This window comes from Chiloscyllium plagiosum, chromosome 6, assembly GCF_004010195.1.
Source record: "Chiloscyllium plagiosum isolate BGI_BamShark_2017 chromosome 6, ASM401019v2, whole genome shotgun sequence".
Classification (NCBI taxonomy): domain Eukaryota; kingdom Metazoa; phylum Chordata; class Chondrichthyes; order Orectolobiformes; family Hemiscylliidae; genus Chiloscyllium; species Chiloscyllium plagiosum.
In genome coordinates this window covers 106,425,320-106,497,408 of record NC_057715.1, presented here as the reverse complement: position 1 = coordinate 106,497,408, position 72,089 = coordinate 106,425,320, and the positions used below count along the sequence as shown (strand labels likewise).

The window sequence follows — 72,089 nt, the reverse complement described above, 5'->3', positions numbered from 1 at the left end:
TGCACCTATTTGTGCATTTTTATGATGTGCTTAATGGCCAACACCACTGGATCTTCTCCTGCCTGGGGCTGAGCAGATGCTCTCCAGCGTCCCTCTAAAGGCCAGGAACCTGGGGAGTTTCTTCTTCAGCCAGCTGCAGAGACATGCCATTGATGTCCTCACCACAATATGGTCTTGACTCCTAGTTAGCTAAGGGATCCACTGAGGTGTCAGGGTCTGAGCTGGGTTGGGAGGGGAGGGGGTGAAGGTTACAGGAAACACCCTTTTCCTATTCATGTGTGGGACATGGTCATCACTGGTTATGCCAGCATTTATTGTCCAGCCTTCGTTGTCCTTGAGAATGTGATGGGGAGCTGCCTTCTTGAAATGCTCCAGTTCATGTGCTGTAGGTTGACCTACAATGGTCTTAAAGAGAGATTTCTAGGATCTGGACCCAGCGACAATGAAGGAACGGTGATATATGTCCAAGTCAGAATGGTGACTAACTTGGAGGGGAACTTGCAGGCGGTGGTGTCCCCCACTCCACCCCCCAGATCTGCTGTCCTTGTCCTTCTAGATAGAATCATTGGCAAATTTCTGCAGTGCATCATGTAGATAGTTGGACAATGTTGCTACTGAGCATTGTGGTGGAGAGAATGGGTGTTTGTGGATGAGGTATCAATCAAGTGATCTGCTTTGCCCTAGATGGCATAAAACATCTTGAGTGTTGTTGGAGTTGCACCCATCCAGTCAAGTGCAGAGTATTCCATCACATTCCCGAGAAGATGGTGACACGTATCCTTGGGGAGTGCAGAAGATTTAATATTTTTCCTGTACTAATGAGCATTTTCCAGACTGGAAATGAAATTGACCTGAGTTGCAAAATCAGACCAGGTTTGCAGGGCCTGGTGGTCTTGTCTCCTCTGGGGATTCTGAGAACATGGAATGGATCTTCTACACACTACTCCATCAACCAGGACCCCTCTGTCAGCAAAGGAGGGAGCCATCATGCCTTGACGGGCCATCCTTGTTTCAATTGCCCCAAATTGGAACTCTGAAAGGCTATTCCCTGCTTGCAGCATTTGAACGGTGAAAAGTTGGGATTCAAACATGGTATCAGTGGCAGGAAATCAGAACTATTCCAGCAATGTGGAATGCACTGTCAGTGATGATAGTAGGGTCAGCTACATTAGGGACATTTAAGAGACTCTTGGATAGGCACATGATTGACAGTAAAATGAAGGGTATGTAGGTTAATCTGATCTTAGAGTAGGGTGAAAGTTCGGTACAACATCGAGGGTTGAAAAGCCTGTACTGTGCTGTACTGTTCTATGTTTTACCATCATGCACTTCCACTGCTGGTTAACATAAGGCACCTTGACAGTGGCACTGTAGGGGAGGAGGGCTGTGCTGCATACTCATTGAGGGGAGCACTTAAAACCACAAGAGAAAATGCACTGGACCTCAAGGAGAGAAACTAGCCATGAAACATCCCAAAATTGACACACAGCTAAACTTTGGAAAACTTCAGCCCCGCCAAGTCTGTTTGCCTGGCCTCAGATACTGCGCTCCCTGCTGAGAACACCCAGCATTTTCCATTTACAATTATGTCTTGAGACTTCTGTGTGTTGGGATGTGTTCCCACCTATTAGTGCCTCAGCCATATTGGTTCCCTTCATCACCCTCTGCTGAGCAACATCCTTGTTAAAACGGTCAAGAGAATTCAAAATTTGGCAAGTAATTGATCTCATTCTGAAACTGTCCAAACTTGTAATAAATATATTGCTGCACTATCAGACACCCAAGGGACCTGTTTTGTTGTGATACAGAACCTGACCACTTGATGCATGTTCCTTGTTTGGGTGGAAATGATACAGGCTTATAGGAACATTGGAACAAGAGAATGCCTGTTGACTCCTCAAGGAACTCCCACCATTCAATGAGATTATGACTGTTCTTTGCCTTAACTCTACATATCAGTGGGCAGCATGGTGGCACAGTGGTTAGCACTGCTGCCTCACAGCACCAGAGACCTGGGTTCAATTCCTGCCTCAGGTGACTGACTGTGTGGAGTTTGCACATTCTCCCCGTGTCTGCGTGGGTACACTCCGGGTGTTCCAGTTTCCTCCCCCAGTCCAAAGATATGCAGGTCAGGTGAAAGGGCCTGTTTCCACACTGTAAGTAATCTAATCTAATCCACTTTAGTTCCCCATCCCTCGATACTTTGGTGAACAATCCATCGAACTCGGTTTTCAATTCAACAACCCATCTCGCATAAGTTAGTGCCTGGTGAAGTGAGTTCTAAATCGCTATCACCTTTCACAAGATGACATGTTCCCTATTTCTAGAATCTAATCTTTAGGCTCTGCCTTCCTAGTCATAGATTCCACAAGCAGCAGTTATGGTGGGCAGAGTGTGTTATAGGGCCCAGGGCTCTCAGCCAATGACTGAAGAGCTGGCAAGAGCCTTGGTTACCTCTCTTCAGGAAGGTCTGCTGTAGTAAGTGCCAATTAGATACTTACCTGGGCAGTGGTAGTCCTTTCCTGGGATTGTGAACCCAAAGGTGGAAGATTGGTGAGAGACCCAGGACACAGATGCATGATGGCAGCAAGGTCAAATGTGTGTAAGGAGCTCATGGGAAAGAGAGGTAGGCAGTAGGGGCATGGTTGGCATTCAGTGGGCATCTCCTTTCCAGATTTCCTTTTAATTTCAAAAATATACTTTATTCTTAAAAACATCTACAAATGCAGTTTGGTTCTACACAGTAGCATATGAAGGAATGAACAAACATTGGAGCTTGACTCGATCCAACAAAACAAACCAAAGGCATTTCTTACTTGTGCAGGATTATATTTGCATATATTTGAGGCACTGGGAAGGTCCAATAAATGAAGAGACCACCATTTAATTTCAGCAGAAAGACCACAGACGGTGGTCTTTCCCCACAGTACCTCAGCAGCAGCTGCCCCAAGCTTTGGTGTGCCCCTGAGCAGGTAGTCCTGGACCTTGGAATGTGCCAGTCTGCAACACTCAGGGTCAACTCCTTGCCCTCAAAGACAAACAGGTTTCGGGCAGACCAAAAATCATCTTTCACAGAGTTGGTGGTTCTCCAGGCTCAGTTGATGTTTGTCTCAGTGTGTGCGTCCAAGGGAAAACACCATAGAGCAGAGAGACCCGCGTGACGGAGCTGTTTGGGATGAACCTCAACATAAACCATTGCATCTGTCTCCAAACTTCCTTTGCAAAGGCACATTCCCAAAAGAGATGTGTGACAGTGTCTACCCCAACATCCCACAGCACAACTGCTGTGAGGGCAGGCACAGTGGCATAGACAGTCCAGGCGGAGAAGAAAGACCTCACACATTGTGGCCTCTCACCAACCGAGTGGTTTCTTGGTGCTTTTGGAAAGTTCTGGTGATGAGGCATTCTGTGATAGTTGGATTTGAATGGTGTTGCCTCTGTAGATTGCGCCTTGAGCAGAACGTTGTGCTACCACAATCTTTGCATCACACTGAGTTAATCTGCAGTTTTCAGGATTGTGCTTTTGAGCAAGTGTTTGACCACAGTCACCAACACTACCACTGAACAAGTTTCTGCTTCTCAGCTGAACCAAATCTGACTTCTCATCTTCCAATTTGGGAGGGAGAGTCGTCTGGTGTTAATGTCTTCTGAAACAGCTCTAGTTTTTAAAAATTTATTCAAAAGGTGTGGTGTCTCTATCCATCAATGGTTAAAGAATGACCCATCTGGATCATTCATGTTCTTTAGGGAAGGAAATCCAGCATCCATCAAAGTTTTACCTGCACATCCACCAATATCATTTATTGTATCCGTTGCTCCCGATGCGATCTCCTCTACATTGGGGAGACTGGACGTCTCCTAGTAGAGTGCTTTAGGGAACATATCTTGGACACCCACATTGCCCTGTGGCCAACATTTCAACTCCCCCTCCCACTCAGCCGAGGACATGGAGGTCCTGGGCCTCTTTCACCGCCGCTCCCTCACCACCAGACGCCTGGAGGAAGAACGCCTCATCTTCCGCCTCGGAACACTTCAACCCCAGGGCATCAATGTCGACTTCACCAGTTTCCTCATTTCTCCGTCCCCTTCCTCAACCCAGCTCCAACCTTCCAGCTCAGCACTGCCCCCATGACTTGTCTTACCTGCCTATCATTCCTTTCCACCTATCCACTCCACCCTCCTCCCTGATCTATCACCTTTATCCCCTTCCCCACTCACCTATTGTACTCTACGCTACTTTCTCCCCACCCCCACTCTCCACCCTTCAGGCACTCTTCCTGTATTCCTGATGAAGGGCTTTTGCCCGAAACATCGATTTTACTGCTCCTCGGATGCTGCCTGAACTGCTGTGCTTTTCCAGCACCACTCTAATCTAAACTCTGGTTTCCAGCATCTGCAGTCATTGTTTTTACCTAGCATCTTTACCTGGTCTAGCCTAGATGTGTCTCCAGACTCACAGCAATGTGGTTGACACTTAACTCTTCTCTGAAGTGGTCTAGCAAATCATTCAGTTCAAGGGTATTTAGGGATAGGCAACAGTTTCTGGTCTTGTCAATGACACCCACACACCATTGTTACAATCAAGTGCATGATTACTCTGCTCATTACTACTCCATGGGTCACAATGTAAAATAAATATAGTTTTACCTAAGTCCTGGTATCGCCAATTCTACACCATCTCTATATTGGGCTTAGAGTGAAAAGATCCATCAACTGACTTTCTTTAATCATACAATAATGTGTTTATATGTTATGAAACAAACCTGACTTAATGACGATGCAATCTGTAGTTTGAAAATGTAAGCATTTACCCTTCTTACTAACGCACAAACACACATACATTTACAAACATGCACAAATTCTCGCACAACCTAGGCAAAGAGAAAAAAATATGTCCCCCAGCAGATTCACTTCAAAATATTTTTTTCTGGCCAATTTTGGTCATTTTTGAAAGCAAAAAGGATATAAAAGGTGTAGAATGCTCCAAAGTCTGTCAATTTGGTGTTCTTTCATATGGGGTCAAGTCATTAATTGCACACAATTCTCTCTGTGGTCCTGGCAGACACAGATTCCCCTTGAAACATGATATTGAGAAGGCCTTCCATGCACTTGTCAAGCAGAACAATCAGCTTTCACCCTAACCATGCAGTAATGTTATTCCAGAAAGAGGAGACACAAGTTGAATAGCTTGTTCTAGCAAATCCCCAAATGAAAATCCAAATCCAAATTCTAAGCCTGCAAGCACCATTCAAGTGAAACAGCTACAATATGCAGTTGTAAATGGGTCAGGGGTTATCCCTGAAGTGAGTCTTATCGGGAATCATGTAGCTTGCAATAAATGCTTTGTTTAACAAACAGTTTGAATGAATCTTTTCATTAAACTTTTCTTTAAAAATTCAGGCTTCTCCACCATGCTGAGAAATCAAGTTTACAAAAGTTATTAACTATAAGTGGGTTGTCATATCAGCAGTTATGACAACAGAAGTAATTTTTAAAATTAGATACATAACTGACGATTGTGCTGCCTGCAACTATTCTTGTATATCTTTCTAAACTCCAACTAATGCCTGCACATTTTTCCTCAATTATGTCATCAGCAAATTGGATATTAAGATGTTGAATTTATTTCCAATAATTGCATATTGATTCCAATGAGGTAATATTTAGATTACAGTGTGGAAACAAGCCCTTCGGCCCAACAAGTCCACACCAACCCTCCAAAGAGCAACCCACCCATACCCATTCCCTACATTTACTCCTTCACCTAACACTATGGGCAATTTAGCATGGCCAGTTCACCTAATCTGCATATTTTTGGACTGTGGGAGGAAACTGGAGCACCCGGAGGAGACCCACGCAAACAGAGGGAGAATATGCAGACTCCACATAGAGGTAGGAATTGAACTCGGGTCTCTAGCGCTGTGAGGCAGCAGTGCTAACCACTGTGCCACCATGCCACCCATGACTTATGCAGCCAGATCTTTTGATGTGTGTGACAATGCTTGTTTTTTTTAAGTTCATGTTTTACTGTGTGAATTGGTATAATATTTTTCGCCTAATGTCTTGCAATAATTCTGTTAGTTCCCATTAAATGGGACTTGAGACACATAGTACTGAAGAATTCAATGAACTGCTATTACAATTTTTGCTATCTATGTACGTACACTATAATCACATGCTACATGTCTGAGGTCAATCAAGCTCAGCAAGTTGGGTGTGTTGTTGCAAGTTTTCCTTAGTGAGTCGTTGCAAGTTTTCCTTAGTGTGTCACAATGCCAGAACCATCAATTAGATTGAGACTGAGACCTTTATACCACATGCTTTGATTTAGAGAAGACAATAGCATGTCCTTTAAAGTTATTTCACACATCTGCAGTGAGAGATAACACGCTGTGGGTTTTGCCTTTTGAACTGAAGTGAGACAGTTAACTATGTATATTTTACAAACTCAAAATATACATAGTTAAAAATTACACAATACCAGGTTATAGTCCAGGTTTATTTGGAAGCACTAGCTTTCGGAGTGCTGCTCCTTCATCAGGTTGTTGTGGAGTATAAGATCATAAGACACAGAATTTATAGCAAAAGTTTACAGTGTGATGTAACTGAAATGATATCTTGAAAAAGACATGGATTGTTTGTTAAGTCTCTCATCTTTTAGAATTACCGTGTTGGTTTCAGTTCTTTCGTACATAAATTGCAGAACATTTTTGAAGGTACGTTCTCAAGTGAACTTTAACAATTGGTGTCATGTCGGCACAGACAATGCATTTAAGGTTTGAGGCTGTCTGTGCCACAATGTTCAGACTGATTCTAATTTTACATGGATTCATTCCGTTTTGGAGCACAGAAAGTCTCACACAGGGCACCTCACACCTTAACTGCATTGTCTGTGCCGACATGACACCAATTGTTAAAGTTCACTTGAGAACGTACCTTCAAAAATGTTCTGCAATTTACATACGAAAGAACTGAAACCAACACGGTCATTCTAAAAGATGAGAGACTTAACAAACAATCCAGGTCTTTTTCAAGATATCATTTCAGTTACATCACACTGTAAGCTTTTGCTACAAATTCTGTATCTTATGATCTTATACTCCACAACCACCCAATGAAGGAGCAGCGCTCCGAAAGCTAGTGCTTCCAAATAAACCTGTTGGACTATAACCTAGTGTTGTGTGATTTTTAACTTTGTACACCCCCATCCAACACCGGCATCCCCAAATCAAAACATTCATGGTACATTTTAACACAAGCTTCTGATGCAAATTTGTTAGGAAAAGCAAGATTGATCTAATATACAACACCCCATCCGGGTTACACATAGCAATTCCTAATGTGATATTTCTTAGAAACGCAGATAAACTGGAGAAACTCAACAGATTTCTTTTCTTTTTTTTAAGCTCATGGTTGTGTGTATATAAAGATTCAGTAAAAAAGACACCACTGTGAAGGAACTTTATTCAATATTTCCACCACCAGGAAAAGCACCCATTTGAAATGCAGCAGGTTAAGCAAGAGATTAAGGGTTGACTTAAGTGGACAAATTGTTGTGTCACCATAATCTTACCAGACCATAGGGGCTGCTTTCTCATTAGAGAGAAGCAACTGGTGGTGATTTAAGGGCCACCAGGCAAGGGAAGAGGTTGAGAAGGAGAATAGTAACCTCAAACCAGTGATGGGAATTGAACCCACACTGTTGGAATCACAATGCTTTCGTAAAGCAACAATCCAGCCAACTAAGCTAAATCAATTCCCCAGTGGGCAAATAGAGTGAAGGTAAAGATCAGCAAAGATTTACCTCAGTGACAGCACAGACTTGGTGTTGGTTGGACCATTCCTCTCCATACATTACAGTCATTATCATAAACTTAATATCAATAGCTGGAGGACACGGTAGAAGGATACATGGCAAAAAAAAAATGCAGTAACCCTTTGACAAAGTGACCAAATCTCATAGAATAACTCATGTTTTACAGGAAATTAAAAAATAATTGAACACCCAGACACTGCATGAGTCAGTTTGTGGTTCCAAGATAAATCACTGATAGTAATTCAGAAATGAATTTCAAAATCAGTCACTGGTAGTTCATCATTTAAATATAAGTTTTCACTGCCAGTTAAAGTATAAATCATAGCTTACGTTGTGGCTGGAATCAGGTTAAATCAGCCGGAAACTGCTTTGACACATCATATCCCACATCATTTTCTTTTGTGACTCATACCTGTGCTGGGGCTTGCAGCAATTTTCAACTTTAGGTATAATACCAGAATCAGAGTATATAACCAGGACAAGTCTCCTTTGCTGAGACATGTCCCTCAAAATTGATTTACTTCCACTCAAGAGTTGTGGCTCCAGAGGTGACTAAATCCAATGCTGGTGTAGTGATTGGAACCAGATGGATCTCATTGACTACGAGATCCATGATTGGGGTTGTTAACCTGGATAAATCAGGAATCTCTGGGTGACCAATATAAACAGGTCCAGGCAGTGGGCCTTGGAGGGGGTCATTAGGCCCGACTGCCTGCCCCTCTTCCGTGTTTATGTTAGAACCCGGGTGTCTCTGGAGAAGGAGGACGCGGTGTCCACCAACACCCTGGAGTTGTTCAGGGAGAGGTGGGCGCCGCAGGGAGTGGAGTGCATCATTTCTCCCTCCAACTCTATTTTGATTTAGTCCCTACCCTCCCCTTCACTGTTTTGATCACACAGCACTGTCCCGTGATGTGAAGGGCAGTGCTTGTCACTGGCCACCCGGGTGTTTTCCAATCTTCCTGGTGGTGGAAATTGAATAAAGATTGGTGCACTTTGTGTCTTCCACTGTGTCTCACACCTGCACACACACACCATGGGTGCTGGGGGAAAAAATAAGCACTACCGCACTTAGGTGGTAGTGTGGGGGTTAAAAGAACAAAAAAGAGAAAAAAAGAAAAAAAAATAAATAAATAAACAGGTCCAGGCAGTGGGCCGTGGAGGGGGTCATTAGGCCTGACTGCCTGCCCCTCTTCCGTGTTTATGTTAGAACCCGGGTGTCTCTGGAGAAGGAGGACACGGTGTCCACCAACACCCTGGAGTTGTTTAGGGAGAGGTGGGCACCGCAGGGAGTGGAGTGCATTATTTCCCCCTCCAACTCTATTTTGATTTAACCCCTGCCCTCCCCTTTCACTGTTTGATCACACAGCATTGCCCTTTGCTGTGAAGGGCAGTGCTTGTCACTGGCCACTTGGGTGTTTCTTATCTTCCTGGTGGTGGAAATTGAATAAAGATTTGTGCATCTTGTGTCCTTCACTGTGTCTCACACCTGCACACACACAACATGGGTGCGGGGGAAAAATAAGCACTACCGCAGTTAGGCAGTAATGTGGGGAAAAAAGAATAAAAGGAAAAAAAAACGGGGAAAACTGGTTGTATGGTGAGGTTTGAGGTTTGGCTTTGCTGCTCCTTTCCCCTGTAAATGGCTGGTTCTTGTACACGGCTCTTCATGTTAACTGTTTGTTGTAATTTATACTGATTAATAAATTTTAAAAAAATAAACAGGAGATTCAGAAGCTCCTCAGTTCAGGGGACTGACTCTGAGCTGGCTGTGTACTGTGCACATGTAAATAAAGGGTGGCCTGTGATGGGATACTGGCCTCTACGCAGTTTTTTTAACTGGATCCCGATTTCTCAATGCAAGCTGGGCCAGGCAGTTTTTGAGGAAGGTGGGTGGGATGTTGGGTTTCTGTGCACTCCTTCCAATGCTTGTGCTTGCTGTCCAGCTACAATCTTGATAGTTGAGTGGGTGTAGTTTATGCAACAGGAGGAGATTAATAGAGGACCTTACTCAACCAGATGTTTAGCCAAATGTCCATTCTCTTACGCACCCTGTGAATGAACTGGTGATGGTTTGGAACTCCAGTTCTGAGTGTGCACACAAAAAGACATAGAGAAAAGGAATAGGGCAGGCCTTTCAGCCTCTAACCCTGCACGGCTACATGCAAATGTTGTCTGCATACTATAGCTCAACAATCGAAATTGGGATGATCTTGGTTCTGAACCGGAGGTGACACAAGTTGAATTGTTTCCTATTCATTCCGTAGATTAGCTCTGGACAAACAGGAATTTCCACGTATATGAGGTAAAATGTTGCAGTGAAGAAGATCCTAGTTTGAAGCCAATCTGCAGACATAACGTTTCCTTGGTGGATCAGTTGAGGTTGGCAATACATTGCGCTTTGTTGAGAAAAAGGCAGACGATAGTGATAAATTTCTGTGGGCGAATAAATTTAAGCAGAATGCTCCATGATCCTTCCTGGTTGAGGGAACCCATTATGTTTCAGGTTGAAGAAGGCTACAGCTGCTGCCCTTTGCACTTTTCTTGCACTAATTTTGTTATATAGATCATGTTCACTATTCCTCAAGATGGTAGGAATCTGCATTGTGACTCTGGTAGGAACTGTTTAGCTACTGAGGTTCCTTGGGGGAATTGACAGGGTAGATGTGGAGAAGCTGTTTCTCCAGGACCAGAGGACATAATCTCAGAATAAGGGGTCACCTAGAATTGATGGAGATGAGGAGGGATTTCTTCTCTCAGGATAGTAAACCTGTAAGATTCTTTACCTCCAGAGGGCTTTTGTTTTGTTCATGGGATGTGAGCGTCACTAGCTAGGCCAGAATTTATTGCCCATCCCCAGTTTCCCAGAAGGCAATTAAGAATCATCATGCTATAAAAGCAAATTACTGCAGATGCTGGAATCTGAAACCAAAAGAGAAAATGCTGGAAAATCTCAACAGGTCTGGCAGCATCTGTAAGGAGAGAAAAGAACTGACGTTTCAAGTCTAACTGACCCTTTGTCAAAGAATCATCACGTTGTTGGCCATCTGGAGTCATATGTAGTCCAGACCAAGTAAGGATAGCAGAGTTTCTTCCCCAAGACATGTTAGCAAAGCATCTGAGTTTTTAGGACAATGGTCAGTGGATACATGGTCATCAATAAACTAGCTTTTCTTTTCAGATTTTTATTGAATTCAATTTCCAATATGTGCCAGAGTGAGATTTGAATCCATGTATCTTGACCATTGGGTCTCTGGATTACTAGTCCAATGGTTAGCTATAGAGCCTGAGTCATTGAAGATAAGCAAGGCTGAGATGAACAGATTTTTCATCAGTAAGGGAATCAGGAATTATGAGGAAAAGGCAGGAAAGTGAGGTTGTGAAGTATCAGAATAGCCATGTTCTTAATGGATGGCAGAGCAAACTCAATGGGCTGAATGGTCTGCTGTTGCTTCTACATCTTGTGGTCAGTGAGAGGAGGTGATTGAGGTGCATCTTTGCAATGACCTTCCCAGTGATGGACAACAGGAGAGGAGCTTTCTGTAGTTGTCATGATTGTTCTGATCTCCTTCCTTGAAGATGGTCGCAAAAGCGTGTTACAGAGATGGGCTGAAACGCTCTCCCTATTCTGGATGAGGGAGGTAAGTTTAAGACTGCTTCTGTATACAAGTATTTGCTCCTGAGATTCCCTCAGTGCTAAGCTGTTGGATGGCTCTTTCAGACTGTGGCCAGGCTGCTGCTGTGCTGAAGTGATGGAAGAGGGGTTGCATGCTATGAGTAAGGATGATGGCACTGACATTGAGCACTGGGTCTCAACTAAGGAAACCCTCAAAGTTAGCCCTCCTCAAGCACTGACTACATCTTTTTCTTTGCACATTCGTTTAGTAGCATGAAGAAGCAAGGAAAAGAGTAAAGCTCCTCCTATTCTGCTCCACCTATGTGTTTCACTGTATCAATGTGTGTGTTTTTCTCACTATTAGCAGCCCTCAATGTTAATTCATCCTGGATTAGACATGATTACTCCAATCATGTCTTTCCTGATGAAGGGCTTTTGCCCAAAACATCGATTTTCCTGCTCCTCGGATGCTGCCTCACCTGCTGTGCTTTTCCAGCACCACTCTAATCTTGACACTCATGATTACTCCAATGTCCACCTTCCACAAATATGAGTGCAACCAGAACTCTACCTGCGATCTAACTGGACCATGTCCTGTTTGCCCATCACCTTCTGACTTTCATTGTCTCTCAGACTACCTGTAACCGTCTTCTTGTTCATAACACAATACCTGAAATCAGCCTGGTCCATTTTCTCTGAACTGCCTCCAATGGCAGTATATCCTTCTTAGGATAAGAGGAATAAAACTGTTCACAGTATTCCAGCTGTGCTCTGACTAGTGCCTTGGATAGTTTCAATGAAGCCTCCCTGCTTTTATACTCCATTTGGAATAAAAACCAACATTCCATTTGCCTTCCCTATTACCCAAGAAACTTGAATGCTAGCGTTTTGTGATTTATGCACAAAGATTCACCTCAAGTCCTTTGTGCTGTAGCTTTCTGCAGCCTTTTTCCATTTAAATAATATGAAGCTCATCTGTTATTCCTGTACATTACACCATATTTTTCATTATTGCTGTATTTTGAGGCTCTTTTTGCACATATCCTTCCACCCCACTTTGTTGTTCAGGAGACTTTGCACCTTTTGAGTCAGTGTACCTCCCTCACCATCTCTTCCACAGTTGCATCACCGCCACAGTGGTAGACAATTGAATTTCAAAAACTGTTGAGGAAAAGAGCTCTCAGCCTATCTAGCCAGTTGCTCCCAGACTAAAATAACTTCACAGAGGCAGGTATCCTGCCACCAAGTCACCCTTTATTTACACGTGGAGAGTCCTTGACACTGACACTGCACTCTCAGAGCCAGCTCTGTGTAGACAGAACCTCTGACACTCCTGTTTATTTCTTTCTTTTTCAGCTCCCTCAGAGGCAGCTCTCAGAGTGAACATCACCTCTGACACTCCTATTTATTTATTTATTTATTTATTTTATTCTTTTCTTTCTTTCCACGTTGTGTATGTGCGCAGGTGAGAGACACAGTGAGAGACACAAGGTGTACGAATCTTTATTCAATTTCCACCACCAGGAAGAAACACCCGAGTGGCCAGTGACAAGCAGTGCAGTGCCCTTCACAAAAAGCAATGCTGTGTGATCAAACAGTGAAGGGGAGGGCAGGGACTAAATCAAAATAGAGTTGGAGGGGGAAATAATGCACTCCACTCCCTGCGGCGCCCACCTCTCCCTGAACAACTCCTGGGTGTTGATGGACACCGCGTGCTCCTTCTCCAAGGACACCCGGGCTCTAACGTAACCGCGGAAGAGGGGCAGGCAGTCGGCCCTAACGACCCCCTCCATGGCCTGCTGCCTGGACCTGTTTATGGCCAGTTTGGCCAGGCCCAGGAACAGACCCACAAGAAGGTCTTCAGACCTGCCCTCCCTCCTCCGTACCGTGTGCCCGAAGATCAGGAGCGTGGGACTGAAGTGTAACCAAAAACAGAGGAGGAGGTTTTTAAGAAAATCAAAAAGGGAGTGCAAACACCCACACTCAATATACACATGGTCCACGGACTCCACAGCGCCACAGGGCAAGCAGTTGGGCTGGGAGTCCGTGAACCACCGCAATCTGCGGTTGCAGGGGACTGCTGCGTGCAGCACCCTCCACCCCAGATCCCTGAGAGAAAGGGGGAGGACTCCCGCTTTGAGAGCCCTCCACTGGGGATCCCCACTGCCCGGTGGCAAATGGGCATGCCAAGGCATGTCCGGACGGTGGATGAGGGAGAAGAGGTGGACGGTGTGCAGCAGCAGTCTATACAGGGCCCGCCTTTTTACCCCCTGAAAGGGAGCAAAATTAAAATTCCGGAAGCGGCTCAGGTTGTGGGGCATAGGCTCCCACGGGAAGTACAGGACCTTGGGGCCAATGTGAAATTCTGTCCGGGCTGGGGTGAGCGTAGACGGGATCCCACCGCACACCTGAGCGTCCTCCAACTGGTGCACTGCATCGGGTCCGAGCACCGGCGTTTACATTCCTGTTTATATCTGTCAGCCAGGGGTCCCTGATTGGGGCTGTTAGTCTGATCCAATCAGGGAACTCATATTCTATGAGCTCCACCAGGCCGACCTCATTACAGTCACTGCACTGACTGCAATATGAATCTAATCCAGTGACTTTAATGAATCTTCTGAGTTCTTCAGAATTGCCCCTGAAGTTAACTAGTTGAAACTTTATTGCTGGAACAGCACAGCAGGTCAGGCAGCATCCAGGGAACAGGAGATTCGACGTTTTGGGCACAGGCCCTTCTTCAGGAATGAGCAGAGAGTGTTCAGTAGGAGAAGATAAAAGGTAGGGAGGAGGGACTTGGAGGAGGGGCGTTGGAAATGTGATAGGTGGAAAGAGGTCAAGGTGAGGGTGAGAGATGAAACACAGATTTGATGACCGCTTTGCTGAACACCTACACTCTGTCTGTAAAACATGACCCAGAGTTTCCCACTGCCTCCACTTCAACACACCACTGTGTTCCTACACCAACATTTCTGTCCCAGATCTGTTGCAGTGTTCCTTAACGCAAGTTCAAAGAACAACACTTCATTTTCCACTTGGGGATTCTGTTTCCTCTCTGCTCATTCCTGAAGAAGGGCCTGTGCCCGAAACGTCGAATCTCCTGTTCCCTGGATGCTGCCTGACCTGCTGTGCTGTTCCAGCAATAAAGTTTCAACTTTGATCTCCAGCATCTGCAGACCTCACTTTCTCCCTGAAGTTAACTAAACTAGCAAAATGCCAAAAGTCCGAAAGGAAAGTAGAAATGTTGTAACGTGTTGTAACAAAGGATAGACACAATTATTTATAACCTGTAATCTATGTTACAGCAGTGACCAAACTTAAAAAGTACTTCCATTTTTTTTTTAAAAGTCAGCATTGAAAGGTGCTGTGTAAATGTAAGACTTTTTCTTTCTTTCATTTGAACATAAGTGATTTAACTATCGCCCTCTTTCTTTACAGAGGCTGCAGTATGGTGTTATTCACAGCATTGTCCATTTTTATGTCTGAACCAGTCCACAGTGAAAGACAGAGAGAATAATTAGCTTGGACATCTTCCTTGTGTATTTGTCTCAGGGTGGATTCAAAGTTAGGTCCCAAAGATGTGGGAAATGTCTTTACGCATTTATTCCTCTACTTTGTACCTTTTGATTATTAGTCGTCTTTGAAGCCCTGTCTCGTGTTGATGAATGGTAGTTAAACAAGAACAAACTAATGACAAATGGATAGAGGCTTAAACAAAATTCAATAAGGATCCACATTCTGAACAATAGACAATGATGGTCACAAGACATGTGGATAGACATTGAGTGTGGGTAGCAATTGGCCCAGCTATAACATTACCCTGAAGAGTTACTCTTAAGTCGAAGATTAAGGATGAGGTATAAATGCTTAGATTACAGAAAACCGAGCAACACCTAAAGACTTTGAAGTTAGAGTAGAATAAATGACAGAGAACATTGACTGAAGGAAAATCAAAAGCTATTAAAAGATTAGTTTCTAAGTATGAGAGGGATTAATGGCCTTGTGGTTGTGGTTTGAGTCACTGCAGCAATTTAAAATGTTCTTTCTTGCTCACATTACATTTGCAACTGCCCACTACTGCAGGCATGCAAAATTCTCCCCAAAAAGAGTTCACATAACAGAAGCAGAATTATTTTTGAACAGGAAGCCAAATTTATTAACATAAAACTAACCAACAGTGAAATAATAGAGCTCCGCTTAAAAATTTAAAAAGAAGAACGCGGACCATTAGGCTGAAAGTACAGCAAATATTATGAAGCAATTAGCATTAGAATTGTATTTATAAAATAGCTATTAAAGATATCAACTGGCAGGATGATATCGGACTGTACCATTGCAACACTTTGTCAGCAGTTTCAATGAGGGAATTTTTAACTAAGCCATCCAGTAGCAAAAAGGTAGGATTTTGCTGCATTACAGCAAATTCATCTGTCAATGCCTATCGGACAGACAACACCTGAAGGACACTGTATGCCCAACATGCCCGGCCCTATAACAAGAACAGATCCGAAATGCCAACCAGACTACAATGAACACTAGGAATCATGACAGTACACCAACCCACAGCCACACTATGCCAAGTACTCACAAGAACGAAAGACCCCACACTCTGAACATGCAGGACCAATATGATGTACAAAATTCCCCGTAATGACCGCCACAAACACTACATTAGACAGACTGGAAGAAAACTAGCAATCCGGATACACGAACACCAACTAGCAGCACGACCAGTTTTTCTCCATCTCAGTACACGCAGTCAAAGAGGACCACCAATGTGACTGGGACCACGCAGCCATCCTAGGACAAGCCAAACAGAGACATGCACAGGAATTCTTCGACACCTGATTTTCAACCCGCAATGCCATCAACAAGCCTGTTGACATAGATCCCATTTACAAACCACTGCAAAGGAAACATGGAAGTAATACCACCCACCTTAACAGACTGGGGCATAGAAGAAGGGCTTATGCCCGAAACATCGATTCTCCTGCACTTTTGATGCTGCCTGACCTGCTGCGCTTTTCCAGCAACACATTTTTCAGCATAAAAATATCAAGCAGAGTAGAACAACAACACTTCACTGAAGTCGCACTGATGATGTTGTCTCACATGGTAACCAAAGGTTGGGTGACAACCCACCAGCTCAGCGAGCTAACCTACAACCAAATCTGACATTATTTAGCAGACTGATGCACATGTAACTAAATCCATATCAATGTGGTTGCCTCTTAATCATCCTCTGGACTGGTTGAGCAAACCACTCAGTTCAAGGTGTTATAACCAAGTGAGAAGGGATGAATTGGTACCCTTCTGTTCAACCTCCCTGTTTAGCCACAAACATTTATATATTTTTTATCTTTCCCAAATAAAATGCTGTTAACACATTAATTTCTGGCAGTAGGAACTAATTGTAACTTTTTTTGAGTGAAGTAAAGAGCAATTTTATGATCTATTAATCCTGAGAGAGAAAAAAATAAAGATATGATGTCAAGCATGTGTACATACAGCCTAGAAAGTTTTTTAAAAAAGATTGTGTCCAGTACAAAAGGAAGTAGTAAGGAACATTCATTTTAATGTTGTCAGGGTGAAGTGTAATGTTTTAGCCTGAGATCATGGTTATTCAATTAATGCCTTAGAACATCAACAGCAGCTAATGTTGACATTATTATTGTATTATCAGTGTTCTGAAGTTACTTTTAAAGGATGAAGAAATAAAATCAAAATTTCTCTGCCAAATGGATTATTCTTGAAGGCAAAATGATACAGCATGGAACATTCTGGAATTTATTGCTCTGATGTTCTGGCTGATGTGGCCAAGCTACTAATTATGCAAAGTCTGAGATCTTGCAGACACAACCTTCTCAGGAAGGACAATCTTGAGATTTTTCTTCAATCAGTACATCAAGAGTTCAAATAGATTTCACTCTGAGCTCAACAAGAAAGATTTATTTTCATTTAGGAGAGGTATCAGCTGAGCAGCTTGTTCTTAGTAAGTTTTCCTCCAACTCAATTCATTCTGAGCAGTCTTCCCTCCACCTGAACAGAATAAAGCCAACCTTCTCCAAACTAGTAACTGCTGAGAACAGTCCAAGCAAACAAGGAGTTATTACCACCCATTTCATTAAGAGGAAGCCTTGTTAAAAGGAAATCCAGTGTCCTTGGTAAACTTGCAATGGCCTCTGCAGAACCTGAACTAGATTAATTTTGCACAATCTTCATAACTTTGTTGAAGGTCCCTCTGTGAGGACTATATACATCCCTTCCTCTGTCATGTGCTTAGCAAATGTGCAGGGACAGCTCCAGACTGTCAGTGCTTAAACATGGAGATGGTGAGGACTGCAGATGCTGGAAAGTCAGAGTCGATAAAGTGTGGAGCTGGAAAAAGAACAGCAGGCCAGGCAGCATCAGGGGAGCAGGGAAGTCGACATTTCAGGTCGGAACCTTTTCAGGTCAGGACAAAGGTTCTGACCTGAAATGTTGACTCCTCTGCTCCCTGGTGCTTATCCATTATCCATAGATAATGTTCTACTCTGGGAAAGCCCAGCAATGGTGAGGTTATTTGGGTACCATAGGCGGTAGAGTGGGCTAGCATCAGCTGAGACAGTTATCATAAGACTGGGGCAGGTACTTAATTTGCAAAGTTGAGGTGATATGGTGAAAAAAAATCATGCTGCCTCACAAAGAGAAACACTTCATGTAACTCTTCAATATTTAGTCAGAATATGACAATTTCCATCCATCCCGATATCTTTGCTGGAAATACCCATGTGCTATTTAAACTACATTCTTCCAAAGTACCTCTGCTGCTGTGTGCCTTCCAGCATCTCCCATTGTCTATTTAAATTTCTCACTTCTAAAGTGTGTCTACTGCTATATTCCTTCTGTCATTTCCCATCCTTCTCACAGCAACCCCCATAAAGATTGACTGTCTTCCTTGCCTTATGGTAAAATAGTGGACCACCTGTAGTGACAGGTGATATCTGTGGCTGTTTTAAGTCAGTGTTTTGGGTTCCCCTTTTAAAAAAAATCATTGCAGTCTGTGAAAGTCCCAGTTATTTAAATTAGATAGGATTTGAAAATCAATTGTACGCATTTTGCATTATCATCAGAAATGGCAAGGGTATGAAATGCTGGCCTGCCAGTGATGTTTACACCCCAAGAAATAATTAAGAGATAAAAAGATGTTGTACAAGGTATTGGTGAAATTGTAAAAAACGGAAAGGATGTAGATGCTGGAAATCAGAAATAAAACTAGACATTGCTGGAAAAGCTCAGCAGGTCTGGCAGCAACTATGGAATGAAATTAGAGTTAACATTTCAGGTCCAGTGACCCTTTCTCAGATTCGTGAGATCATATCAAGAGGATCATGTAAACATTTGCTCTCCTTATCTAAAATGCACATAATTGAATTCAAAGCAATTTGTAGTGGATTTACTCAAAAATTCCTCATCTTGAACAGGTTGGGACCCGTATCCATTAGAGTTCAGATGAATGAGGAGTGGTCTTATTGAATCAAATAAGATTGTGAGGGGACTTGGCAGGATTGATGTTGAGAGGATATTTCCTCCAGTGCGTGAAACGAGAACAAAGGGACACAGTTTAAAAATGAGGGTCCTCCCATGTAAGACAGAGATGAGATGAAACATATTTTTCTTCGAGCATTGGAAGCTTGCATGGAACTCCCTTCCCCAGAGAATAGTGGACGCAGAGTTACTGGATATTTTTAAGGCATAGTTAAGAATCAGGAGTCAGCCGGTAAACAGAAGTGTGAGGTTGCATCCACAGTCAGATTTTATATGATGGTGGAACAGGATAGAGGGGCTGAATGGCCTACTCTTGCTGTTTAATTATGTACATTTATGTCTCTGAAGACATACATTTAAGATTATCGACAAAAGAATTAGAGGAGAGATTGTTAGTGGCATGTTAAGTTTCACAGGTGAAGATGTTGTTCAGCCAATACTGGGAGTACTAATAAAGAAAGACTGCAGGGGTATAGTGTTGGAAGCACGCATACCCAATATTGCATTCTGTAAATAAACTTATTGTAAAGACAAACATCAATACTCCATTTACTGGTTTGTGGGATTAATTAACAAAGATGAGGTGAATATTTTAATGCCGTTTATTATTACGATTTACAATGCACTCCCTAAAAGGGTAGTCAAGATGTGGAGGTCCTGGTGTTGGACTGGGGTGGAAAAAGTCGGAAGTCACATGACATCCGGTTAAAGTCCAACAGATTTATTTGAAATCACAAACTTTCAGAGCACTGCTTCTTCCGGCGATGCAGGAATAGCACTCGAAAGCTTGTGCTTTCAAATGAACCTGTTGGACTATAACCTGATGTCTTGTGACTTCTGACCTTAAAAGGGTAGTAGAAACAGTTTTTGTAGTAACTTTCAGAAAATACATTGGATACATCCTTGAGAAAGCTGCTTATGTCTGAGAAAATGGAATGGCATCAATTTAATAAGTTTTCCAAAGAGACAGGAGAGGAATGATAGCCCCAATTACCGACTTCTGTACTGTTTGTTTCCGAATGCATGCATAGTCAAGATGGCAGTGTAGCCTTGCATTGTACATGTGCTATTCATTTGGTGACACACAAAACATTTAAGTTACAGAGATGGAATTGCAGCAGCTCAGAAGCAAGCCATTTGGCTTGTTATGATTGTGCTGACTTTTTGGAGGAGCAATTCACCTCAGTTGTACGTAACGTTGGAGAATGACAGGTATGGTTCATGAAGTATTCATTTTTAATGTGCTACAAAGAGCTGAAGCTGACTTTTTTTATGATGTGGAGGAGCCCTGTTTTACTGAGTTGACAATGTTAAAAATCACACAACACCAGGTTATAGTCCAACAGGTTTATTTGGAAGCACCAGCTTTCGGAGCGCTGACCCAACCACCTGGTGAAGGAGCAGTGCTCCGAAAGCTAGTGCTTCCAAATAAGCTGTTGGACTATAACCTGGTGTTGTGTGATTTTTGACTTTTTAAAATCACACTTGGCTCACAATGAGAAACATTTTCATCGTCATTTCATTTTCATTATCATCGTCATTTTCTGTTCTGACCTGTTTTAACAGGAATTTATATATATCAAACCATCTGAATTTTTATTTATTAAACCATCTCTGGTTCTTTTATATTTTGCTTTGATATAAATCCAGTCTGAATAAATGAAAGTAGCAACTGGAGATACAGAAATGAAACCAGGAAGTTTTTCTTTATTGTTGTGACTTTATTTACTTGCTTGATTAATTCTATCACTGTCCTATTTAATAGAAACGGACTTTACAAGTTAATGTTCACGAATCAATGTTTAGCTGCCATTAGTAAATTTTTCTCTTCTTTCTTAGAGGCATTTCCTGTTTGTTATATTCACAGCTTTGACTATTTTTAGCGTCTCTTATCATCGAAAAGTGCGTAGAAGCGTTGGAGAAAGTGTCAAAAGTATTTGCAGCAATTGTGCCAGAGCTAAGCGATTAAAATTGCTCAGCCGGAGGTTCGTTAGAAATGTTAAAGTTTAAAACATTAGACTTTTGAAGTGGTTCACTTACTTGCAGATAGATTTATGTTCGCAAAGACAGATTGTTAGTCTCTCGGAGAATCAGGGAATATGGGGAGTGGGCAGAAAAGTGGCATGGAAGCTCAGTGAACACATTGAAAGTTGGAGCAGGCTCAAGGGGCTATATGGTGTATTCCTGTTCCTCTTTCTTATTCTCTTAAGGTTGAAGTGGCCTATTACCAATACCACTTTGGGTTAACAGTGATGATTAATAGTGTAGCTGGAAGAGCAAAACTACAAGAGATCTTAAGTGAATGGTCAAGAACGTGTAGAAGCAAATATGAGATAATCCACATGTGACATACAAGGATAAAATGGAGTGCTTTCCAAATAGCAAAAAAGTAAGAAACATTAGAGATCCAAAGAAAGCTGGGACTCCAGACTATTCCAAGGGGATTAAATCACTGGAAGAGATGATACTAACAAGTTATATTCATTAGCATTTAAAGTATCAAGTGTTGATTTTATTTAATCTTCTAAGATATTAAGGTAGAGTAGATAGAGAAAATCTCCTTCCATTGGTAAGAAGTCCAAGACAAGAGACCAAAGTCTTTTAGCCTGCAACAGTAGTAGACTTATCAAATTTAAGCGCATTTAAATGGTCATTGGATAGACATATGGATGAAAATGGAATAGTGTATATTAGATGGGCTACAGTCTGGTTCCACAGATCGACACAACATCAAGGGCCGAAGGGCCTGTATGTGCTGTAATGTTCTATGTTTTATATGTTCTAAAAATTCAAGGTACATCTTTCAGCAGTGAAGACAGGAAATGTTTCTACCTCAATGTTTGAACCATTTGGAACTCTCTTCTACAACTGGCGATTGATGCTACATCAAGTGTCAATTTTAAGTAGGATAAAATATTCTTAGCGAAAAGAATTAAAGGATATAGGACAAAACAGGTTTACAAAGTAATCTTGTAAATAAAGTTGCCATAGCCTTACCAGACCAAAGGAGAACACTCCCATTACAGGGAGATGATTGTTGTGGGTTTAACCTGAGGGAGGGTCACCATGCCTCAAGTGATGGGGAGAGGTTGAGAAGGAGAGTCCTTCATGGTAACCTCAGCCAGTATCAGAATTAAATCCATACTGTGACATTAGCTTAGTATTACAAGCAGCCATCCAGCCAAATGAGCTAACTAATTGTCTTGCAGATTAGTCATGATATTCTGAAGGGATGGAAAAAGCTCAAAAGGTGAAATGTTATTTTCCAGGTTACATGTGTTTTTGAATGTGTTCAAAAAATTCTAAAGGTTTTAAATTTTGCCTCATTAATTGGTGGTCATCAAATGACTCACAGCGTAATAAATAAATAACCAGACCCATGCAGATTAAGAAGGGAAAACAATAGTGATTAGAATTTGTGTACAAAGTTGTCTCATGTCAGCTTGGTGGACACTGGGGATAGTATGAAGATGATGTGTGGAATTGAATTTCCCAATCTTTCATGAAGTAATTGAATTCTTTATTCCTGGACTATGAATCATTGTTGCTCATGAAAATGCCATAATAGCTGAAGTGTACTTTTAGACATTTGACAATTTCAATGATATTCATTGAAGTCAACTAATGACCTCCCAGTGGTCAGGGCAGCAGTCCACTGTAACAAGACACTGGGCGGCACGGTGGCACGGTGGTTAGCATTGCTGCCTCACAGCGCCAGACACCCAGGTTCAATTCCCGTCTCAGGCGACTCTCTGTATGGAGATTGCACATTCTCCCCGTGTCTGCGTGGGTTTCCTCCGAGTGCTCCGGTTTCCAATGTGCAGGTTAGGTGAATTGGCCATGCTAAATTGCCCCTAGTGTTAGGTGAAGGAGTAAATGTAGGGGAATGGGTCTGGGTGGGTTGCGCATCAGTGTGGACTTGTTGGGCTGAAGGGCCTGTTTCCACACTGTAAGTAAGCTAATCTACAATCATTTCCTCTGCGTGGGAAGAGATATACTTTCAGCTACATCAATATTCTGTCTGCAATCAGCTATTATTTATCTTGCTAAGCTTGACATTCATTACAAACACTACACTGGCTGATGTGTTCCTTGATTTTGGTGACTAGGTCAGATCTCTTTCCTCCTCAGATTTGATTCAATCTCTCGGTGGTTTGCATGGATGTGCTTGAGTATCTCAGCTCTCAATCCTTGAGGGTAAAGACTCTATTTCCTTTGTTGAGCTACTTTGCACAGGTCTGAGAAGATCATGTTGGTGCATAGTGCACCGATGTCTATCTGACATTTTAGGTTGACCTGAAGTTCTCCATATCTGGTATGGGGAAAGCAGCGCTCTCACTGCAAGAAGCTAAATAATTTTGCACACAAGTGTATGGCTAAAATGAAGCACAGCAAGCAGGTAGAGATGGCCACTGGAGAGATATTGGCTGAAGTGATTGAGTGGTTACTGGCTTGCTGTAAAGACAATAATCTCTCCCTCAACATCAGCAAAATGAAGGAGCTGGTCATTGATTTCAGGAAGTGGAGTGAAGGGCACACCCCTGCCTAGATCAATGGTGCTGAGGTGGAGATGGTCGAGAGCGTCAAGTTCCTGGGAGTGATGATCACCAACAATCTGTCCTGGTCCACCCACACTGATACAATTGTCTAGAAAGCACACCAGTGTCTCTACTTCCACAGGAGCCTAAGGAAATTTGGCATGTCCACAAAGACTCTTATCATTTTATAGATGCACCATTGAAAGCATCCTATCTGGGTGCATCACAGTGTGGTATGGCAACTGCTTGTCCCAAAAACACAAGAGAGTTGTGAACACAGCCCCGTCCTTCCATCAAACCAACCTTCCATCTGTTGACTCCGTCTACACTTCCCATTACCACGGGAAAACAACCAATGTAATCAAAGACCCTTCCCACCCACTCTTTCATCCTCTTCCATTGAGCAGAAGATAAAAAAGTTTGAATACACATACAAATAGATTCAGGAACAGCTTCTTCCCCCATAATCAGACTTTTGAACAGAATTCTCAAATATTCATTCTGATCTCTCTTCCTGCACCTTCTCTGCAGCTGTAACACTGTATTTCGCACTCTGTTCTTCTATCCTGATGCAGTTTGTATTGTATGATTTGCCTGTATAGCATACCAAAACAACATTTTTCACTATATCTCAGGACATGTGATTAAAAATAATGAATCTATCAAGATTCTGACAGATCACAATACACCATACAGCCAGTTGGTTCAGTTGAGTTAATAGCTGAGACTCCTATTGTGGCTGTTCCAATGAGGATTGCAGAAGGAGAACATTGACATGGGGTCCAAAATGTGCTTTTTTAACTTTTAAAAATTCTGTTGTGCGCTTTTTTTTTCTGCTCTTCAGAGAGATTTCGGGTGAAACATATTTTGAACTTGCTTAATCTCAACAGTGAAAAAAATGTAGTCACTCATCTTTGTTGAGGTCTGTTTAAAAAAAATCTATCAGCATTGCATAATTTTGCATGTTCATGAAATAGTTCCCAGTTTTGCCTCACGTCCCCAATCATTTGAACAGCTGCAGTAGAAAAGCTGCAACCATTTGTCTCTGAAGTAGTGTTTTTACTGCAATCTTTGTGTCTATTTTTCTATTTTTCTTGAGTGGCAGCCTACAGCACTGCTGCTATGATTTTCATTTCAACTCTAGACACTCCCCACTCCTGATATCATGTTTTGAATGTGTTCAATGTGAGGACCTTCTTTATTGGAATCTTAGAATTAGAAACTCAGAATTAGTTTTATTGTCACATATACTCAAAGGAGTATAGTGAAATGTTTACAAGTCATCACCTACGGTGCCACTTTAGATACAAACTTAAGCTTAATTATATCTGGATACACAGCATGTGCTTCACTGTAGAGGTCACATGACTATGACAGCTCAGATCATGTATTTGTTCCGATTGCATTTCAAGCCAAACAGTTCTAAACCTAGCCATGGGATATATGTTAATCTTAGCTCAAAAATTGAGGACGGTTTTGGTAAACTGTTGGATGCCTTGGAAATTATGAAGGAGATCAGGTAGACTTAGAGAAGGTGTTTTCACACGCAAGGAGTTCACAATTAATGGACAGAAGACAGTCACTAATGAATCCAATAAGGAATTGAGGAAAAAACATCTCCACTTTGAAAGTGGCAAGGATGTGAAAGTTGCTTCCTCATTCTGTAGTTGTGGTTAATACTTTTAAATAGTAGTTAAGCAAGTGCTTATGATAGAAAGAAAAAGAAGGATATATTGATAGGGTGAAAGGCAGTCACAATGGAAGAGGCAGATGTGGAGCATAGACAGCAGCATAAACCTGCTGGAAAGAATGGCCTTTCATTATCTTTTGTGTAATTCAATGATTGTCAGTCAATAGCAACAACAACTTTCATTTAAATACCACCCCTAAGTATTAGAGTATCCCCAGACACCGGACTGAAATGTTGTCTGAAACAATTTGTAAGTAAGGCATGTCAGGAGATGTTAAACCAGCTGAAAGTCAGCTTTATGGAACACCTTAAAGGAATGAAGTGAGCTGGAGAGGTGGAGAGATTCAGGAAAAGAATTCAAGCGTAGAACGTTGGATAACAATTGGAAATGTGCCAGGAATGCAGAATTACAGGAACGCACTGGCTTCAGAATATTGTAGGGTTAGAGGAAGCTGCAGAGATAGAAAGTAATGAGGTCAAAGAAGGGTTAGAAAAAAGTGTGAGAATTTGAAATTGTGGTGTTACTGGACCAGTTTGCCACCCAGATGTGCAACCATAATGATTGTGAAACCTTCTGCACAACATGAGTACAAGTCAGCGAGTCACTGAAAGAACATGGCAAGTATTGTACCGCAAACACTGCTGACCTGAAATAAATCCTGCAGCTAATGCAGAGTTAGCAGGTCGAGGCAGGGCCTGTGGTGGGAAAAGAAGTTTACCTTTTAAGTCCTTAACCTTCTGTCAAAACAACTCAAACATTGATTTCATTTTTAGCTTAGATTCCTTACAGTGTGGAAACAGGCCCTTCAGCCCAACCAGTCCACACTGACCCTCTGAAGAATAACCCATCCAGACCCATTTCCCTCTGACTAATATACCTAACACTACGGGCAATTTAGCATGGCCAATTCACCTGACCTGCACATCTTTGGACCGTGGGAGGAAACCAGAGCAAACCACACAGACACGGGAAGAATGTGCACACAGGGTAAAAACAATGACTGCAGATGCTGGAAACCAGATTCTGGAGTAGAGTGGTGCTGGAAAAGCACAGCAGTTCAGGCAGCATCTGCGGAGCAGGAAAATCAACGTTTCAGGTATTCCTGATGAAGGGCTTTTGCCCAAAATGACAATACTCCACACAGACAATCACCCAAGGCTGGAATCAAACCTGGGACCCTGGTGCTGTGAGGCAGCAGTGCTAACCACTGAGCCACCATATCACCCCTACAAATTTCTCCCTCGACAAATGGTATGATACTTGCTGAGTGTTCCCAGCTCTTTGTGAGTTCTTAAAGACATAGTAGGCTTGTGGCTGAGACACTAAAGCAGAATGGAATCGAGACCAGCTGAATGGCCAATGAATTCTGATGAAAGCGTTACTCTTCCTTTTGCCTTTTCATGGGTGTCTCTCTTGCCCCTGAGACAGAATGTTTACTAGCACTCTCCAGAGATTTGAAGGCACACTTTGGTAGTGCCAAACTGGTGAAGTTCCTTTCTTTTCTGTAAGGTATCACACCAAGGTGGTGCTTGCACTCCCAAGGAGGTCAGATTGCATGCTGCTTTTTGAAGATGTGTTGAGCCTCAGCAGCTTCTCTGGCCATTGTCATTTTGTTTCAGCTAGGCCTTTACACTCTACCACCATCCATAGTGGTCCCATTTTAACAGCACTATGGGTGGGACTACACCTTGTGGACTGCAGTGATTCAGGAAAGTGGCTTGACATCACCACCACCACCTCAAGGGCAATAAGGAGTGGGCAACAGATTTTGCCCAGCTGGTGACATCCGTGTCCCATAAGAGATGAAAAATAAATCTGGCTGCATGCTAATTGGTTGCCATATTCAACTACATCACAATTAACAAATTGAATGCAAAGCATTTTGTGATGATCTGACATTGTTAAAGGTGCTGTATAAATGCTAGTTGATTTATGTATCAGGTGATAACTTGCAATGAAGTTCCAGCAACTTGCTTACTTTTATTTTGCAGATTTTCTACAATTTGGACAATATGACCAGAAGGAATAAGAACAGGAACAGACCATTCAGTCCTCAAGCCTGCTCCCCCATTCAGTGTGATCGCGGCTGATTTGACATTCCTTGCGTCCACTTTTCAGCCCTTTCTCTGTAACCCTTGATTCCGCGGCTGATCAAGAATCTATCTATCTCAGTCTTAAATATACACAAGGACACTGCCCCAGAGCTCTTTGTGGCAAGGAATTTCAAAGACTAAGATTTATTTTGCACTCTTGATTAAATAATCTCTCCATTTTGGTGTAAAAAGTAAAATTTGGAAGTATATTGCTATTTCAACAAATATCAGATTTATCCATGTGCTTTACTGTCACTGGAACATTGTTTTTTGAAGTCTAATGTGAGATTAATATTCACACAGGAAGAGTTAAAGTTGCAACATTAGCAGCTCTTTAAAAAAAATTCAATGAATCAGAAGTTTGCACCAAATTCCTTCATGCAGTAGATAATAATTGAAATGCAGCTTTTTTCTCCATTCACTGAACTGTGACAGCAAAGGAAAGGTTTGAACATACTCTTGAACTGTCAGTGGTTTTATGCAGTTGTACCATATTCCTTGCTCCACTATTATTCACTGAGGTATTGTTAGCATGTTTTACCACATTAAGCCATATACAAATTTAAGTAACCACTCAAGATAATATTTTCAAAAATAGAACATAGAACATAGGAACGTTACAGCGCAATACAAGCCCTTCAGCCCTCGATGTTGTGCTGACTTTTGGAACCAATCTGAAAGCTCACTTAACCTACACTATTCCTTTCTCGTCCATATGCCTATACAATGACCATTTAAATTTGACGAGCTCTCTACTGTTGCAGGCAGTTCATTCCACACCCCTACACTCTCTAAGTTAAGAAACTACCTCTAACATCTGTCCTATATTAATCACCCCTCAATTTAGAGCTGTGTTCCCTTGTGCTAGCCATCGCCATCTGAGGGAAAAGGCTCTCACTGTCCAACCTATCCAACCCTCTGATTATTGTATATGTCTCGATTAAGTCATCTCTCAACCGTCTTCTTTCTAACAAAAACAGCCTCAAGTCCCTCAGCCTTTCCTCATAAGACCTTCCCTCCATACCAGGCAACATCCTAACAAATCCCTTTCCAAAACTTCCACATCCTTCTTATAATGCAATGACGTAATAGTGGAGAAGAATTATTTTTAACTTGCAAGGAATTCATTCCACGACAATAGAATGAATTTGTAGAATGAGTTTGCACAAATGAAGTACGTCATTGCAAAGAACAGGAAACATTGAAATATCAGCAGCACCTGCCCTGTCCCTTAAGAGCATTGTGATAGCGACAGATCTTGGAGTGCAAGTCCATAGCTCCTTGAAAGTGGCAACACAAGTGGATAAGGTTGTAAAGACGGCACACACATGCTTATCTTCATCAGTCAGGGCATTGAGTAGAAATGTTGGCAATGATGTTGTACTTTAATCTGGCACTTAACATGTGCAACTGTTACTGAACATCAAAGGTCATTGATAAAATAGCTCAAGATGGTTGGACCCAAGACACTACCCTGAGGAATTCTGAAGAGATGTCCTGGAGCTAAGATGATTGATCTCCAATGACCACAACCATTATTCCTATTTGCCAAGTCTGACTTTAACCAATAGAGATTCTTTCCCCCAATTCCTACTGAACCTATTTCCGTAAGGGCTCCTTGATGCCACACTCAGTCAAGTGCAACTTTAGTGTCAAGGGCAGTCACTCTCAACTCACCTCTGGAATTCAGCTCTTTTGTCCATGTTTGAGCCACGGGTGCAATGAGGTTAGGAGCTGAGTGGCCCTGGTGCAACCAAAACTGGATGTCACTGAGCTGAGATAGTAGACCAATAATTCACAGCAGAGTAAGAAAGGCACAATTGATTTGGATGGGTCATGTAGCCAGGGCACTCGCTTACAAAAACAAAGCCTTTTTGGGGAGTATGAAACTGGAGTCTCCCATCATCCTTGCCAAAGGTGTTGCAACAAAGACTGAAGCCTTCAGTTTTGAGGTTTTGATATTTACTTCAAATCCTGCATCTGGCATGACTAAATAAAACTCAGGCACAGCCTCATTCAAAAGTATATCAGTAGCAAAAAAGAAAATGCAATGAGCAGAAATCCCAAGTCACTAACTAGTCTAAAACTCTGCTGTCTGTTGTATCCTGTCCTACTTGCAGCTTGAGCCTTTGCAATCACCCACTTACCCCCGGAACCACATCAACCATCATACCATGACGAACATCTTCATCTGGAAAGACAAACAAGGAAAACAGTGAAGACAATTTTAAGGCCTCACCTATGGGAGGAAGAATTAGATTCTGCCCACTCAGTGCATTTCCAATTGACAAAATGAATTACTCCCAGAAAGTGGAGAAAAGGTTTTCAAGGTAGGCACCAGATTGCCAAGATGAATTATCAGGGAAGATTGGGAATCTCTTAATTTGTGTTGGAAAAGAGATAAAAAAAAGAGGAACCCAATCACAGTCTTTCGTGCTCTGAAGGAATGGATGTGGAAAAAAAACATCTCAAGTTGTGGAGGCTAAATACGATGTAGGTATGATCAGATGGACTGAAGCATTGAAATGGACTTTCTTTAAAGAGAAAGAAAATTAAACTCAATGCCCCAAGGAGTGGTTGAAGAATATCGAGATGATGTATTCAACGCGAAGCTTATTGTTTACATAATTGGAAACGTCGGGCAGTGTTCGCCAAGGTCATGTCTTTTTAGCAGTCACAGGATGTGGGCATCATTGAAAAACCCACCCCTAATTGCTCTTGAACTGGTGGTGATGAGCTGCCTTCTTCAATAATACTTGCTAGGTCATTTCGAGTCATTTTAGAACCACATTGCTGTTACTCTGGTGTAACACATTGCCTTATGATGGCAGTTTCATCCCCGAAGTGACTTTCAGAACAATATGTTTGTTTCTTGACGCCAATTCATTTTTCTCTCATGGGCAAATTTAAATGTAAGCTGTGACAGCAGGATTTACATTCAAATTATCAGTTCGTTGATTAAGGATTCTAAGTCAAGTCCAGTAGTTTAAGAAAAACAGCAATTGCTGGAGAAACTCAGCATGTCTGCCAGCATCTGTGGAGAGAAAGCAGAGTTAACATTTCGAGTCCAGTGACCCTTCTTCAAATATTGCCAAACCTGCTGAGCTTCTCCAGCAATCTCTAGCCTTGTTTCCGATCTTCATCATTTCCAATTTTTTGTTTGATTCCAATAATTTGGATTATCTTCTTGATTCTGTAAACACTCATGGGGTTTAGTGTCAGCATAGCACAGTTAGTCAAACTGGTCTGTTAATTTTGAGCTGCAGGTAAAATGTAATTCAGAGAATAACACATTGGGTTGAGGGTATTGGAACATTGAAAGCAGTTTAATGGTAAATATTAAAAGGTTTACCGAAAAACGAGGCTGAGATTGAGCTGCACTAGATATGACTGTGCAGACGAGTGATTTTATATCCCCCTTTAAAGCGATGTTTCAATCTCATTTTGAACATTAGCACTGAATGTTTCCACCACCCTTTCAGGCAGTACATTTCAGATCACAACAGCTTATGACTGTGAAAGCACCACCTTCTTTTTGGATCCTTTGCAATTATCTGAAATCAACATCTCTAGCTCTAGAACCTCATGTCAATGAATGCACTGCTGTTATTCACACTCTCAAATGAAGGGGACAACAGGGTCACCACAGATGATTTGTAGATGGTACAAAATCCAACAGAAGTCTCAACCCGTGATGGCTGGATATTGGCGTTTGCTGGAAAAAGCATTTATTTAACAATTGAATCAGGGGAAGTTTAGGTTCAGCTATTATCCCCATATAATTGCCTAACTCTCAAGAGGCAAGTGTAATGGAAAGATAGCAACAGAGTAATAAGCCTGCCCATAGTCATCACATACCATAGGTAGACTGTTGGACTTCTGCCATTCAGTGGGAAGAAATCCTAAGCTGTCCCAAAGGGATACCCAGTAAAACTTGTGGGTGACCCATTCTGGCCCAACTTGTATTCTTCAAACAACTTCCAACTAACTTAATTTTCAAGCATTACTGGTTTTTCACTCTGGGTTGGAGTTACCAGAGATCTGATTGTCTCTGAGCTCCAGCACTCTCCAACAGTGCCAAGGTTAGTTAGTGGCCATTGCCAGGACTGAACCCAGTCACAAGGAATAGACCCAATGGAACCCTGGGCCCACCTAAGTCAAGCAATTGGATCGACAAGGTTTAACCAATTTAGAGAAGGGGTTGCATGAGAGTGGGAGTGTGGGGTTTTAATGTCCAGATAAACAAATGAAATGGAGTATTATATTTTGGGAGTTGTGGCCCTCTTGTGTAAAGATCACCTCCTTTCCTTTTGTTCATTCTAATCTCCAACAATTATAATCGATTGTTGTAAAAACCCCATCTAGTTTTTTGATGCACTTCAGAGAAGGGTATCCACCTTCCTTCCCCAGTCTGGCCTCCATGTGACTCCAGGCTCACAGCAATGTGCTTGGTCTTTAACTGCCCTTTACAAATGGCTCCATTCATGAGCAGTTGGGGAATGGCACCAAAGGCCAGATTTTCCAATGATAGCCACAACTCGTAAAAGAACAACAAAAATCTCCTATCCATCTGCCCACCATGTGGGTGTGGACAGGGTAATATTGAAGCTGACTGAGATTTTAACAAGCCTTCAGTCTTTATTTACATATGGAAGGCCAGTTGCCGGTTTGGTTCACCCCCTCCACCCCTCACTCCTGTATCATGGAATGGAGCCTGCGGTGGGTGGCAAAGTCATCTTCTGGGTACCTGCCTTATTTTACATGTACCCCACGTCACCAAGAATACCCTCAACAGAGCAACATAAAAGCTATCCCATTGTCCCAGCTACTGCATAAATCAGCAGCACTTGGATGGTATGTACCAAGTCAAGCAACAACATACCTGTGGTAGTAATAAAATAAAATTCAAAAATAAGTGAATTAAAGTGAAGCAACTTTTTAAAGAAAATGTCAATCATGATTGAGAGCGACTCAGAAGCAATGCATTTGTGGTTTGAGTCACTGAAGCAACTGAATTGCATTTTCATCGCTGTTACAAATGTTTGCCGCTGAGGTCATGTACTAATTGCTCTCAGTCCGGACTCACAGATGACAAGCTGCCTCGATCACAGAAGAAACTAAATTGCAGAAGAGAAATCTGACTGCTGGGGCAAAACACAGCCCCGATTAATTTTTATATAAATATTCAAAGCTCCTGGCCATCAAATCAGCAAATATCATTAGTTCACTACAAAATGAATTATAAAATAACTTAATAATGGATCTATGTTGTGTTTGTATTGACAGGTTTCCCAACAATACTGCTGGGTCCAATTTTAGCCTTAAATATTGGGGGGAGAGACTTATGGGTTTGAGTTTAATTTTACTTTAACACCACATCCTCTCCTGTTTTGGTGTCTGACTAGCTCAGTTGGATGGCTAGTTTGCTGATGCAGAGAGATACTAACAGTGTAGGTTCAAATCCAGCAACAGCTGAGTTTACCTCTTTTTCAATCTCTCCCCTCACCCGATATGTGGTAATCACCATTAGTCGTGTCTCTCTAATGAGACAGCAGTTTGATAGTCTGGTCAGATTATGGCAACTTTACCCTTTAATTTGTTTTCTCCAAAGCAACTGCAATGTATTCCCATGTTTTCGCTATGCTACTCATTCAGATGAATTGGTGCAATGTTTTATTTGTTTAAGGGTGATATCATTCACAGGGTAATGAATGTGACTTATAGACCAATCAATCAAATCAATTAACACAATAGCATAGTATCAATCTTGGTTAAGACCATAGGACCAAATGAAGTAGGCACAAGAGTGGCCCTCAAACCTGCTGAACATCCAGTAGGATCATGGCTGATCCAACATTCCTCTCATCCTCATCACTTGACTGCAATTTTTCCTGTAACCCTTGATCCCTCTACTGCTCAAGAATTATATAATTAAAAGCCTTAAACATAGTGTGTTTTGAGAAGATTTGTAGTTCAGGTTGAGTTTCTGAATGTAGGTTTGTTCGCTGAGCCAGAAGGTTCATTTTCAGATGTTTCATCATCATACTAGGTAACATCTTCAGTGAACCTCCGGATGAAGCATTGCTGGTGTTTTCTGCTTTATATTTATATGTTTGGGGTTCCTTTTGTTGGTGATGTCATTTCCTATGGTGATGTCATTTCCTATGGTGATGTCATTTCCTGTTCTTTTTCTCAGGGGGTGGTAAATCACCCTCTCTCATTAGTATCCTTACGTATGGATAAAGAAGGACACCACTTCAACTAGGCCAACACATCCATCCTAGGACAAGCCAGACATGATCGCCCCAGTACTTGTACAGTTGCAGTAAGATTTCCCTACTCTTATCCTCCAACCCCTTTGAAAGATGAGCCAACATTCATTAGCCTTTCTGATTACCTGCTGCCCTGATGTACCAGCTTCCTAACTTTCATGCACAAGTATATCAATAGGTCCCTCTGGGCTACAGCTTGGTGCAGTTCATTACTAACGGTCTTATGATACAGGGTAATAGTCAGAGGTTGTCCAAGGGTTTGAGCAAGTAAGCTGGAAGGATTACTCAGCATCACAAATATGGTGTATGATGCCTTAGCATGGCTGCAATGGCCTTAGAGAGGTCATAGCAGAGATTCACCATGAAACTAAGCCTTTGGTTATGTTCTTTCATGGGAAGTGAACATCACTGTCAAGGCTGGAGCTGTTATCCATCCCTAAATGTTCCCAATAAGTAGATGTGAGTTGTCTCCTTGACCCAAAGGATGCTTGTCCAACAGTTGGAAAGGGAAATCCTACAAATTGAGTTAGTGACAATGAGGAATAGCAATTTAGCTCCGAGGTTTCCCTAAGTAGCAATGATCATAGTATAATCAAATTATGCATTCAGTTTGACAGAGAACAATAGTGGATCTAAGAATAACATTGTAAACTTTGATTAGGCCATCTACAATTACAGGTTTGGAATTCATTGAATTAAAAGGGATTTGTGTATCTTCTAAAGGCCCAATTAAGTGGAGGTACTGGATATAAAACAAGAGTCTGCAGTAGTAAAGCTTATTGCACATTTAGACTTACAAATTGGTTTTGATGTTCCAGGATTGGAAGACTACAATGGATTATTTTAAAGCTTTAGCTACAGCTAAACTGAGAGAGCTAGCTGATAGATTGAAGCTAGAAATACAATTAAGCTCTTGTTAGGATAAACACGTAAAGTAATTTTGTAGTATTTGGATTAAAAGAAGGAATACTTGAATTAGAATTAGAATTGGAATTAGAATTAGAATTGGCTTTATTGTCACATGTACTCACAAGAGTAATGTGAAACGTTTACAAGTCACCACTTACAGTGCCATCTTAAGTACAAATTCTTATGGGAAAAAAATCAGAAAAATAAAGAAATAAAAATGTTGCCAGGGTTGAAGAATTTGAGCAATAGGGAGAGGCTGAATAAGCTGGGGCTGTTTTCCATGGAGCGTCGGAGGCTGAGGGGTGACCTTATAGAGGTTTATAAAAGCACAAGGGGCATGGATAGGATAAATAGACAAGGATTTTTCCTTGGTGTCAGGGAGTCCAGAACTAGAGGGCATAGGTTTAGGGTGAGAGGGGAAAGATACAAAAGGGACCTAAGGGGCAACCTTTTCATGCAGAGTGTGGTGCGCGTATGGAATGAGCTGCCAGAGGAAGTAGTGGAGGCTGGTACAATTACAGAATTTAAAAGGCATCTAGATGGGTATATGAATGGGAAAAGTTGAGAGAAATATGGGCCAAGAGCTGGCAAATGGGACTAGATTAGGTTAGGATATCCACTCGGCATGGACGTGTTGAACGGAAGGCTGTGTTTCCGTGCTGTACATCTCTATGGCTGCAAATAAAAAGTTCAGAATAATAGTTTTTGAACCCAGTGCACACCAGCACCTAACCTTTAGTCCACACTGGGTCTTGACTCCGGACCATGTGTGCCTTCACCTCAATGCTCCCGAGGCCAAAGATCACTGTGGAATCCATGCCAAGCCACACCAGGCCAAAAGACCGTTCAATGTCCGCAAAACTGAAGAGTTGATCATCAACCTGAGGAAGCAAGGAGGAGGACACACCCCTGTCTACGTCAGTGGAGCTGAAGTGGAGATGATCAAGAGCGTCAGGTTCCTAGGAGTGACAATCACCAACAACCTGTCCTGGACAACCCACATAGATCCAACGGTCAGGAAGGCACAACAGTGCCTTTTCTTCCTCTGGAGGCTAAGGAAATTCGGCATATCCATAAAACTCTCACCAATTTTTACAGATGCACCACAGAAAGCATTCTATCTGGATGCACCATGGCTTGGTACAGCAACAGCTATGCCCAGGACTGTAAGAAACGACAGTAAGTTGTGTGCCTACTCCAAACCATCACACAAGCTATACTTCCATCAATTAACTTCTGCCTTTACGTTGGCAGAGAGGCAGTCAATATAATCAAGGACCCTTTTCACCCTGGTAATAATCTCTTCCAAATTCTTCCGTTAGGCAGAAGATACAAAAGTTTGAATACACGTACCAACAAGTTCAAGAACAGCCTCTTCCCCACTGTCATTAGACATCTGAATAGACCTCTCAAATTTTAAATCTAAGATTGACTTTGTTTTTTGTGCCCCTTCTTTGCAGCCATAACTTTGTATTCCTTGCTCTGTTCAATCACCCGAGGATCTTTATATCTTTGTATGTTATGACCTACCTGGGAAATGCATGCAAATCAAATGTTTTCACTGTACTTAAGTACATGTGATAATAATAATAATAAAGAAATCAAAATCACCGGGCCACAGAAAGATCACCACACCAGGCCAGGATACTTCCACAATGAGCCAAGGGGCCACCACCCCAGGCCGAGAGTATGCCAAGCTGTCATTCTGGGCTGGGGAGACCACTGCGTTGGGCTAAGAAGACAAACTGCTGGGACCATGCTGAGGCTGAGAAGCCAAACTCATGCAAAAACCAGGAGGACAGGACATTACTGAGAAGAAAGAAAGAAGAAAAATGCAAAAGAGTAGAAAAAAGTAAAGCAACAGATGGAGCAGACAATCTCAAGCTGAAACAGTCCTACTCTGTCGTCATCTTGGAATTTGTTTTAAAAACAAGTTGATTAAAATCCCTACAGTATGGAAACAGGCCCTTTGGCCCAACATGTCCACACCAACCCTCCAAACAGTAAGCCACCCAGACCCATTCCCCTACATTTACTCCTGACTAATGTACTTAACACTTTGGGCAATTTAGCATGGCCAATTCACCTAACCTGCACATCTTTGATTGTGGGAGGAAAACAGAGCACCCGGAGGAAACCCACGCAGACACGGGGAGAGTGTACAAACTCCACACAGACAGTAGCCCAAGGCTGGAATCAAGCTCGAGTCTCTGGTGCTGTGAGGCAGCAATGCTAACCATTGAGCCATCATGGCGCATGTATTTGCTGTGTCATCACTAATATTAGCTAAGGTTCAGCTAGGAATGAAAGGAAAATGAATTAGACAGAAAGGAATAAAAGCAAATTACTGCGGATGCTGGAATCTGAAACCAAAAAGAGAAAATTCTGGAAAATCTCAGCAAGTCTTGCAGCATTGGAAGGAGAGAAAAGAGTTGATGTTTCGAGTCTAACTGACCCTTTGTCAGCTCTTTTCTTTCCTTACAGATGCTACAAGACCTGCTGAGATTTTCCAGCATTTTCTCTTTAGACAGAAAGGAAACTGGGGGCTTAAATTGGAAGAAAAAAGATTAGAAAAGAAGAAACTGGAAGTGGATGAGACAGCAGGGACAAGGATCTTGAATTTGAGAAAGAGAGAAAGAAAAATGGCAAGAGAAGAGAAAATGAAACAGGGAGAACTGAAATTTAAAATTCTTGAATTCCAAAGCGATAAAGAACTCAGACAAGATGGCCTGAAGAGAAAGTGAAATTTACAATCAAGAACAAGAATCAGGTGATGATTCTGACCCTAATGAGGGATTTGATTTAAGTAGAAAGCTGTGATTAGAGTCTAAGTTTGCAGAAGATGGAGAGAAAGATATTTCAATTCATTTTGTTATGAAGGTGTAAGGAGTTAAAAGGAATAAGAGAGTTGAAAGACTTAACAAGCACACAGAATGCTGGAGAATTTACAATCTAACATTTGGTCCAGCAGTTAGCAGTACCTGGGTGCTATGAGACAAAAAACAAATTCAAATTCAGCCAATCAGTTTAAATTATGCCCCAAGATACTAACCTCCAATCAAGTTTGAATTTAGTATTTTGACAATATTAAAACCAATGAAACGATCTGATGCTTTGGGGTATAAGACTGGTAACAATTGAACAGTTAGAGGAAAACTACTAAGCCACCAACATATGCAGTCTGCCTCAGGAATAGCTCTCTTAAAGGTACCTTTATCTACCAATGACCTGTGAAAAACAAAACCCTGAGAAGAAGAAAAGAAATCCCTGAGAAGAAGAAAAGAAGACAGAGAAAGATACAACAAAAAGATTCAAGAGCTGGCTGGTTTTGAAATTTGAAATTTTTGGTAAATCTTAATCAAGGGTTTTATCAGACTAGTATTGTAGAAGGGAAAGAAAAAGATAGGTTAGAGAAAGGAATTGTAAATAGTTGTTAGTTAATATTCTATGTTAGACTTAAAGAATAAAGTTCTTAAATTTTTTGTATTTTAAATAGTGACTATTGGGATAGTTCTTGGCCTCTTGAATTTTAACAGATTACACCACAGGTTAAATCATTTCTGGGTTGTTGGTTTAAATTAGCAGGGGGGTTTACCCTGTGCCGTAACAATTTTAAAAGATGGATGGACAGAAAAAATTGACCAATAGATGTTTGGACCTTGATGCTATGGAGTGTTTTGACAAGTACATGTATGATTATTTGCCCAAGTTTGTCCAAACAGCAAACTGCAAGTTTTGATATGACCAAAGGAAAAGCAGTATTCCATATACATGTGCTTATCTCTGAAACTCACCAACTAAAATGTAGGACTTTAAGAAAATAAATTAACCAGACATTTTTATAAATTCCAATAAAATGTGAAATGGCATTCAATCAATAAAGTTAGAAAAAACAATTGAGAAAGTAAAGGAAATCATGATTATGGAAGCATTCACATACAGTATTCCAATAAACAAGCAGTTATTTGGTAGCAGACAACTTCAGTATTGCTGAAAGAAATATATACATTTCAAAGCTCATCATCATCAACATCAATATTCTCCTCTGATACAGTACAACGTTCCTTTTCACTTTGAATTTGTATTCTTCTAAAATGACCTGCTGAATACATGTCAAAAAGCAACAAAATGACTCGTCTTTCAGAAAGCTCCAGTAAACTTTAAAACTTGTTCCATTGAGCATCACATTCCTCAGTGGCTGTCTCCAGCTCAGACTCACCCCATGTGTATTCCAAATCAAGTTTCATCCCTCCTGCTTTGAATACCCCCAGGATCAAAGGTATCTCCATGATGTTCAACATTCCACAGACACTTGCTCTCGCCATATTCTGAGATCCACACTCAGGGCCACACGGCATCACATGCACACCCTTGACCTCTCTCTCCATTGAATCACACTGGCTCAGGGGAGTTCTGAGGCAGGGTCACTGGAACCAAAACATTAACTTTGATTTCTCTCCACTGGTGCTGCCAGTCCTGTAGAGCTTTTGTAGCAATTTCTGTTTTAGTTTTAGATGAGCAGCAACCGTCAAAGATCTGCGGCACGATGAGCGGCACGGTGGCACAGTGGTTAGCACTGCTGCCTCACAGCGCCAGAGACCCGGGTTCAATTCCCGCCTCAGGTGACTGACTGTGTGGAGTTTGCACGTTCTCCCCGTGTCTGCGTGGGTTTCCTCCGGGTGCTCCGGTTTCCTCCCACAGTCCAAAAGATGTGCCGGTCAGGTGAATTGGCCATACTAAATTGCCCGTAGTGTTAGGTTAGGGGTATGAGTGGGTTGCACTTTGGCGCGTCGGTGTGGACTTGTTGGGCCGAAGGGCCTGTTTCCACACTGTAATCTAATCTAATCTAATCTAATCTGACCAGCAGCAGTTTAGGGTGGAATGTTGGCTCAGTAGTTAATACTGCTGCCTTACAGCACCAGGACCAGATTCAATTCCAGCAGTGTGTAGTTTGCACATTCTCCCTGTGTCTGCTTGGGTTTCCTCTGGGTGCTCTGGTTTCCTCCCACAGTCCAAAGATGTGCAGGTTAGGTGAATTGGTTATGCTAAAATTGCCCATGTTGTTCAGGGATAGGTCATTTAGGTGGATTAGGTCAGGAGAAATGTAGAGTAATAGGGTAGGAAAATGGGTCTGGGTGGGTTACTCTTCAGAGGGTCGCTGTGGACTTGTTGGGCCAAAGGGCCTGTTTCCACACTCTAGGGATTCTATGATTCTGACAGATACTGAGAATGTCCAACACAGATGATTATATGTTGGAAAATGGTCCATGAGGAAATTTTGAGAGTAAAAGTAATCTGCAGATGAAAGACATCTTATCTTCAGAGAACAGATAGAAGGATATCAAAATAATAATGGACAAAGGCTAGAATCTGAAAGGGATAAAGAGGAAATGACATGCCTTCATTATATTAACATTGGACATTCAAAAACCAATTGTCAGCAGTTAAATGGGAAATCTATCGACTCATAAAATGTCAAATGAATCTTGAGAATAATAGAAATCAGGAAAAGAAATGGGGCCTAAAAATGCAATTGAAATACAAACAGAACTTGTTTCTTTATGGTCTATTAATGAGGGGAGAGACAACTCAAGACAGTAAGGAAATTTTTCCTCAATAATTTGTAAAGAGGAATTGGTTATGCTAAAATTGCCCATGTTGTTCAGGGATGAGTCATTTAGGTGGATTAGGTCAGGAGAAATGTAGAGTAATGGGGTAGGAAAATGGGTCTGGGTGGGTTACTCTTCAGAGGGTCGCTGTGGACCCCTTGAGGCTCTGAATATTTTTTCAAACATTTTCCAATCAATTCCAAATTTAATTTTTGTCCATCATCCAAGTAGACAAGTGAAAAAATATATTGAAAGACACTACAACAAGTCTGCTGCTGAAGCAAACTGATAAAAAAGTAACTTTCTCCAGAGACATTAATGAAGGAAAAAATGTCAATTGGAGGTATATATCGAGATTATAAACCAGCTCCATTATATAAAGATAGATTGAAAAATAAATTAGCAAGTAGAGAAATTATATGAGTAACACACATTCCTATGGAAGGAACTGCTTTTATTTTGGGGAATGACCAGGTTAGCTCAAAAACATTGACCTCACGGAGATTTCTAGAACAATCAGTAGTGCTAAATGAAGCTGAGCTTATAGGGGAACATCGTGGATTGTTTTTAAATGTGTCATGTCAAGAAATCAGGTCCATAGAAGTAGACAGAAAGAGGAAGAATACTGAATCATGAAAACTCATCTCTCTTTTGTCAGAGCATTGTTGTGGGTGCCATTTTACTAAGGGATGATGGGACTGATCAGTTAGTTATTTTAATCAGAGTGTCAACATGAACATTTGATGGTTGATAAATACACAGTGGGCCTTGTGTTGGCTCCACATAATTTCAATGTCTATACAACCAGCAACTCAAAAGAGATTTTTTTTTCCTCTAAGGGCAACAATTCATTTCTTTTTTGAGCAAATCTGTGACAGAATTCAAAGGTTATTTTATTTTTGTTTAATATAACAACATACACTTTACAATTCACCCACGTATCCGATAAGGATAATGTTATCGTGGATGTTTTGTAGACAACAAGCATAATGGAAACCAAATGCCATGATCATTTGGTTGTGTAAAACATATTTGTTATGAAAAAAGTTGTGTTTAGTGTCAATAGGACAGCTATTGCAATATAGATACAGTGATAACAAAATAATGATATGAAACAAAAAATCTCTTTAGGATTCATTTTCATTTCTTTTCGGGGGGGGGTGTGTGATGGAAAGTGTAATATAATATTTTACCATTCGGCATTTTTGGAGTCATAGAATCATAGAGATGTACAGCTTGGAAACAGCACCCGGTCCATATCCCTCCAAACCCTTCCTATTCAGATACCCATCCAAATGCCTCTTAAATGTTGCAATTGTACCTTTAAAATGGAGGCATTTGGATATTGTGAAGTTCAGTGAAGGTTTTTTTCACAAATTGAAAAGTCATTTGGAACAATGACCTGAGTGTGTCTGTTCCAGAAAGATGTGACAACAGTCAAGTGTCTGGCAGAACCACTGTTTGAGCTAATTGATGGAGTGTTTATACTACTGAGATTTCATCTGACTATGAAGCTATTGGCTTAGTTTGAATGTTGGAACAGAATGCTTAACATCTCCATTCAGAAGAATTGAGATTTAAGTTCAGAAAGAGGAAGCAGGAGGAGTGAGGTTTTACTGCTGGAGAACCACACAGATTAGCCAAAGTGTTGCAGTTGAGGCTGTGTTGTTAAGTCAGTCCGAGCGATGGATCATGGTCTGTACTGAGGCTTTCATCAACAATGCTCAGATTATCAAAGGTCAGTTAATAGTGCCCTGGGGAAGGCAGGCATCTTGAGCCTAGGGATGAACATCACTTTGCTGGATTGTTAAGGAAGTGGTGATAGTCAGAGGCAGCAATTGTAAATAGTTGGGTAGAACTTCATGTGAATTGAAGGAGACCAGGAGCTCCAGAAGTGGGGGGATGGGGGAGTCAAACAGGTAACGATAATCCTGGCCTCCACTTGGAGAGTCAACAAGGGCTGAGAATTTCCAAAGTCATTGGCACTGGAGGTGAAAAGGGATACTAACAGGTATGTGAAGTGAGTTTTTTCCTTCAGAGAGCGATTATGGGGCACGATTAACTGGAAATATGGGAATGACAGATTAAATGAGCAGTGGGGTCAGAGTACAATAGCATCCACAAGTAATTGTGAATCCGAATTTGAAAGGGAGTACAATAGTGGGTGCGGTGGGAGTGAGTAGACTTGGGGCAGCTGGGGATGTGTTCAATGTTAACATTTTGTGCTGATCAGTCTGCAGGCTCAATTTCCACTCCTAGTTAGATCAAAAGTGTCAAAATAACCCCATGGGCTAGAACAAATCTGTGACAATTTGGTGGGGGGATGAATGTATTCACTCCCATTTTGGAAAAACCCAGGTTTTTAAAAAAATTTATCAGCTAAATGTTTACATAGTTTCATTGTTAAATAGAGGAAGCTGACTGGTTGTTTTCTGAGCTGGTCTCGGACTAAGTTGGAAGTCTCAATAACACAAGACGTACTTGATGCCATGAACTGTGTCTCTGAAGCTATTTTCCAAGCTCTGAAAGGAATCATCCTTTAAACTTGCTCGTGGGTATGGAAATAGGAGAACAGGGCATATAAAGGCAAAGCTCAGGAGTTGGTGCAGAAGGGAGGGTTTTAGATTCCTTGATCGGTAGGAAGGTGCACCCAGTAGAAACAGGAGCAGAATCCTTGGCCTTGTTTATCCTGTCCAAATCCATTACCTCACACCTCTTTGGATTGAATTCCATTTAAAACTGATCAGCCCATGTGACCAGCCTGTGTATATCCTTCTGTCATCTAATGCCAGCCTCTTCACTGTTTACTAATTTTTTCATATCAATCACAATCTTACTGATCAACTCTTCTACTTTCAAGTCTGAATAGTTTGTATATAACACAAGCAATAGGGCCAAAACATTAATCCTTGCAGTATCCCACTGGACAAAGGTTCCCAGTCACAAATACCTCCCTTTCCCAGCACCCTCTGCTTTCTGCAACTCAGTCAATTCTGGATCCAGACAGCCAAATCCATTTGAATCACATGGGCTCTTACTTTTACTATCAATACCCCAAACATGGCCTTATCAAAGGCCTTGCTGAAGTCCAAGTAGAATCCAATAATACATTGCCCTCATCAACATGCCTGGCACCCCTTTGAAATATTCAGTCAAGTTAGTCAGACATAACTGCCCCTTTAATCCCTGTCTGTACAAATGCAGATTAACTCTGTCCCTCAGAACTACTTCCAATAGTTTCCACATTACTGAGGTTATCCAGAATGGAGAGATGCCGGTATTGAACTGGGGTGGACAAAGTCAGAAGTCACACAATATCAGTTTATAGTCCAACAGGTTTATTTGAAATCACAAGCTTTCAGAGCGTTGCTCTTATGTCAGCTGAAGTAGAGAGGAGCACACAGGCATGGAATATATAGGCGGAGAGATAATGGCAAGATAATTGCAGGAAATTAAGAGTGTCAGCAGCTAAGTACAAATGGTGCGAGTGGTGTGTTGACAGGCTGAATAACAGGTGATCACTCAGGTGACCAGTCTTTGCAGGTGATCAAGAATGTCAATTGGTGTGAGTAAAGTGTCAATTGCTAAATAACAAGTGAAGGGATGACCTAAGGGATTAAGGCAGAGAGATAATTATAAAAAATCAAAAATAAGATGGTGCGAGAGATAAACCAAATGGCTGGAATAATGTAACAGGCATCAGAGTTGTGTGATGATGGTCTAACCAAGGTAACAATCAATAGCCAAGTTCCGTACTCATAAGGATGGCCTTCACCATGATCTTGAATTCATGCCATTCTACGTGTAACCCCATCATAATGTCCTGTGTTCTAGCCACTACAGAGATGCCAGAGGACTGGAGGAGAGCCAATGTGTTATTGCTATTCAAGAAGGGAGCAAGAAATAAATCAGGAAACTACAGGCCAGTCAGTATTACAAAGTCAGAAGACATCACAGCTATATGACGAAGGTCTAACCAAAGTAATGAGCAATCAAAAATTGTACAAACTATCTAAAGTAGAGATAATAACAAGTGATCAAGGTGATGGTGTCAAAACAGAACACTAAAGAATCGGGTTTCTGATGAAGGACTATTGCTTGAAACATTGATTCTCCTGCTCCTCGGATGCTACCTGACCTGCTGTGCTTTTCCAGCACCACACTAATCTACCTTTAAGGCTGTGAGGCCACTCAGAACCTCTTCTTTGTCTGTGCTAATTTCTTTACTTAAATCATAGTCCTCTTTGTAGAAAGATCTCCCACCTCCACCTCCAACCCACCCCCCCACCTCAATTCCCATTCCAGTTTTGCATGGGTTCCTCGATGCCACATTCGCTCAATTGCAGTCTCGGTGTCAAGGGCAGTCACTCTCACTTCACCTTCCAAGTTTAGCTTTTTTGTCCATGTTTAGACAGGGATTATAATGAGGTCAATGGTCCTCAAGAAATCCAGCAGGTGTGAGTGTTTCATACTGCAGAGGCAGATTGTTGGAGGAAGGATTACATTTTCTTTAAGTAAATGGCAAGGTTTATGGCTTCATACGGGAGAAATACAGACACAAAGCAAGTATTAACACCAACTATTCTGCAGTTATTTGATTTGTTATTCGACTGACTTCATTATGAGGAAAATTGTGTGGCTTGCCCTGTCATTTCCTGTGGGTTTTCTGCTCTGGCATGTACTCTCCTTGTTCTAACCAGTGTATGTTAGCAGCCAGCACGCTTTACAGTGACATGAATCAGGTAAGCAGCAGCATTGCTGTTCATTCATTACTAAATATGTGCTATCACTATCTTTCAATTAATCTGAGAGCTGATTGGATTGTATCTAGTATTGCGCAGAACTAAATCCAGTGTGAACAAATGAGCAACAACTGGAGATGCAATAAGAAGCGATTAAAATGTTATTTTGTTTCTGATCTGTAGCACTTTAGTCACTGTTTATTATATTCTGTGAGATGTCTGTTGAATCTGGAGGCAAGTTACCACAACTAGAATCTACTCATTTTGGGTGGGATGCAGATCATATTTTTACAATGAACAGCTCTGAGTGAACTTGATGGATCAGTGTCACTAAACAGAACCAAGTAATGGTCATCAGCTGATTTCCCACTGTAAATGAGGAATTCAGGGCTTAATGAGTTACATTTTGAGAGCAGGTTACGTGAATTAGGCAATTCTCTCATGTACAGAAAAGTAAATGTTCATTTAATTGATCTGCTTGAAATGATTAAAGGATTGTTAGAGCAGATAGACAAAAACGATTTCCTCTGGTGCAGGATAACAGTACCTGAAGGTTTAATTAATTATCTTAATATTAGAACCAGGGCATTGAGAAGTTGCTTTTGGAAGGGTATGGAGGTAGATTTACTCACAGCTTTCAAAACAGAATGGCAGAGTGGCTCAGTGGTCTGCACCTGCCTCACAGCGCTATGGTCCCAGGTTCAATACCAACCTTGGGCAACTGTCTGTGTGGAGTTTACATATTCTCCCTCTGTCTGCATGGGTTTCCTGCAGGTGCTGTGGTTTCCTCCCACAGTCCAAAGGTATGCAGATAAGATGGTTTGGCCATGCTAAGTTGCCCTGTTATGTGCAGGCAAAGTGGCTTAGGCAGGGGGAGAATTCAGGAGTTGGGTCTGGGTGGGATGCTCTTTGGAAGGTTGGTTCGAACTTGATGGCCCTACTCCTAAACTGTAGGGATTCAATGAAAAGCTGTGGGTAACAGGGGAATGGGATTGACTGAATCGTTCTTACAGGTGACCAGTGAGTCTCAATGGGCAGACTGGCCACCTTCTACATTAGAACTGGATTAGGAACCTTTATTAAACTAGAAAATGCTGAAACTACTCAGGAGGTCTGACAGCATTTGAGGAGAATGATTGATTGAGAGTTAATATTTTGGGCCTACGATCTATTATCTGATTTCCATCATCCGCAATATTTTGTTTTTACGTGACCCTTTGATTCTGTTTTGCACTGGAAATGTTTTATTCGAACATTTCCAGGCAGTTGCACAATACAGTAAGATTCACTCAGGATAGTGAACAAAGTTCAAGTCTCTGTATTTTTGAAAGATCAACAGAAACGTCAAAGGAAGTTTGAAAACATTCACAAAAAATTAGCGAGAATGGAAAGGATATAGTTATCAAGAAAAATTGATACACTGGAGATCATATCTCCAAAAAGAGAAGATTAAGAAATGATCTGATTGTGGTATTTAAAATTACAAAGGTGCTTGACACCGGGGCGGTACAGTGGCAAGCACTACTACCTCACAGTGCCAGAGACTTGGGTTCAATTCCTGCCTCAGGCAACTATCTTTGTGGAGTTTGCACCTTCTCCCCATGTCTGCGTGGGTTTGCTCCGGTTTCTTCCCACAGTCCAAAGATGTGCAGGTTACGTGAATTGGCCATGCTAAATTGCCCATAGTGTTAGGGGAAGGGGTCTGGGTGGGTTGCTCTTCGGAGGGTCGGTGTGGACTAGTTGGGCCGAAGGGTCTGTTTCCACACTGTAAGTAATTTAATCATAATGTATACATTGCCACTTGCTAGGAATCCAAAACTGTAGAATTTACTTATATTATAATATGATGTTGAGGTGGTGGTATTGGACTGGGATGGGCAAAGTCAGAAGTCACACAACAACAGGATATAGTCCAATATTATTTATAATCACAAGCTTTCGGAGCACTGCTCCTTCATCAGATGAAGGTACAGCACTCTGAAAGCTTGTGATTTCAAATAATATTACACTTTAACTCAGTGTTATGTGACTTCTGACTATATTTTAACATGAATATGATACATTGTTTTCATGTACACCATTAAGAATGAATTCTATAAGAAATGCAGAGACAAAAAAGAACAGAAATTGTGCTGGGTACCAGGTTTTTACAAGTTTTGTCAATGACATTGATAAAGGGGATGAAAGTCATGGTTGCAAAATTTGCAGATGACACAAGGATGGATAGGGAAGTATCTTGTGAGGAGAATGAAAACAGAAATTGCTGGAAAAACGCAGCAACTAGGAATGGGCACTAATTTGCCGGTAATGCCCACATCCCAGGAGTTAGGAAAAAAAGGTCAGCATTTAAAAGAAAAGCTTTCCCTCGCAAAAGAACCATTACATTTCACATCATCTAAGTGTGCCCTTATAAAAACAAGCATTTGTCTTTATTAGCCCTACATCATTAAGGGGGGGTAGGTATAGGACAGATGTTAGGGATAGGTTCTTTACTCAGCGAGTCGTGAGTTCATGGAATGCCCTGCCAGTAGCAGTGGTGGACTCTCCCTCATTATGGGCATTTAAGCGGGCATTGGATAGGCATATGGAGGATAGTGGGCTAGTGTAGGTTAGGTGGGCTTGGATCGGCGCAACATCGAGGGCCGAAGGGCCTGTACTGCGCTGTATTCTTCTATGTTCTATGTTCTATGTTCTATCAAAGATATTAAAAGCCTTTTGAGCTGCAAATCAAGCTGTGAATAGGCAGGCTCTGCACTTTATTAATGATTAAGTTGTGAAATCAGTTATATAGCTCAAATTCTGTAATGATAGATGGAGGACATATGTTACCAACACAATAGAACATCTGATGCTTATTTTGAAGCTTGCCAGTTCTCTTGGCAGCTTGACAGCTCCTATTAGATTGACAGTTCCAACCATTTTACCCACTTTTTACACAAACCCGTGTCTATTTTTTTAACAATTCCAGTGGACAATTGAACTCTCCTAAAACGTACTCGACATTTCCCAAAGTGCTCTGTGCTTCTCCCAAAGGACATGTTACCTTTACCAATGGTGTCCATGGACCTATCCATAAGACTACCCTTCCTGTCCAAAAAGGTACCCTAACACTCCAAATACGACTGGCAGCTTTAGACCTTCTCCTGAAAAGTATAAATACCCACAGGTAATGTTTTGTACATCCCATGAGCAAAACTTTGATCTGTGAACACAAATATGTGGACGAAATGGTGGCTCAGTGGTTAGCATTGCTGCCTCAAAGCGCCAGGGACCCGGTTACGATTCCAACCTCGAGCAACTGTCTGTGTGGAGTTTGCACATTCTCCTTGTATCTGTGTGGGTTTCCTCCGGTTGCTCCGGTTTCCTTCCACAATCCAAAAGTTAGGTGAATTGGCCATGCTGACTTGCCCTATGTGTTCAGGGATGTGTAGGCTAGGTGCATTAGTCAGGGGAAATGTAGAGTAATTGGTGTAGGGGAATGGGTCTGGATGGGATACTCTTCGGAAGGTTGGTGTGGACTTGTTGGGCCAAATGGCCTGCTTTCACCCCGTAGGGATTCTAATATGTACAATATGACACAATTCTCTTCTCCCCTGGAGAAAATGGTGGGTGCCATGTTGGAGCGGAACATTTAGAATCGGCATAATTTGCATAACTTTGGCTAAGCTGGGAGGTGTTCTTCATCTTTATAAAAACCAGGACACTGAGAAAGAGTGTTACAAGTCTGTATTAACCCTCCTTTCACAATCATTTTCCTTCCAGTTTAGGTAAGGTAAACTGAAGTCTGTTCCTACTCTTCTATGAATTAGTTCCCAAACCTGGCCATGTTTAAGCATGTTTAAGTCTCTGATGTGGATATTGTATCACAACTCCATGTTGTAACTTGTGCTTACAGCTCGTCAGACTTATTTACAGCACATTAATATACCCATATTCCAAAATCATGGTAATACTTGTCTGTGATTTTTCCCTCCAACTCATCGCTACTCCTTCTACATAAGACTTTATTCTGTTACTACTTGCATTCCTACTTTGATAATTGGATGAGCAACATAATATCCATGTTTTCAAATCCCTGAAGGACTTTACTGTATTTCATCTTTGCAGCATTCCCTAGGCCTACAACCTTGCCTCACCTCCAATTCTGAGCTCATGGACATCTTTGATTTTTGTCACTCACTTAATTACAGCCATAGCTGTCAGAGTTAACTTTTTGAGTCCAGTGACCCTTCTTCAGAATTTCTGAACTCCTGAAGAAGGGACATTAGACTTGAAATTTTAACTTTCTCTCCACAGATGCTGGCAGACCTGCCACCTAATTATAGAAAAGGAAAGAGAAAGTAAAGCAAAGCTGGAAATGTCTAACTGAAAAAGGAACAGCTTTAATCATTTGAAAAAAAAGGAACTAAATATTGATTAGGAAAACAAGGAATGAGCAATGTCAGTCCTACAAGGCAGAAGTAATTCACTTAAAAACAAAATATTTATGCATAAGGATTAAAAATGGGTTATGCAAAGCTGGAATATCCCTGGATAACAAAGTAAAATAGAAGTTAAAATTAGACAAGGGGAGAAAGATTGACAAATGACAAATACAGAATGGGCTTTTGCCCGAAACATCGATTTTCCCGCTCCTCGGATGCTGCCTGACCTGCTGTGCTTTTCCAGCAACACTCTGATCCAAACTCTGGTTTCCAGCATCTGCAGTCCTCACTTTTGCCAAGTACAGAATATAATCAAGACTCAGGAGAATGCATGAGAAATATTTAAGGGTGTAAGAAAAGTAAAGACAGAGAATGAGAAAATGTAATGCAAACTGCAGGAGAAGTCAAAGCCTCAATTTAACACCTCATCTGCAAGATAACACCTCCCACAGAACAGCATTCCTCCAGCCTGGACCTTGTGCTTAGCACTTGAGAGTGCTTTCATGAACACTAAACCACAGAATTGACAAGTTAGCTGTGAATTAGAAATGACCCCAGAGAATATAGATAGACAAATTGTTGAAAGTTAAACTTGTAACAAATGCACACAAGTTTTAAAATGCATTATTGGGACCAGGTCATCTATAGCAATGCCAGCTTTTATTGCCCATCACTCTACACCAACTGTGGATAAAGGGAAACTTGTAGATGCACTGCGGCACCTGGATTTCTAGAAGGCATTTGACAAGGTGCCACTTAAAACATTAGACAGTAATGTAAGAACTCAGTGGCTAGAGAATTGGCGGGTTGGCAGAAAACAGACAGCATGCAAGAGTAGATCTTTCTGTGATTGGCAAGAATTAATGAGTAGAGTCCTGTGCTGGGAACTAGGTTTTTATCAATGATTTTGATAAGGGAGATGTGAGCCATGGTTGCAAAATTTGCAGAAGGCACTAAAATAGATAGGAAAGTATCTTGTGAGGAGAACAAAAACAGAAACTTGCTGGAGAAACTCAGTAGTCTGACAGTATCTGGAAGAGAAATCAGAGTTAAAATTATGTGTCCAGTGACCCTCCTTCAGAACAGTTCTGCACTGGATACTGGACCTGAAACATTAATTCTTTTTACTCTTCATCGATGTTGCCAGACCTACTGTGTTTCTCCAGCAATTTTGGTTTTCATTTCAGATCTTTTGCATCTACAGTGCTTTGTTTTATTCCACAACAAAATAGATAGGTTGAATGAATTGACAAAAATTCAACATATGTGAAAATGTGACGCTGTTCATGATGGCAGGAAGATTAACAAAAATAGACTTTCACTTTAATGGATATTCCATGCAGAATGGATTTAGGTGCTCCTATGCATGTGTCACAAAATGTTAGTTTGCTGGTGCAGCACATAATCAAGAGGGTTAATGGGATGATGAGATGCTATACTTCAGTTATATGGAGCTTATTTACTCTCAATGATATCAAGCTGCTGGAGTGTTGTTTGAGTTGCACTCATTCAGGCAAGTCTTTGCGCACTCTGAATCATTATGGTCTGAAATCCACTGACAAAGAGGGTGCTGAAAGCAGATTCAATAGTAGCACTTAAAAGGAAATTGGATGGCATCTCAAATAAGAATGTATCTTTACAGTTTGAGTGCAGTTCTTGCTTAAACTCAGAACTGTACTTAGACCTTTTAGATTTACTCATTGGATTGCTTTCAGATTTATTTCTAACATGGATGTCATCATTGCCAGAAATTTAATGTCTAATTTTATATCGAATCTGCAGTTCAGAAACTGGACATTCATCACAGCTTTCCTTTGCCAGTTTATACTCCAGGTGTATTTTTGTCCCATTTCACTGACATCCTCAAACCAGCCCCCATAATCACTCTCTTCCCTTCTCTCAAATGACTCCTTAATTGTGTTAATTGCATTTCCAGGGAAAATAATTTTATTTTCTATGTATCAGCAAATTCTTGTGAAGTTTGGTATTTGACATGAAGCTGGCTATCTCGTGTGCTCCCTAGTTCCAAACTTATTAACAAGCAGAAACAGTTGTCAAAAACCGAGAAGCTGCGCAGACGTGGTTTTGGAGGGAGGATAGTTAGAAGTTTCAGTAAGGTGTAGGCTGAGCTGTTAACTCAACCCCACAGCTGAGGCCATATTCATTTTCACTAATTTTAAAAGTCTTCAGGGAACCCTTGCATCTTGATTAGGCACTCTCACCATCTCCCAACTACTCTGGCTGAGTCCATGCTTCCTTGTGAGGCTAACCTTCTATTTTGTTCAAAAAGCACACGATGTGTAGGCAGCCAATTAATGTGGCATTTTATAAATTCCTACTTTGGAAATAAAACCAGTCTGACTTGAAACATGGCCTCACAACTAAAATACAAACCAGAGGTGTGATCTTTATTCTGATAAAACCTGAAGCTCTCTTGGGACAGTGACTTGAAAGAAATTCTGGGATTTGCATGTTCATCGATTGAAATCTACACCTCCGTTTTCTGATTAAAGACTTAATAGCCATCTAGATTTGTCCAATACATTCACATAAATTGTCTGACCCTTTGATCTTTTACTTATAAATTCCTCGCCTGATGTATTCTCTCTCACTTAACTGCCTGAGGAAAGAGCGGGGTTCCAAAGGCACGCGATTTCAAATAAACCTGTTGAACTATAACCTGGAGTCATGTGACTTTTGACATTGTATTAGAAAGCACACAAAGCAACCATTCGGTCCATCCTGCCTCTTCAAGCATTTTGAAATATCAACCCTCTTTCATTCTTCTTCCCCATAATTTTACCTCATTTTGGTACTGACAGTTTAGTTTCCTTTGTACTACCAGTTGTGCTATTGTATGACAAAGCAAATTAAATTGCAGCTGTTTGTTGGAGGCCTAAACCAAACATTTTATGTGCAATGCACTCTGTATTAGTATAAAAACAGTAAACTCAGTGCAGCACAAAATCTGTGGTTCTGATCAGAGGAAGACAAGGAAATGAATCTCTTATGCCAGGGTTATTGGGCAATCAATCACTTGCTATTCCAGGAAACAAAGCCAACAAGATATGCTGCTACATTGTCAAGTCAACATAATTTAAATGCTGAAAAACATGCTGACGTTGTCTGCTTATGGACTTCAACATTGTCATTCACAGCTGCATTTACCACCAGTTATGTGATTGATGGGAAAGTGAGGTCTGCAGATGCTGGAGATCAGAGCTGGAAATGTGTTGCTGGAAAAGCGTCAGGCAGCATCCAGGGAACAGGAGAATCGACGTTTCGGGCATAAGCCCTTCTTCAGGATTGATTGATGGGACTCAGTAATATCAATGAAATTTAAACAAGAATGGGAAAGGAACAATAAAAGCTTTAAATAACAAGCTTCCCACAATAACACAGAAAATATATGTTTTTCTTATTTATTCCTAGGATGTCGGCAGTATTTCAAGCAGTATTTATTCCTAGGATGTCTCAGCCAGTATTTCTTGCCTGTCATTAATTGCCTTTGAGAAGGTGTTGGTGAGTTGTCTTCTTGGACTGTTCATATATTGCTTTTAGCAAAAGCATTTCAGAAATTTGGTCCATCAGTAAAGGAGTGGTTATATAATACCAAGTGAGGATAGTGGATGGCTTAGCGAGGAGATTGCAGGTGCTGTTCCTGTGTATCTGCTCCTTGAGTCCTTCTACATGGTAGAGGACAGAATTTTGGAATATATTGAGGGATCAAAATTGGCATATTGCAAAGAAAGCAAAATCATGATTTCCCAACAATTTCCAAAATCATGATTTCCCAACAATTGCCATTCCTTAAATTTGCTGTGGACTTCAGTAAGCCCACGCTTTGGGGCAGATGTTATAAATCTGGTTCCATGGTGCAGAAACTAAACAACAGCTAATTGTCAACAAATTATTCTTGAAAAGGGAAGGGAAATGTATTAAACTGCTCTATCATTTTGTCAATGGAAAGCTGACTTGTGTAATAACAGTGATGATCTGACTGAAAGGCAGAAAATGTTCAAGCCTTTGATTGGCCTTTATTTATTCCTATAATTGCTTTTTTACAGTTAGTGTTAATAATTAAAGTAAGTTAAATATTTACATTCTAATTTCTTGTAATGACAGAATCTTTGCTATCCAATTTGGCATTGATTAGATTGATATTACTAGAGTATCATCTAGACATATAACCCATAACTTTGACCAGGAGTGTGAGTTGTGTTCAAATGTAAGTAAGACTTATAATTATATACAGGGTAAAAACAATGACTGCAGATGCTGGAAACCAGAGTCTAGATTAGAGTGGTGCTGGAAAAGCACAGCAGTTCAGGCAGCATCCGAGGAGCAGTAAAATCAACGTTTCGGGCAAAAGCCCTTCATCAGGAATCATTATAATTATATACAGATCATTCTGCTATAACTCATGTTCCGTTAACGTGAATTCGCTGTAACATGATTGATGAATTAGGAACACTGTTTCGAAAGCACGAACTTTTAAATTGTGTGTTGGCTGTTCCGTGATTATGTCACAAACACTTTAAGCGCTGTTTCTAAAGTGCAATGTTTCTAGAATGCGGGGTTGCACAAGAATACAACCATCATGTTATAGAAGAACTACCTGTAGTACGCTTTGACATAATAAAACATCTTGAAGCAAAATTAGAAACCTTTCTCAGCCTCACAGTGAGAATCGAAAACCTTGGTGAAACTTGGACTTAGTTAAAAAAAAAGCGTTGGATTTAGCCAATAAATTGGTTCGGACATCCCTAGAAATAACCTGGCACCATTCACTATCTCGAGTCAAAAAGAACTACAGATGCTGGAATCCAAGGTAGACAGGCAGGAGGCAAGAACAATGCAGCAAGCCAGGCAGCATCAGGAGGTAGAGAAGTCAATATTTTGGGTGTAACCTTTATTCATAAGGAGGGCTTATGCCCGAAATGTCGATTCTCCTGCTCCTCGGATGCTGCCTGGCCTGCTGCACCTTGCCAGCACCACACTTTTCAATTCTGGTCTCCAGCATCTGCAGTCCTCACTTTCTCCCAATGGGAGGAATGAATCCAGTTGGTGGCTGGAAGGAAAGGTTGATAGCAGAAAAGAGGGAAGGGGCTGGAAAGGGAGTCTGATGATGGGAAGGGAGGTTATTTGAAATTGGAGAACTCAATGTTGAGTCCTCCGGACTGTAGGCTGTCCAGGCAGAAGATGAGGCTTTGTTCCTCCAATTTGCAGTCTGATTCAATATGGCAATGGACGAGGCCAAGGATGGTCATGTCGGAAAGAGAGCAGGAAGGGGAATTAAAGTGGGCGGTGACTGGGAGGTCAGATTGGCCCCTGAAGGCCCAGCTGAGATGCTCAGCAAAATGTGTCCTGAGTTTATGTTTGGGTCCCTGATGTAGAGAAGACCACATCGGGAGCACCGGGTGCAGTAAAGTAGGTTGGAGAAGAGGCAGGTGAACCTCTGTCTCACCTGGTCTTCTCTACATCAGGGAGACCAAACATAAACTAAGGGTATGTTTCACTGAGCATCTCAGCTGGGCCTGTAGGGGTCACCCTGAGCTCCCAGTCACTGCCCATTTTAATTCCCCTTTCCCACTCCCTTTCGGACTTGACCATCCTTGGCCTCCTCCATTGCCACAACAAATCAAACCGCAAATAGGAGGAACATCTCATCTTCCACCTGGGCAGCCTACAACCTGGAGGACTTAACATTGAGTTCTCTAATTTCAATTAATGTCCCTTCCAACGCTCTAACTCCCTTCCCAACCCCTCCCTTCCCAACCCTTCTCATCGACCCTTCCTTCTAGCCACCAATTGGATGCATTCCTCCCATTGACCAACCAGGTCATACCCTCTACCTGCATTCACCTATTACCACCTCATCACGGTGCCCCCTCCACACCCTTTATCTGCAACTCCCCTTACTCCCACCCCCAGTCCTGAAGAAGGGTTACACATGAAACGTTGACTTCTCCACCTCCTGATGCTGCCTGGCTTGCTGTGTTTTTCCAGCCTCCTGCTTGTCTGCCATTCATTATCCAGGCCCTTACTAAAGAATGGTGATTTTTTTCTGGTTCCTGAGAGATAGCTTGCCTGTAGGATCAAATCTAAATATCATTCAGCATTTTAGCAAGCAGACTGGATTTCATGATTTGCATGTATTTATTGACTGTTGGTTATGAGTGTAAATAACTTTGTGTTTAACTTCTTAGTAAAACCCATCCACGTTTCCATTACTCTGGCTCGATGAGAGCCTATTCTTATTCTCCGAGTGGCCAGTGAGGTACAAGACAGCATGGACATGGTGATGAACGTAACATTGGATGATGAGACCCTGGAAATGCTGGGCAGTGCTGTAATCAGAATCACCCTCCCCACTGTTTACCTAGCCATCATCCTCATCAGTTTACCTGGCAACGGAATCTCCCTCTGGCTACTTTGCTTCCACACCCACCCAAAGACTCCTTTGGTCATCTTCATGATCAACCTGACCATTGCTGACATCCTGCTTGCTTTTTTCCTCCCCTTCCAGATTGCATATCACTTGAACGACAATAACTGGGCCTTTGGCAAGAGCCTCTGTACATTTGTTACCACCTTGTTTTATGTCAATATGTACTGCTCCATTTTGACAATGACTTGCATCAGTGTTGAGCGCTATATTGGGGTGGCACACCCAATGTGGTACACTCAAGGGTGGAAAAAACCACATGCAGTGACTATTTGTTTTGGGATATGGTTAATTTTAATCGTAGTTTTGTTGCCCTTGGAATACAGTGATTTAACATTTGAAGTCCAGCCGCTCAACATTACCACTTGCTTTGATGTTCTTAAAAGAGACATGCTTCCCAACAATAATGCATGGGGGTTGTTCCTCTTCACTCTGTTTGTATTGCTGTTTCTGATCCCATTTACCATTATCGTCTCATGTTACACACTAGTAATACTAAAGCTCTCCCAAACCTCTCACATCGCTCAAAGTGAGCAGAAAAAGCGAGCTATTTGTTTAGCTGCTATTGTGCTCTTGGTCTTTGTCACATGCTTTGCCCCCAACAACATCACTCTCTTAATCCACATTATATGGAGACTTCTGTATGACACAGGATGCTACACAGCCTATAAGCTGACCCTGTCACTAAGCTGTTTGAACAGTTGTCTCAACCCATTTATTTTTTGTTTTGCTTCAACAGACTTCCAAAACCTTTTCCACCGTTTAATAGGTAGGCAACAGTCATTCAGTCAAACAGCACAGTAGAGGTTCTGACATTGAGATTAGTCTCCATTTGGACTTTGCAAAATAACTGGCTTTATCAAGGGACCAAGTCCACTATTCAGGAAAAACTCAAAAATAAATCTCCAAGATATTCCCTACATGTTAAGCCCACCTACAACTGGGCCATGAAGACTCAGCAAGATTATGGTTTACTTTCAGTCCATTGAGTTGGTCTGTCCACTGTATTATAGTTGGTCTCAACAACAGTGGATTAGGGAGGGAAGTATAAGAAGGATTTTCACTCCTGACTTATTGTCCTGTGTCACCCCTGGAAAGCACCCACATCACCAACACCTCAACTCCCCCCACTCCCTCCCACACCCTCCCACACCAACTCCTTCCTCATCTCACTCTGTGAATAGAACCAAATATGGACATGAGATCCATCAAGAATAATCTGCCAACATTTATTGTCTAAGCTCACACAGACTGAGTGAAAATTTGAGGGAGGGACATTATGAGGTGTTCTGAAAGTGAGAATATTGGTAAAGCAACGAAAGGAAACAAACATTAAATTGTTTTACTAGTTGCTGCAGGTCTTCATCTGGCTAGTTGAATACCTTTGATTCTGAGTGCTTCCACTGAAGATTGTGACTGTATCATCAAGGAGAGCTACATCATCAGAGTTCCTGTTCAAGATATACATTCTATATATCCCACATAGTCAAGAAAGAGATTATTAAGTCACCAAAGGATATGGCGAGAAAACAAGAACATGGCATTGAGATAAAGGATCAACCATAATCATTCTGATTGGTGGAGCAGGCTCGAAGGGCTGAATGGTCTGCTGCTACTCCTATTTCTAGGGGATATGGATCATAACCAGACACATCGAGTTAGATCACAGATCAGCTATGATCTCATTGAATGGTGGAATAGGCTTGAGGGATGGAATAGCCTATTCCTGTTCTGATGTTCCTCAATTCCAATGTTTCAGAAGATCCCCACAGCCCATTTGTGAGGATGTTAAAAATTCTTCAACACTCTTTGTGGAAAAGCAGGAATGTCCTCATCATCATTCCATTCTTAGTCGATTCAATTAAAAGAAATCAGATTTACCAGTCATTGCTATTTGTAGGAGGGTACTAGTTCAGTGGTTCCCTTGTCGATCTACATGACAATAATCAGAACTGATTCAAACAAGCAGTTGTAGATATTTCTAAAAAACATGAGATGATGTTAACTGACAATAAGTATTAACTAGGCCAGGGTCTCATATCAAACTGTTATAAAGTCCACCTGGAAACGTTGCTTCTGCATATTTTTTAATTGTATGATACTTCACCACGGCAAAATGCAGTTCCTAAGGAAATCCCATTTGTAATTGATGAATTGCTAGAAGTGACACCAATGAACATGACCTTTTGAGTGACATTACATTTGTTCTTTTTGATGTGACTTGTTCTAGCTCTGGAAGATAAGCAAAAATGGCATACAAGAAATCCTACTGTTGGTAATGATGCTGACAGTCTGCAGGACTAAATTCATGAAGACTCTGTCTACAATCTGAGATCATCAACCTTCCTTTCAGTTTTCAGTTGGAGAGCTCTCATTTGGAAATATGGTTTTTTGCAAAATAATTAGACAGCTTCAGAATTGCATCCGTAAAGGTACAAGCATCACTAACTAGAATCATAAAGTCATAGAGATGTGCAGCACGAAAACAGACCTTTGGTCCAACTCGTCCATGCCAACCAGATATCCCAACCCAATCTAATCCCACCTGCCAGCACCTGGCCCATATCCATCCAAACCCTTCTTATTCATATATCCATCCAGATTCCTTTTAAACGTTGCAATTTTACCAGCCTCCATCACTTCCTCTGGCAGCTCATTCCACACACACACACACACCACCCTCTGCATGAAAAGGTTGCCCTTTAGGTCTCTTTTATATCTTTCCGCTCTCACCCTATACCCTCTAGTTTTGGACTCTTCGATCCCAGGGAATAGACCTTGTCTATTTACCCTATCCATGCCCCTCATGATTTTATAAACCTCTATAAGGTCAGCTCTCAGCCTGTAATGCTCTGTGGAAAATAGGAGGAGAAAGTGAGGGCTGCAGATGCTGGAGATTCCTGAAGAAGGGCTCATGCCCAAAACGTCGATTCTCCTGCTCCTTGGATGCTGCCTGACCTGCTGCACTTTTCCAGTAACACATTTTCAGCTCTAGGGAAAATAGCCCTAGCCTATTCAACCTCTCCCTCTAGCTCAAATCCTCCAACCCTGGCAATATCCTTGTAAATCTTTTCTGAACTCTTTCAAGTTTCAAAACATCCTTCTAATAGGAAGGAGACCAGAATTGCATGCAAAAGTGGCCAAACCAATGTTCTGTACAGCTGCAATATGACCTCCCAACTCCTGCACTCAATACTCTGACCAATAAAGGAAATCATACCAAAGGCCGTTTTCACTATCCTATCTACCTGCGACTCTACTCACTGGTGATAAAAGAGCGTTAACAAAGGTCTGAAGGTCGCTCAATGATCCTCCAGTCAGCTAAAAGGAAAAGGATGACAGACCTGACACAAGATGTGGAGGAGCCGTTGTTGGACTGCGATTAAAAATCACACAACACCACGCTATAGTCCTGGCACAGACTGCAAAATTTGCAACAGTGATGGATAACAAAAAGGTTAAAAGTTAATGATTTTCTTGTATTTATTGATAGGATGAAGGTGCCAAGATGAACATTTATTGTCCTTCTCTCAATGCCTTTACTAAAATAACATGGTTTGAACCAATCCTGTGTTTGCAAAGGCACCCTCACAGTTTTGTTAGATAGGGATTTGCAGCTGTATTTTTCTTATGACTGTTATAAATAAAATGTGACAGTCCTTCTTGTGACACCACATATTTTTCACGTGAATTGAGCTTATCTTACACATGATAAACACCAATACCATGCTGGAGAAATCAGATGCAGACATTGTATCACGTGCTTCCTTTTATTGTGATATCAAGTTCATAATATTTTTCATTAAGGGTGAGGAAATGTTGAGATATTGTGAAACTTATGTTTATGTAAGACGGATCATGCACCATCATATCCGGGTGGATCTTGCTGAAGGAATCACACAGCTAACAAACCTCACAGAACATCTACTCAATCTGTAATCAGAGTCTCTAACCACACAGTGCCAACAAATTGGATACACTTGTAACTTTGCTATGCATGAGATTGGTTAGATGGGCAACATTATCTTCCCCACATACTGCCAGACTCTATTCTTCTGCTTCCCTCAACAGCTCATGGGCTGTGTGATTTTTCACATGCAGAATTTCACAATTTTGTTGTGCAATCTATTTCTTATATGTTAGCTGAAGAAAGAAACTGTTGGAAGTAATTTGCGATGTAGAGCTAATAGAAGCCAGCTGAACTTGGATGGCATAGAATAACCTTATATTATCTACAAACACAGAGAAATTGTGATGCAGATACAGTCTCTTTGATCCATGCTCAATGCAAGCCTCTTCCCCTATCTCTTCATGTTTCACCCAGCTTGCTCTTTAAATGTACCTGTACTATTTGCTTCAAATGCCTCTTGCATTAGCAAGTTCTACATTCTAATGTGTGAGAAGTTTGTGTCTTCATGTTTACGCATGTGATATGCCATGATGTGACAATATAGGATATCCTGTGAATTCCTGCATATTTTGAAAATTTGCAGGCTGACCACTGCAAATTTGCATTATTCGTTCTAACCTAAGTTGCAAAAATCAAGTTGAAACAAATTCAGGAGTAAGGAAGCTAGTGCCAAGAGTGAACACTGGCCAAAGACCAACTGAGTTTAATGCTCTTGCTCTTTGTTTTAAATCCAAAGCAATTCTATAAAACTTGCCGTTTGTTAACATACTCTCCTGTGCTGTTGCAGCCATTATAATAAATTACTGTGAAGAATAATTGATTGTCTCGCCTGCTGTACTACAGCCAATGTTTACTAAATCTGTGGTGCTTATTGCATTTGTGAATCTGTATGTATAAAAGCTATTTACAAATTTCTGTTGTGACTCACTTTAAAAGCAGCAGACCTCTGAATTTAAACTGTTATAAAACAAACCAAGGAGCATTAATGTCTGTAAAATAAATTTTTTTGATGCAAGTTCAATGCTCTGTATGTGTTGTATTATTCTCAGACTTGCATATAGTACACATTTATAGTAGGGTTCAATGGCACAGTCAAACAATAATGCACTTTACTGCAAATCGTGCAATGTGGTACACATTGCATCCTAGTGTAACTGCACAGGAGTTTTTCCTCAGACTCCTCAGTGAGATAAATAATTTTCCTTAGGTCAATATTGCAAACGTGTCTGTGCAGATTTGCTACTCTAAAAAGATTACTTATTCTTAGACCATATTGTCAGGGGCACTGGGCAAAGGTGAGATGTTTGGAGGGAGAACTGCGATGCAAGTCAACTTGCATCTGGTTCAAGAAATGTATGAAGCAAAATGGAATGTTGTCTCAAGTGAGAATTGGAAACAAGAAAAAAATGACATCTGGAATCCACAGTATCAAATGATTAGCTAAATGTTCTATGGGCAATCTGTCACTAATCTGGGAACAAAACACTTTCTGTATCAATTTGACTGTTCCACGTTCCAAACTGATAAATACAAACTTACTGATAAATTCAAGAGAGTCACTAGGTTTGATCTCTGCCCTTTATGGAGAAGTGGTATTGCTCTTAAATTTCTGTGGGAAGATTGTGGATTTTAGTTCACCCCAGAAACCTCGGCACAAAATCTGCGGCAACCCTCCTCCATGAGAAGCAACATTGCCATACCTGTTGTCTGTCACATTAGACATTAAATCAAGGCCTTTACCAGTCCCTCTGCTGGATGAGAAGTGTCTAAACCACTTCTTTGAAATAAAATAAGTAAGTTCTCCCTTGTTCCCTGCCCAGTCTTTATCTTTCAGTCAATATTGTTAAAGTGCCTTAAATTATTGGTAGGTTGTTACTAGCGGGACCTATCTTGCTCCAATTGGTTACATTTTATAACTGTGATTAAACTTCAGAGCACTTCAAACCATGTGAGGGTAAGTGAAATGGTTCTCTGTATTTTAACTGCGCTCATTTAGCTGCAACAATGATTTAAACTTATTTTTAGATGCAGCTATATTTTGCGCTAATAAAAATCTAGTTATAGAATCATAGAGATGTACAGCATGAGAACAGACCCTTCGGTCCAACACATCCATGCCGACCAGATATCCCAACCCAATCTAGTCCCACCTGCCGGCACCCGGCCCATATCCCTCCAAACCCTTCCTATTCATATACCCATCCAAATGCCTCTTAAATGTTGCAATTGTACCAGCCTCCACCACTTCCTCTGACAGCTCATTCCATACACGTACCACCCTCTGCGTGAAAAAGGTACCCCTTAAGTCTCTTTTATTTCTTGCCCCTCTCACACTAAACCTATGCCCTCTATTCTGGACTCCCCAACGCCAGGGAAAAGACTTTGCCTATTTACCCTATCCAAGCCCCTCATAATTTTGTGAACCTCTATAATGTCACCCCTCAGCCTCTGACACTCCAGGGAAAACAGCCCCAGCCAGTTCGACCTCTCCCTATAGCTCAAATCCTCCAACCCTGGCAACATCCTTGTAAATCTTTTCTGAACCCTTTCAAGTTTCCAATAGGAAGGAGACATCTTTCCAATAGGAAGGAGACCAGAATTGCACGCAATGTTCCAACAGTGGCCTAACCAACGTCCTGTACAGCTGCAACATGACCTCCCAACTCCTGTACTCAATACTCTGACCAATAAAGGAAAGCATACCAAACGCCTTCTTCACTATCCTATCCACCTGCGTCTCCACTTTCAAGGAGCTATGAACTTGCACTTCAAGGTCTCTTTGTTTAGCAACATTCCCGAGGACCTTACCATTAAGTGTATAAGTCCTGCTAAGATTTGCTTTCCCAAAATGCAGCACCTCGCATTTATCTGAATTAAACTCCATCTGCCACTTCTCAGCCCATTGGCCTACCTGGTCAAGATCTTGTTGTAATCTGAGGTAACCCTCTTCGCTGTCCAATACACCTCCAATTTTGGTGTCATCTGAAAACTTCCTAACTGTACCTCTTATGCTTGCATCCAAATCATTTATGTAAATGACAAAAAGTAGAGGGCCCAGCACCGATCCTTGTGGCACTCCACAGGTCACAGGCCTCCAGTCTGAAAAACAACCCTCCACCACCCTCTGTCTTCTACCTTTGAGCCAGTCCTGTATCCAAATGGCTAGCTCTCCTTGTATTCCATGAGATCTAACCTTGCTAATCAGTCTCCCATGGGGAACCTTGTCGAACGCCTTACTGAAGTCTATATGGATCACATCTACTGCTCTGCCCTCATCAATCCTCTTTGTTACTTCTTCAAAAAATTCAGTCAACTTTGTGAAGCATGATTTCCCATGCACAAAGCCATGTTGACTATCCTTGATCAGTCCTTGCCTTTCCAAATACATGTACATCCTGTTGCTCAGGATTCCCTCCAACAACTTGCCCACCACCAACGTCAGGCTCACCGGTTGGAATCAAAAATGTAATCAATTACAATGTGACCCCAGTTGAAAGGAAAATCAATTTTATTACTTTCTTACCACAAGAAAAATAATATGAATGTAATATCAAATACAGATAGAAACACAGATGTAAGGTTTAAAAGGGGTCAGTGTACCTAGTACTAAAAGAAAGATAAAAGTTATGCAGCTAATATTTTTAGAGTGTCCTTGAGGTGTTAGGTTTATAACCTGACACCATGGTTGTTTAGGATTGTCACCATGGTATCTTCAACACCAGTGCATATTGCAGAAGCCTATCAGTTCTTGGTGAACCTTCATTCTCTAATAAAGGAAAGAGACTTGAGAGGTAACAAAAACATAGAGGAAGCCTTCTTCAGTTCCAGTTATCACTTCTGCTGCTTGCCAAAACAGCTGCATGAAATACAGCGCATTCAAGTGTTCCTATTTCTAGACTCGTTGTTTTGAGAGCAGGGTAATGTACAAGTGACTCTTCTCTAACATGTGCAATTTATCCAAAGATGTGCAAAACAAATGGGAGATACAGATCTAAATTTCAATGCCTTTTGGAAATATAAGTTTTAGCCTCGACCATCTTTGTTTGGTGCACATTAGTTCCATGAAGTTGGGCTGAACTGTGGTTAGGTTCTGATTAAAGGTTCTGACCTGAAACATTGACTCTCCCGCTCTTCTGAAGCTGTTTGATCTGCTGTGCTTTTTCCAGCTCCACACTTTGTCGACTCTGACCTGTGGTTAGCTGATCATTGCAGCCATTTTCACTCAGTGCTTTCCTTTACTAAAATAATTTGAGTTCACAGAGCCCCGGGTACTAAAAGGAGACGATGAAGGTTTAAATTTGATAGTCCATACCTTATCGCCATTGTGACATATTGAAATATGAATGCAAGATTTATAGAGTCATAGAGCCATAGAGGTTTACAGCATGAAAACAGGCCATTTAGCCCAATGTTTCATGTTGCCCAGTTTTCACAATTAATCTAGTCCCATTTGCCAGCATTTAGTCCATATCCCTCTATACTAATCCCCTCCATGTACCTGTCCAAGTGTCTCTTAAATGATAAAGTTGTACTCACCTCCATCACTCCCTCTGGCAGCCCATTCCAGACATTTACCACCCTCTGAGTAAAAGAATTACCTCCGAACCCTTTTGTATCTCTTCCCTCTCACCTTAAAGCTATGCCCTCTAGTTTTAGATTTCCCTACCATGGGGAAAAGCTGTTGGCGACCTACCTTATCTGTGCCTCTCATGATTTCATGGACTTCCATAAGGTTGCCCCAAAACCGCCAACAAAGTTTATACCTTGAATAAACTCAACATACAGTAGATGCCGGGGATCTGAAGTAAAAATAGAAAATGCTGGGAAAATTCAGCAGGTTTCATAACATCTGTGGAGAGAAAAATAGAGATTATGTTTCAAGTATTGCAAAGAAGAGTCACATTGGACTCAGAATGTTAACTGTATTTATTTCTCCACAGATGCTGCCAGACCTTTTGAATTTCTCCAACACGTTTTTTCTAAATTTAAGCATATAGTTCAGGGTGCAGCTCCAGTAACACTCAAGAAGGTTGACACCATCCAGGTCAAAGCAGCCCATTTGATTGGCATCACATCCACAAACATTCAATCCCTCAACCGACAACGACCAGTAGCAGTAGGGTGTACTATCTGCAATTGTGGATTAGTAGTGCTGGAAGAGCACAGCAGTTCAGGCAGCATCCAAGGAGCTTTTTACCTTGTACTATCTGCAAGATGCACTGTGGGAATTTACCTAGGCTCCTTCAACTTTCCAAAACCACAACCATTCCCAAATACAGAGAAATATTACCATTTGCAAGTTCCCCGCCAAGCCACTCATAATCCTGACTCGGAAATATATTGGTTCTTCCGTGTCGCTGGATCAAAATCCTTGAACCCTCTCCCTAATGGTATTGCACATGGACTGCAGCGGTTCAAGAAGGCAGCTCACCAACACCTTTTCAAGGGCATCTAAGGATGGGCGATAAACGCTGGGTCAGTCTGAATCCTGTGACTGAATTTTTAAAAACTGGGATTATTAAGGGCCCCTCCCCTCACATTGACCTTTGGTGTGAAAGCATGGCAACCACATTTACTACTGTTTAGATCTCGAAATGGATACCTTTAGTTTCAATGTCATTTTCCTACTCATTCCACATATCCATGGAATTTCTGCGGGACCAGAAATCTGTCTAAAATGTTTTCAACAATGGATCAGTATTCATAGCCCTCTGGGGCAGAGCATTTCTTGGATTCACACTTTGAGTGAAGTAATTTCTCCTCAAAGGAGGAGAAAGTGAGGTCTGCAGATGCTGGAGATCAGAGCTGAAAATGTGTTGCTGGAAAAGCGCAACAGGTCAGGCAGCATCCAGGGAACAGGAGAATTCGGATTTCACCAGTTTCCTCATTTTCCCTCCCCCCACCCTGTCTCAGTCAAATCCATCGAATTCAGCACCGCCTTCCTAACCTGCAATCTTCTTCCCGACCTCTCCGCCCCCACCCCAGTCTGACCTATCACCCTCACCTTGACCTCTTTCCACCTATCACATTTCTGACGCCCCTCCCCCAAGTCCCTCCTCCCTACCTTTTATCTTAGCCTGCTGGACAAACTTTCCTCATTCCTAAAGAAGGGCTTATGCCCGAAATGTCGATTCTCCTATTCCCTGGATGCTGCCTGACCTGCTGCGCTTTTCCAGCAACACATTTTCAGCGCTAATTTCTCCTCAAACTCAGTCCTAAATGATCAAGCTCCTTATTCTCAGCCTGCGCCCTCATGTTTTCGATATCTAACAAGCAGAAACAATCTCCCAGCATCGAAACTATCAGTTCTATGCAGAATCTTGTATGTCTCGATGAGATCACCAGTGATTATCAGACAATGTCCTCATCCACGGAACAATTTAGTGAACTTTTTCTGCACATTCCAATGCAGGTATATATTTTTGTAAATGTGGAGACCAAGATTGTACACATTACTTCAGACACGGTCTCAACAAGTGTCACACCAATTTAAAAAAATCTGCTTTTCTATTCTTGCAATCAAAGGGTATAACTTCATATTTCACTGTGTTATGTTCCCTCTGAGATCATGTCTGGCACTCACTAAACCTATCTCTACATCTTTGCAAACTCTCTGTGACCTCTTGATAGCTCACACTAACTTCTGTGTCATCAGTAAACTGAGATATATTACTCTCTGTCTGTTCACCTGAGTCATTAACATAGATTCTAACTAGCTTAGACCTTAACTATATTCCTTGCAAGACTTCATCATTCATAGCCGAATTCAAAATGGCTTTACGTATACCAACTCTCTCTGTAACGAATATATGAAATCAGCACCATTTATGCACTCAGTGGTTCACATTTTTAACATTCATTAAGCAAAGAAATGTCTCTTGAATGCATTGTTAGATGTTTTAATGTTATCATAATCAAGAGTTTGGTGGTTCATATTAACATTGCAGGTTGTTATTTTAGTTTTGGGAGAATGACATTTATAAGGGTAAGGTAATGAAAATGCTAGATTTTAGAATTTTCCAAATCTCAAAAGATGGACTCTACTTAGTTGATGAGGTCTTAATCAGAATGCAGAAAACTATGAATTTGAACAACGCATGACTCATTCTTGAGTTTTTGGTACAAGCAGAAGACCTACACCCACTTTAATAAATTATTTGTGTAATTCCCAGAAGAAAACGAGCTAAAATCTATTCACAAGAGAGATTTCTAGGTGTGACCAGCAAGTCTGGAAAATGGCCATTAATTTTATCAGATATAAATCATTCATATGATTCACAGAATCGAAGGAGCTGTTTTGAAAGTTAAAAAAAATGTTAATTTAGATTTCTACTTGGAGCATCCTAGACATATCACGCTGCCATGCACATAGTTTGAAGTGAACTGTCTTTTCTTGGAGTGTTTAGAACATAGAACAATACAGCGCAGAACAGGCCCTTCAGCCCTCAATGTTGCGCCAACCTGTGACCTATTCTCAGCTCTCCCCCTACACTATCCCATCATCATCCATGTGCTTATCCAAGGATTGTTTAAATCTTCCTAATGTGACTGAGTTAACTACATTGGCAGGCAGGGCATTCCACGCCCTTACCACTCTCTGAGTAAAGAACCTGCCTCTGATATCTGTCTTAAATCTACCACCCCTCAATTTATAGTCATGCCCCCTCGTACAAGCTGACGTCATCATCCTAGGAAAAAGACTTTCACTGTCTACCCTATCTAATCCTCTGATCATCTTGTATGTCTCTACCAAATCCCCTCTTAGCCTTCTGCTTTCCAATGAGAACAGACCCAAGTCTCTCAGCCTTTCCTCATAAGACCTTCCCTCCAGACCAGGCAACATCCTGATAAATCTCCTCTGCACCTTTTCCAGTGCTTCCACATCCTTCCCAAAATATGGCGACCAGAACTGTGCACAATATTCCAAGTGTTGCCATACTAGCGTTTTGTATAGTTGCAGCATGATATTGCGGCTCCAGAGCTTAATCCCTCTACGAATGAAAACTAACACACCGTATGTCTTCTTAACAACACTATAACCTGGATGGCAACTTTCAGGGATCTATGTACATGGACTCAAAGATCCCTCTGCATATCCACCCTACCACAAATCTTTCCATTGACCCAGTACTCTGCCTTCTTGTTATTCTTCCCAAAGTGCATCACCTCACATTTATATGTACTGAATTCCATTTGCCACCTCTCAGCCCAATTCTGCAGTTTATCCAAGTCCCCCGCAACCTGTAACATTCTTCCAAACTGTCCACGACTCAACCAACTTTAGTGTCATCTGCAAATTTATTAATCTATCCACCTATGCCTGCGTCTAAGTCATTTATAAAAATGACAAACAGCTGTGCTCCCAAAACAAATCCTTGTGGCACACCACTAGTAACCAGATTCCAGATTGAATATTTTCCATCAACCACCACTGTGCCTTCTTTCAGAAAGCCAGTTTCTAATCCAAACTGCTAACTCACCCTTAATCCCATGCCTCTGCATTTTCTCCAACAGCCTACCATGTGGAACCTTATCAAAGGCTTTACTGAAGTCCATATATACCACGTCAACTGCCCGACCCTCATCTACATGCTTGATCACCTTCTCAAAAAACTCAACGAAACCATGTTGACTATCTGAAATCAAATTATTGCTTGCGAAATGATTATAAATCTTATCTCTTATAATCCTTTCCAAAATCTTTCCTACAACAGAAGTAAGGCTCACTAGTCTATAATTACCTGGGTCATCTCTACTGCCCTTCTTGCACAAATAATGTAAACAATATTCAATAACCAACTAAGTGGCGTTTTAGTTAAGAAAGAGGTTGTCCAACATTTACAATCCTCCAGTCCTCTGGTACTAACTTGTAGACAATGATGACTCAAATAACAAGGCCAAAGGCTTTGCTCTTTCCTCCATAGCTTCCCAGAGAACCTTCAGATAAATCCCATCTGGCCCAGGGACTTGTCCACTTTCACTCCTTCTAGAGTTGATAACACCTGTTCATAACTAACCTCGAGCCTTTCTAGTCTAATATCTTGTACCTCATTCTTCTCCTCTACAATATTCTCCTTTTCCTGAGTGAAAACCGATGAGAAATGTTCGTTTAGCACCTCGCCGATCTCCACAGGGTCTACACTCAACTTCCCACTTCTGTCTTTGACTTTGTGTCCTTTCTTTGCTCTTCTTAACTCTCTCTTTAAATCCTTCCTAGAGGATCTGTAACTCTCCATCGCCTCATCTGAACCATCTTGCCTCATCAACACATAAGCCTCCTTCTTCTGCTTAACAAGAGATGCAATTTCTGTAGTAAACCACAGTTCCCTTACCTTATCACTTCCTCCCTGCCTCATATGGACATACCTATCAAAGACATGCAATATCTGTTTACCTTTGGTTTGACTCACAGACACAAGGGGTTCGGCTTTGGCACGAACAGAGAGAAAGAGCTGTAAGGCAGTTGTAGACCAAAAGCAAAAAGAACTCTCTGAAACCAGCAGTATTTCTGAAATGGTGGAACTTCACAAAAGTGTAATGATGCCCATGTGTGAACTTCAGTGTCTGTAATTGGGGTGGAGGGTCACTAGAGGATGGTCAAGGAATCCCAAGAAAACTCAAATCACTGAGGAGGATCATACTGAATTCCTGAGAGCTGTGTCACCTTTTCACAGCAAGTGAAGGGAACCGCCAAGGGAATGATAAGCTGCTCAACACTTTCCGGGGGGGGGGGCTTACATAAATTCATGCACCAAGGTGATAGGGGAAAGATTTAAAAGGAACCTAAGGGGCAACCTTTTCACACAGAAGGTGGTGCGTGAATGGAATGAGCTGCCAAGGAAGTGGTGGAGGTTGGCACAATTACAATATTTAGAAGGTATCTGGATGGGTATGGTCCAAATGCTGGCAAATAGGATTGGATGTATTTAGGCTATCTGGTTGGCATGGATGAATTGGACCAAAGGGTCTGTTTCCATGTTGGATAAGTCTATGATTCTATGATCTCCATCTGTCACCTCTGAGCTCATCTCTTCCTCAGAGAGAACACAACTCCATCTAGTTCAGCCTTATCCTCTTAAAAAATAACTTCAGCTCTGACATTAAAATTTTAATTGACTGACTCATTTCTACTCAGGATAACATATCCACGGGATCCTTACTTCAGCATCTTCAGGCATTTTCTTTCTAACTGGAGTAATATGCTCACATTTCATAGTTTCTCATGAAGTCTGCACATATATCCAAGATCTCCTTCTCAATATGAAGTGCACTCAACATAAAATCCCAAGGTTGCTACATCAACACATCTTAGCATACCTCAGCAAAATATTCACAAATAATGTAAACAATATTCAATAACCAACTAAGTGGCTTTTTAGTTAAGAAAGAGGTTGTCCACTGACTTATTTTACATACACTTTAGAGTGTAGGAAAATTGCATTTTAACCTGCACTTTTTATACATTTGGTGGCTTAAGGATGAATCAAATCACAATCTCTTGACATATTTTGAAGATATACAATACAGAGCGTGTAGTAAATTTGAAAACAGTACAGAAAGGATGAAACAACTACACTTATTCAGCTGGCCACCTACTTTCAAAATGAATTGGCATATCTACATTCATCCAAAGCAATATATAATGTTGCTGTCCTTACATATGACCTATTAAATATGCCAAGTGACAAGCATCCAAGAAATATAAAGGTATGCTTACACTGCCCTAGAATGTGACTGTTTGCTCAAGAGGTGCACATCCGACTTCACGTCCCCGTCTCTGACACATGTTGAACTTGTTCTCATTTGGCCCCATATATAAGGGGAATGTATTCACTTTGCCATCACAATCTACTGCCCCTGATCCACATGTGGGGTTGACACTTACCAGGCCCTAGACAATGGTTAGAAACCTGCAAAATCTGGATGGAATGTCAAGTGAGACCCTTCTTGATATCAAGACAAAAAAGTCAGATTTTCACCAATTCCAGCTGTTGAAATGGAATTCTCAACCAGTAACTTGCAAGAAGCCTCCTAACAGGGATTATAGCTCATTATCACCTTACAGCTACCTCATCTCCCCACTTTAATATACTATCTCCCATTCCCACATCCACTACATTTCAACATGTCCCTGTGTGAAAGGTAGAGCAGATACCTGATGACTCCAACTCTCCTCTGAATCTTCTATTTGGACACCAGTAACCAGCAACTCAGGACACACTTCATGTCAGTGGCTTCATTCAGCCTATGTCCACAGATGTCAGCATTCATCATGTACCAACATCACTGCATCATCATGGCACAACTCTGAACCACTTACAGTATGCTCCTCCATGTTCATGCTGCACTTTGGAGTGAACCAGCACCTTGCACTGTGATGTGGCTGCAAGGGCACTCTGTATTCTGGGTCAGGCAGCCTGCTGTCAGACTGGACCAGAGAAAATCTCAGGGCCACTCGCTGGCTTTCTTAGTGCTCACTCATCTACCTGGATACTCACAGCCTTTCTGTCTTGTCTTACATTTTAGTACTTTGCCCTCTCAACCAGAATTTAAAGACTCATAGTCGTTCTATCATAACTTCCCGTTCAGTGCAGACAGACGGCCAGACAGCTTGTCATGGCTGTCAGCTGACAAGCGAGTTGATAACTTGCTGCACTTCACTGCCCTACACTGCAGAAAAAGGCTATTCGGCCCATTGAGCTCACGCTGACCCTCTGAGGATCCCTAGATGCTACACACATTTTAGTATGGCCAATCCATCTAACCTGCACATCTTCAGACTGTGGGAGGAATCCGCAGCACTCAGTGGAAGACCCATGCAGACACAGGAAGAATGTGCAAACTTCACACAGTCAGTCACCCAAGGTGGGAATCAAACCTGGATCCCTGGCACCGTGAGGCAGCAGTGCTAACACCCTTGCTGTCCCGAACAATGGCATGCAGCAGCAGTCTTTGTGACAAATGCACTGAGTGTGCACCCCCCAAATGGCCATGTCTGAAAGTCAAAGAGGACCAGCCCTCAGTCAGGTGCAGGGAGACTGCTGTCAGTCAGGAGTTCCCAAATAGTCAGTCAAGGACATTTTCCGATACCAGTCCAGGGGCTTGACCGCAGTTGGTTGGCAACGTGGTTAGGATTCTCTCCTTGTAAAGGCTGAGGAGGTGAATGTCAGGCACCCCACCCACTCGTTTTGGCTCCCTCTACCGTATAATGGACCAGTTTTCTTTGGAACGAGACAAAGGCAGGGACTGAATGAAACAAAGGAGACTGGGGAATTGCTAGAGCTGGCGCACGTTCAGGAGAGGCAGTGAATTATCCCAACTGAGAGAGGGGGAGACACAGAGGCTGTATTGTGGGTCAGTATTGTGTGGCGACTGGGGGGGGGGGGTGAGGCTCAATCAGGGGCAGATGTTGCCTGAGACAGCGAGATTGGTCCATGGTGAAAGGTTGGTATGGTAGCAGAAACAGCTTGAGTTAGAGGTAGCAGGGAGAAAATGGTGGC

At 41.6% G+C, this 72,089-nt stretch overlaps 1 protein-coding gene across 2 annotated transcripts; it reads left to right on the top strand.

Annotated features, from left to right (window-relative positions):
- The first annotated feature begins 44,722 nt into the window (after positions 1 to 44,722).
- LOC122550915 (P2Y purinoceptor 8-like) lies at positions 44,723 to 58,204 on the top strand. Of its 2 annotated transcripts, XM_043692353.1 has the most exons (3): positions 44,723 to 44,807; positions 52,664 to 52,753; positions 55,441 to 58,204. In XM_043692353.1, exon 3 carries the CDS (start codon positions 55,524 to 55,526, stop codon positions 56,481 to 56,483), a length of 960 nt encoding a protein of 319 aa, XP_043548288.1. In that variant the 5' UTR covers positions 44,723 to 44,807; positions 52,664 to 52,753; positions 55,441 to 55,523; the 3' UTR covers positions 56,484 to 58,204. The 2 variants fall into 2 exon arrangements, with proteins under 2 accessions (XP_043548288.1, XP_043548289.1); XM_043692354.1 differs by lacking the exon at positions 52,664 to 52,753 and having other exon boundaries at positions 44,752 to 44,807.
- Positions 58,205 to 72,089: the final 13,885 nt, after the last annotated feature.

What these genes read in the sequence shown, in the direction of transcription:
- LOC122550915 (XM_043692353.1), top strand. Translation starts at nt 55,524, where the DNA reads ATGGACATGGTGATGAACGTAACATTGGATGATGAGACCCTGGAAATG.